The sequence below is a fragment of the Chaetodon trifascialis genome, chromosome 16, assembly GCF_039877785.1.
Source record: "Chaetodon trifascialis isolate fChaTrf1 chromosome 16, fChaTrf1.hap1, whole genome shotgun sequence".
NCBI classification, from domain to species: domain Eukaryota; kingdom Metazoa; phylum Chordata; class Actinopteri; order Chaetodontiformes; family Chaetodontidae; genus Chaetodon; species Chaetodon trifascialis.
In genome coordinates this window covers 2218513-2286264 of record NC_092071.1, presented here as the reverse complement: position 1 = coordinate 2286264, position 67752 = coordinate 2218513, and the positions used below count along the sequence as shown (strand labels likewise).

The window sequence follows — 67752 nt, the reverse complement described above, 5'->3', positions numbered from 1 at the left end:
ATGAACTCTTCAAATAAAACGTGTTTCTATAGGAATGGATTGTTTCTACAAACACAATATATGTCAGAAACGTGTTTTGGCGCGTATTTCTTGTGACATTTTCATGAGATTTTATTTGTTTGGGCGTTGCAACAAAGACAGTCTTAATCATACCAGTAAATTATACCGTAAATGTTAGCTCTATTCTCTTATCGAAAATGTGTATTTTAGTTTTTTGTCTCCGAAATGACGCTTTTTGTCGTTTTAACTTCAAATTAAAATCACCTTACATCCGGTTTCAGCGTAGCTAACTCCGGCTAACTTCCCGCAATTTTCCAAAGACAATTTTCTTTGTCGCGGTGCATTGTGGGTCGTCATCTGGATTCTCGCTTCCGTTTTGCTCCGGAAGTTTCGTCAAATTGAACAAACAAGAAAAACGGCAGCAAACGCTAAATATTACCTTAAAAAAATATATATATACATGACATTATTGTGCTTTTGTATTGACGCAAATGTCTTTTTGGTTTGAAACCGCTATTTCTAGTGATTAGTGACATCAGGAAAGATGATTTTGACACCGTTTGTGATTATTTTGGTTCTCATTAGCTTAAATGCTAAGTCCATACATTTTTATTCATGTTTTTTTGTTGTCAGAAAGTATAATGAAATAACTTCTCCTTTGGACTGAGAGGCAGTTAAACCAGTACACTGGTATATAACTGGATTTATTTTCTCACATTTATGTCTCTTTTTGCTCTCGTGTCACTTCTGTTTAAAACTTCTTTAAATTTTTTTTTGCGCTAAAGCTAAAACATTTCTTAATGATAGTTATATTTTAAATGTTCCAACTTTCCAATATTCAGTCATTCTAGATTTTAAAAAGAATTTCAAACTGCTTAGAAATACAAATGCAGATGATGGTAAATTAAAAACATTTAATTGAACACATTGAACACAGATTTGGTGTTGGAACAAGGATATATTTATTTATTTACTGTATGTATATTTGCAAATAAGATTACAGTTAACAAAATACAGAAACTGCAATCTGAGACAGGTGACAGAAACTGAGGCCAGACTGGAATTAATTCGAAGACCCAGCGATTAAATTGCATTAAAACTGTATAAAATTCTGAATAACTCCTTAGACAGCAAATAGAAAATAATTAAAGGAAACAGACCTCGAACTGAAAGCTGGGACTCCATCTTTAAGTTTCAGAATCCTTTAAGAATAAAAATAATCTCTTAATTTCATTCACAGAATCTTCTTGGTGCCTGTTAAAATGTATAAAACGAGTTTTCTCCACAGTGACCTCTGCTGGCAGGAAAAGTAAAGGCTCTTCTTTCCACGTGCTTCTGGGATCCCAAACAAAAACGCTTCCTGGTTACAATTGTGTTTTATTACCCTCAGGGGGCAAAAAACAACACTAATAATTATAAAGTAGTAATACATGTGATTCTGAAATGGGCCATTCTGTAGAGTGACTTCTTTTGCTTTTCTTATTTTATGTATATTTTGATACTAATACCTCCGTACTTTTACTTTTGAATGCAGGACTTTTACTTGTAACAGGGTATTTTTACACTGTGGAATTTCTACTTTTACATCAGTAAAAGATGTGAGAACCTCCTCCACCACTGTTTGTTGTTCATAAACCTTCAGTATTTATATGTTACTCATATATTGTAAAAGGAAAAAAATAAAATGCATAATAAAATATAAGTGTCAGATACATGTAGGAGACTCAAAAGTACAATATTTATGTTTGAAATGTAGTGGAGAAGTACAGTATGAAGATGCAGACAACAGAATTGCTTAAGTACAAGTACCTTACATTTGTACTTTATCATCACTGTATAGTAATACATTAGGAGAAATGTAATATCAATATCAATTATACAAAAAATATACAAAAATACTAATTTCAAAGGAGCAGACACTCACAGACAGACAGACAGACAGACAGACAGACAGACAGACAGACATTAAAAGGAGCCTTTTAATCAGATTTTGTTAGTGACATACAATGGCCAAAATGTGTCATTTCAACCAAAATGATAATGAATTAATATTGCCTACTGCAGCTTTAATATGAAATTTAGCCTCCGTGACATGTATGAGTGAGTTTGCTAATTCAAGATTTTCTGTCTTTCTCTAACCATAACCCAGATGGGACACTGTTAAAATGAATAATTTGCAGCCCCATTAATAAAAACTGTAGATTAAAAAATATGTCGTTAAACGTTTTATTTTGTTAATACCGGAAGTATTACATTTTATTCCGGCTGGCTTGACACTGGTGTGGAAAAGATGGCTGCTTCGGCGGCAACGGCGAGTTCTTCCCCCGGTTTGTGTCCAAATTACGCCGTGATTTGCTCCTTTCTGGAGCGCTACGGAGCATTGTTGGACTTACCGGAGCTCACCTTTCCTCAGCTGGAGAGATATCTGCAGGACACATCCTCAGGTAGGGTAGAAAAACACCCAGCTTCTAACGGGAGGAGGAGGAGGAGAGACTTCACCATTGCATTAATGATAATGGTACCGTGCTAGCAGGCTAGCAGCTACGTTAGCTAGTCGTGTGTTATTGTGTGGTTTTCTAACCTTCTTGTTTACTTAAATATAAGTTAACTGTGTCTCAGAGCTGCCGTTCGAAGTAGAAAATTTGCCTATGCTTTATTTAACGATTATTAATGTGTGAGCACGCCGAATTATTCGAGGTTTTCTCTCACTTTTTAGCCTTTGAATAGGGCTTAATTTTTTCCAAGCAGCCTTTATCTGGTGTTGTAACGTTACTCGTAACACAACACAGGCAGAAATGTGAGGTGATAATAGTGTTTGCGAGGCAGAAAAGACGGTGATAATTCATGCAACGCGTCGTGGATTATGATAATCTATCGGTGAAAATGTCATTGTGTGTAACGTGCGCGCGATTGTGCACTTTATTTACAGTTAAAATATTTTGCCATGTAGTGGTTCGCACAGCACTCGTAAAACTGCCCGTAAGAGCTACAACATCCGGTCCAAGCTTTCAAAATAATGCTTTTTTTTAACGGTCCCAACTTGACTCTGCGTAAGTGTAGCATACAGCCACGTCCTCGCTGTTCATCGAGTAACTTTTAAATTCATATGTGTATTATTTCCACACATTAGCTTCTATGTGTACCTTAGTGATCAATCTCATGTATATCAACAATAAGTGGTTGGGTTTCCGTTTGTGTTGTATTACGTTTGACTTGACTCCCCCCCTTCATTGAACTTGATTGTTGTGCGCATGCGCAGCCCCCTCTGAGGTCTTCCTGATTGAGTGTGACATTTCCTCACATTGACGGCTGCTCCGTTCAAATACACTCAACTTCATCGTGTTTTAAACCTACGCCTGGTAACTTTGCCGGTTTTAATTATTTATATAGATCGACTATTTACCGACATTATTTTCAGCGGCCTTCTTGACGAAATACTAGACTTTTTGTGAAATACATCTGATAGTCGTATAGTTTCTTATTAAAAATAAAATTATCAAGCCATCATGGGAAGCATTCAGGATGGGAAAAGGCCCCAGCCACTCAATATTAAATCATTATTTTTTTTGTCTCATATCTACCAGCAACTTTCTTATTTTACCAGTTTGTGACTGGTGACTGGTGGCTGGTGCTTATTTCCCCCAGTGTCGATCTCTTTTGAATAATAAGCATCTATATGAGTCGTCAGGTGTGACTGAGGCCTTTATTTACCTCCTGTGTATGAGGATTTTATGATGCTATGAGTCAAGCTTTTTCTGTTTGATAAGTATATTTGATTATATTTTGGTTTGATTACTTCTGTTTTCTGATCTTATGGGCAGTTCAGACAAACTCACTTCCTGTGTCCATTTCAAATTAAAAGCACTGTTGTGGTTCATGGGACAGAATCCCTTCACACCCTGATGAGGGTTTTTATTGTGAAATATTTGCAGGATGTATTTAGCTTTAATAAAAGCAGCTGGACAACAAAGCGGAGTGAATGAATGAGATGAATGAATGAGAGTTTTAACACCACCACGGTGTCAGCTTGAGCCCGGCAAAAATGCATTTATTAGAAAGCATATTCTCTTAAGACAAAGTGTATTTTCAGCCTTTTACAGTAGGCTGTGGACAGTTAACTTATCATCCATGCCTTATAAATCTATACACGCAATCAATTTAATGTGTGTGAAGTGTAACCGGTCCTATGCTGGAGGATAAATACACCCAGGTGTCACAAAATACAACAAAACACACCTCAGGCGCTCTGGATATGAACAGGAACCTTAGATAAAAGTTATATGATCTGTATCCACACAGGAAGCAGCACTTTTCTGATGCTTCCAGGTTTAACGTCTTCCAAAACGGAGCCTGAAGTCAGTGCTGTGAATCCAAATGTTGTTGTAGTGTGTTTGAAAAGACAAAATCTTGACAAACGTAGATGAAATTGGACTTAAACGGCTCAGATATCGTCGTCATGTGATCCTTTTTACCAACGAAAGGAGTATTTCAGGGCTTGGGTCTTCAGCAGTCACAGCTGCTGAATCTGATATCTGTCACTGTTGTGAACTATGCATGACTTGATCCTGATCCTCGTTTCTGAAATACGCTTGTAGACACTGGGTGGGTGGTGACGTGACGTCTTTCTGATCTTTCCTCAGTTCCAAAGCTGCTGGCTGATCTTCACGTCAAGTTGCTGAGGAAGATCGGCAAATCAGTGTCAGCAGACAGATGGGAGAAGTATCTAGTGAAGGTAATCTTTGAGTCTTTGTACTTAATTCCACGTAACGGCTGTTACGGCAGTTTTTATATTGATTAATTGATTGATTGGCCTCTTGAGGGCAGCGCCTTATGAAGTTGGAACAGCGAGCGTGTTAGCAGACTCTGTTCAAGAGCTAGTTGCTAACTTTATCTGTGTAAAAACAGTTCAGATGGCCTGAAATCAGCTTCCTTTAGCTGCCGGAAACACATTGAGTTTGGCCATAAAACCAACACAATCGGCTAACAGAGGCAGAGTTTGGTGGTGATTCTCTCTGTGGGTCATTTGATCCATTGTTCATATGAAAACTATGAATTTGTGCTATATAATACTGTCCATTAAAACCCAGCTTATAACTGCTGTGATGCTCAAGGGTGCATTTGTGATACTGTCATAATTTCTTCTCATGCCAGAAACAGTTGAGACCTGCGATGTCCAGTAAATGTGTCAGTCTGTATAAAAGAGTCTTAACAACAGTGAAGCGAGCAGATAACAAGAAGAAAAATAAGAGAAACACGTCACATTTCATGCTCCAGTCTGCTGATTAACTCTGATTTTCCGTGCAGGTATGTCAAGAGTTCAACACAACGTGGGCGTGGGAGCTCGAACAAAAGGGGTACAAGGAGATGCCGACAGAGTGCAAGGCGGGGATACTTAAAGTAAGACTTCCTCACTCACTTTATTTAGTTTTCATTGGATCCTAAAAAATGATTTTACCTCACAGAGCAATCAGTCTTTTTCAGAATGTTGTGACATTGTAGAAGGAGAAGAAGAGATGATTTCTCACATTAACGACGGCTGACTTCAGTTTAAGAGCTGTGTCCTTTGTCTCCTTTCTCCAGTATTTGTGTGAGTGTCAGTTTGATGAAAATGTTAAGTTCAAAACCGCCATCAATGAGGAGGACCCGGATAAGATGCGGCTGCAGCCGATCGGCCGGGACAAGGACGGTCAGATGTACTGGTTTCAGCTGGACCAAGACAACAACGTGCGGGTTTACGTGGAGGAGCAGGATGACTTAGACGGGTCGTCGTGGAAGTGCATCGTCAAGTAAGCAGAGAAACACGATTTTAATGGAAGGAATCTGCTGCGGACGCTGTGAAATGAAATGAGATCTAAACCCGAACATGGGCACGGTGTGTTATTTACTCTGAAAAGGAAGCTGACGCGTCCATTCCCTCTTTTCTCCCCGTAGAGACAGAAACGACCTGGCTGAGGTCGTAGCTCTGCTGAAGACACAAATTGATCCCGAGCTGTTAAAAAAAGGCCAAGAAACCAAACCTGAGGGCGACGAGGAGAAGGAGAAAGCAGAAGGTAAAAGTTCTACTTTTAAATGACGTGTTTGCACGTTGATGTTGACGGAGAAGGTGGGAAAACATCAGCGCGCAAGAGTCGATTTTCCTCTGTGACTGAATTGAGTCAGATTACGTTGAAGCTTGTGCAGCATTAATAACTTAATGTACGTGGAAAGAAAAGGTGGAGCAGTGCAACACCTGGACGTCCAGCGCACACACTCGAGCTGTCTGCAGTTAATCTGCCATGAATGCAAAGAATGAGTCAGAGTCATGAAAGGAAAGTGTTCATTTGATGCTTTATTTCATGTTTATGTTACAGGCGACGTTAAAAAGGCTGACGACTCGTCATGTGAAGACAGCTCGGACTCCAGCAAAGCTGTCCGTCCAGTTTCACAAAAGACGGAGAATAAAGAAAACATGATCCAGGCAGAAAGCTTGAAGTCCGAAGCGTCGCTGAACGGCGTCATTGAAGGCAAACCTGACGCAGAACCCTGTTCAGAAAAACCTGATGTGGATCTCAGTATAAGTACGAAAACCCAGATCATCAAAGAAGAGCCGATGGAGGTGTCGGACACGAAATCAAGCTCGGCAGCAAGCGAGCCCACCCCCGAGACGCCATGTTTGCCAGTGAAGGCAGAAAAAGCAGAGGAGAAGAAGAACAGCGTGGAGGAGCTTCAGCAGGCTCTGAAGAACGACCAGCAGGCCAAGATCCCTCTGAAGAAGAGAGGAATGAAGTTTAGTGAAGACTTCATAGTGCAGAACCCGTCCGTCTCTCAGGTCAAAGAAGCCCCGAAAACCGACTGCACGGCTGAACAGACAAAGAAAGCGCCGAGTGTGAACGATCACGTCAACGGCGAAGTTCAGCCTACGCCTGAGAAACGGCTCCGGGATCGCTCGTGCGAGTCGCCGAAAGACGCTGCCGCCGACAAAGAGCAGACGAGTGAAGCGGCTGCAGGTAAATCTGCAGAAATCAGAGAAAAAGAGTCGGCCCGAAGAGAGGAGGATGAGGTGGAAGATAAAAAGGATGACGGTGCAGAGAAGGTCAAAGAGGGAGTTAAACCACAGCAAGCAGACGAGGACGAGAAGGATCTCCATCTGCAGGGAGAAAAGGACAGCATGGCATCAAAGGAGGAGAAAGAGTCTCCTACGACGCCCGTGGAAGCACCACCTTTACCTGAAGACCTAAATCACGCATGTGAGAAGCCGTCAAATCAAGAAGAGCAGCAAAAAATGAAAGAGTCCACGCCAGCGGACGAAAAAGAGTCTCGTACAGGAGACAAGACGATCGCATTAAAGGAAGCCGGTGACACGTTAACGGCTGGAGAGTCAGAGGAAGTCAAATCCAAAGAAGCTGAATCAAAAGGCTCAGAGGAGAAACCAGCCTGTGAAGACGTGGACACATCAGAGACAAATCAGACTGAAGAGACCAAGACGACGAAGACGACAGAAAGTCTAACAGACGTGAAGCAGACAGAGCTGAAGGAAGCTGAAGAAACAGAGACAACGCAAGAGACGCCGGGAGACATCAAAACAGCAGAGACGCAGAGAGAAGACAAAGATCCTGCAAACACATCTGTGGACTCAGTGTCTCCGCCTGTCATTAAGAAGACAGACAGCGATGACGCTCAGACAGAAGAGGTCACACAACGCTCCAAGGTCACGGAAAAGGCAGACGAGCCGATCATCAGTGAGAAATCAGAGGAAACACTCAGCGCTGAAGACGGCGTTGACGAAAGGTCAGACAAATCAGACTCGCGTGAACTTGTCGAGAAGCTCGACGTGATCAAGGATGCAGCGGTGACTCCAAAGGAAGCCAGTGCAGCCTCCGAGAGTCACGCTGAAAAGACGGAAAAGACGGAGGATCTAAAGAACACCGTCAACTGTGAGGACAGTACGACGTGCGACGCTGGTAAGATGATCGAGTCTACGCCCGAGCAGGCGGAGGGCGAGGCAGCGGCCGTGAAACACGATCAGACGAAACCACAAGAGGATGACAAAACTGTCACGAACTCCGTCGCACATGAGGCGACAGACGAGGCGTCTGAAGGCAAAGATGAACCGTCCGGTCCCGTCGAGAAGACGAACCTCTCCGAAGAAAGCGATAAACACCCAGAAAGGCCAGACACAGATCAGGAAAAGGAGCCCGAAGAGCAGCCTGGAAAAGCAGAGGACGAGCGTCCATCAACAGGAAGTAAGAAGGACGCAGACGAGGACAATAAAAATGAGGCGGACAGTGAAAACCTTAAAAACGACAGCGAGGAACTCGTTTCTGAGGAGCAGGAGAGGAAAGACGATTCCACAACAGATACACTCTCAAAAAAAGATGAAACAAAGGGGGAAGACGGTCGCAAAGAGAGCGAACCCTCGAGCCAAACGGAGGAATCTGATCAGCAGAACGTGAGCAAAGAACCAGACGACAAATCCTCGACTGAAACGGGGAAAGAGAGCCGGCCGGGCAAGAAGCCAGATGCCGAGAAGCCCACCGACGAGGAGAGCAGAAGCAAAAGTGAGGAAGAGGAGTCCACAACAAAGCAGGAGGTGGCGAACGGCGGGGAGGCGCTGTCAGACACTCGGGAGGAGGGCGTCCGTCGAAAGACGAAGCGCCCAGCCCACCGAAGGAAAGCCGAGCTCCAGAGAGACGAGAGACAGGCGGATTCAGAGTCCGACTCCAACACGGGCCGGTCTCTGCGGAGGTCGCCCAGGATCTCCAGACCCACGCCCAAGGCTGTGGAGATCCAGGACAGGAAGCTGGAGAAGTCACAGGCCGTCCCACCTGCTGAGAAGCGCGACGACAGCAAGGCGGAGAAGGAAAAAGACGAGGAAGAGGAGGAGGAAGAGGAGGAGGAGGAAGAAGAAGAAGTGAAAGCTGTTCAGAAGAAACCAAGAGAGAAGAAGGTTGATCAGGAGGGTCAGCCCAAAGCCAAGGTAAGACCGCACTGGAGCGCCAGTCAAGTACCAGTACTACACTGCATAAATACTGCATTACAAGTGGCAGTCCTGCATTTAAAATGTTACTTCAGTAAAAGTATGCAAGTATAATCAGGAAAATGTATTTGATGTATTAAAGTAAAAGTACTCAGTGCAGACAAATGTAATGAAGTAAAAAGTACAATATTTCACAGCAGTGGCATGAAAAGAAAAACTCAAGTAAAGTACAAGTACCTCAGATTTGTACTTTTGTCCAGAACTTGAACTAACGTCTTTAGTTACAGCCCACTGCTGCCCTCTGCTGGACCTTAAGGCAAACTACAGCAAACAGCCTGTTGTGCTTAGAAACAGTTTGAATATTTTCACGTTCAGATTTTCACAGTAAAAAATGTGATTTCAGCCATAATTTAGCTGTTTTGAACTGAAACAACGAGTCCTGAAAAGAAAGAAGTCAAACGCCAACATGTGTTCTGTTCAAGGGGAGGAAGAGGCGAAAGGTTCGATGGTCCAACACGCGGACGCGTCGTAAAAAGAAAGGCTCGGAAGACGAAGATGACAACAGTGACGACGAGTCCAGCGACGATGACGACAGCGAGGAAGAGGACGACAGCGATGAAGACTACAAGGTCGAGCGCAGCAGAAAGAGGCGGAACCGCAACCGGGAAAGGCGAAGCTCGGACTCCTCGACGTCCTCGGACGACGACCTACCTCCAAACGACGACCCCTGCAAACATTGTGGTCTTCCAAATCACCCTGAGCTGGTGGGTTTACCGCGTCAGTGGAGACGGACTCCAGGTTTGCTTGAGAAATGATGAAAAGGATTAATCGATGAACGTCTTCCTTCCAGATCTTACTGTGTGATTCCTGTGACAGCGGGTACCATACGGCCTGCCTGAGGCCCCCCCTCATGATCATCCCCGATGGAGAGTGGTTCTGTCCGCCCTGCCAGCACGTACGTACCAGTCAGAGCTCCGCACATTAAAGACCAAATCATCACACGTGATAACAGAGTTCGTGTTTCTTTGATCCCGTCTGCAGAAGCAGCTCTGTGACCGATTAGAAGAGCAGCTGCAAAACCTCGACGCCGCTTTGAAAAAGAAGGAACGGGCTGAGAGAAGGTGAGAAGCGTCGTGCTTTTTATGGATCATCAAACAGCGAACCAGAGAAACCCCGAAAAATGACGCCTACTGTACACAACTGTCCAACAGGAGTCCGTGTCGGGCTGTTTGCAGCCTGCAGCTCCTGTGGCTGCTCCTCCTTCTTCATTACTCCTGCAAACTGATGGGCTGTTAACAAATGATAAAAATGACCTTTGTCTTGTTTTATACGTAGATTTTTAATGAACGATATAATATCATCAGAAATCATAATAAATTTAAATGCTTTTAATGTGAAGCTGCTGCAGCAGGAAGTGTTCGGTTCGCATTAGCGGTGACTTAATAGAGCATTTTTCTGGGACTGTTGAGTTAAGCGTTTTCCTCAGTGGACCACAGACTCGGTCGCCATCGTGTTGAGCTGGTTTGGGGTTAGTTTGATATATATTACACTGGAGTGCTTATTGAAATGTTGTATTGAAACGTTCGTCCCTGTTTTCACAGAGGTGTGGTTCAGTTTAGAGATTCATGATGCTGGAGTGTCTCTAATGTGTTTCATCTCCTCCAGGAAAGAGCGTCTAATCTACGTTGGAATTAGTGTTGAAAACATCATCGCGCCCTCAGTCAGTGCAGTGAGTTCAGAGCTCGATTCTACATTTCAGGCAGATAAATATTCCCCGGTTGATGTCGGGAACCTAAACTCTGACTCTTGACAGGTGGAGGAAGAGGAAGAAAAGCCTGAGATCGTGATCAAAGAGAAGAAGGAGGTGAAGCGAAGTAAGAGCTGGGGTCGAAGGTCAACGAGGGCCAAGAAATCCATCAGCTACAGGTCTGACCCGCTTTTAAACATCCCATAAGTACATGTGCTGGTTTTTGTTTCCACAATCAGCTTGTTTCGATGATTTGATGTGTGTCGTATCTCACATGTTGATGCAAATTTCACAGATTTGATGAATTCGACGAGGCGATCGAGGAGGCGATCGAGGAGGACATCAAAGAGGCCGAGGGCGGAGGTAGGAGGACGCGGCTTCTTACTGTCTGTATGCTAAGCTAAGCTAATCCTCTTCAGAGTAACGACGGGGGGTGTTTCCACAGGAGCCGGTCGGGGTAAAGACATGGCCAACATCACAGGCCACAGAGGAAAGGATATGTCCACCATCCTGCAGTCAGAGGAGGGCAAAGAGAACGGCCGCCCGCCGCGACCGTCCGCCGGTCAGCGCAGGAAAAAACGCCGGCGACTCAACGACCTGGACAGCGACAGCACCGTGGACGAGGAGGAAAGCGAGGAAGAGTTCCGCCTCAGCGAAAGGTAAGAAGAGAAAGGCGAGGAAGAGTTTGGTGTGATCATCGCTGAATACTTCACGTTCACGCTTTCGTTCTTCTCTCCGCGGCTCAGCTCAGAAGAAGAGTTCGTCGTATCCGAAAACGAGACAGACGGCGAAACAGAGCCGGAGTCCAACAACAGCGACCTCGGCAGCAACAGCAGCGGCAGGCATCGCACGGCTTCCCGGACCAGAAGGCCGCCGAGACAACGGCGAAGCTCCAGAAAGCGGCGGAGACCGAGAGGGTACTCGGACGATGAAGAGGAGGAGACGGACGAAGAAGAAGAAGACGAAATAGGTTTGTCAGATTATTTTAGTATCAAACACGCCTTCACACTCGGCCTCTGCTTCCTCTGATAAAAACACTTAAAGACGTTGCTGAAGATAAATTATATTTATTCTTATTGGGTTCACACTTCAGTCCCGCCCACCACCGTTTGAGTGACAGAGCGAAAACACACTGCACTCAGATCTGCGCTCACGGTTTGTGCAGCTGCAGAGGAATTAACAGGAATAACCAGTATTTTTTGAGCAGGCGCATTTATGACAGCCCTGCAGGCAGCGCAGGTCTGACACTAAGCAAGTCGTCAGTTACCTGTCAGTCAAAACTAACAACCTGAAGACACAGAAGACCTGAAATGGACAATGTTTGGACAGATTAACCATTAGTCTTCCTCACTAATGCTGCTCATCAGGCGTGACACCTCAGGTCTGCTTCACACAAACTGTTCAGTCTATAGATATTGATACTGTTGAAACACCTGTGTGGGCCTACAGGTGGGATCTGCTCACCTTTGAGGAGGAGAAGTTGTAGAATATCCTCACATTTGTAACCCGTTTGTTGTTATTTGCTGTGTGCATCCAGTGACTGAAGGCTCCAGCGAATTCAGCGACAGTGATCTGGATATGAGTCGACGGCGGTCTCGGCGGAGTCAGAAGAAGCAGGTGAACTACTGCGAGACGTCCGAGTCTGAAGGCTCTCAGGCGGAAACCAACCGGGCCAAAATGAAACCCAGGCGGCGCCAAGACAGCTCGGACAGCGAAGGTCAGTCAGAACACGCGGTACATTTATGAACCGGCAACAAGCCGGGATGCTTCAAATCTTTGTTTAAATGTGAAAACTGGACCTTAAAACTCCAAATAAACATGTTTACATGGTATTTTTAAGCCTTCAGCAGCAGCTGACAGAAGACAGAAAATGTGTTGATAGTGTTTATTTGTGTGTCTGCTGTAAGCACCACGAGTCACATGTAGGGAGGTGAGTCACAGGCTGCCACAGTGTGAAATGACTCGACAAATCCCGTTAAAGATAAAGGAAACATGAGCATGCTGCAGGGTGCTTCTTTGTTTAGGTTTCATCCATTCATGGATCAGCATGATCCTCTGCTCATCTTTAATCAGCTGTTTAATTGAGTTAAAAACAAGAAAACAAGAGTCGCTGCCAGAGTATTCAGCGCAGAGGTCACAGAAATGTCTTCTGTGGACGATCTCATTAAAGGCTCATTATGTCGAGGTAATCACGGCAGAACTACAGGCAGCTCAACGCGCTTCTTTTTCATTTTCTCAGCGAGTTTCTCCAGAGACTCTGAGGAGGATTCGAGGGATCGGAGGGTGAAGAGGAGAGTCGACTCCTCGGAGGAAGATACCCGGCAGCGGCGCAGGCGGCTCGCGCTGAAACGCAGGAGAGCCTCCGAAGACGACGACTCGGACGACGACTCCGACGAATCGTCGGAGGAGGACCGTCCCATCCGTAAGCGGGTGAACCGCATCGACTCGGACGATGACGATGAGGAGCCGGAGCAGAACGCGAAGGAGAAGAAAGCGGACGAGGAGTCAAAGGGAACAAACGCAGTGGAATGTAACCCGGCGGAGCTGCCGCCCACCAACGGACAGAGCTCGATGAAGAGCCTCGAAGGGCTCGTCGGCAGGCCCGCCGCCGCCGCTCCAGGCCTCGTCCCGAGTCTGGAGCCGCCCAAAAACATCAGTGCCACACCAGCTGCTGCCATAGCACCGAACGGTCTGGTTGGCCAGGAGATGGCAGCGCAGGACGATGACGAAGACGACCTGTTAGGAGTCACAGACCTAGTGGACTACGTCTGCAATAATGAAGACTTGTAAAAACAAAATGGTGTACTGTTTCATTTTTTGTGGTATTGTATTTTTATATTGCTTAACTTTATTATTCCCTCCCCCAGCAACACTTCCCTGTCGTCCTTTTACTTGTGTCATCCGGAGTCTCATCAGTGTCTTCTGCAGTAAGAACTGGACCCCCGTCACCAGTCTGACGCTGTCCCTGTGGGATTGTACAACAAATAAGGGCACCGAACTCTCCTTCGTTTGGTTACAATCACGTCTCCTGCAAGCCAACTGCATCATCCAGCTCCACTGCCAAACCACCTCCTTCCTCTGAAAGCTCACTTCTTCTGTCACATCGTCCCGTTTTTGTTTTGTTCCAAGATTTCAGCAAAATTTTACTCCGTGATGGAAAATTGCCACTGAAATTGTTTAGCCTGTAAGGGTTAAAGATTGCCTGTTTGGTTGGGAATCACAGGGACATTTTTTGGAGTAAAACAAGTCATTCCGTAAGTGATTTGAAGTTCTGGGCGTCCGTTAAACATTAATCTTGTTTTGCATTTTATCCGTTAAAGGAATAGTTTGACATTTTGGGAAAAGCGCTTATTCATAAGCCTCCAGGCAGAGAGTTAGATAACAATGGTACATATGAAGCTACCACCAGTTAGCTTAGCTTAGCACACTGGTTTACTCTTAATAAGCTACAAAGGACTCTTTCTACTGGTTAAACAGAGACAGAGCAGACCAGAGGACCAGTCTGCTCGTCTGTCTGCTTCTAGCTTCTGTGGCTACGACTTGCTATGCTAACAGTAGCTGCTCTGCGTAGGTTAGCGATGGACTGTGCTGCGGTCATCCACTATTCCGTTATCTTCCAAGTCTTTTGGCCACAATAATTGCAGCATGACCGTTTGATCCCGGCACATCCCGAGTCCTCAGGTAACAAAGTCCGCCTACCAGCACCTGTGTCTCGTTTCTCAAATCCATACTAACATTTAAGTGTAAAAATGTAAATTCACAGACAGTTTTGTAGGTATTTAATAGATGAGATACAATATTTTCAGCTGCAGAAGTGCTGGTAAATGCATTTTGTTACCTTTGCGGAGAGCCAGGCTAGCTGTTTCCTGCTGTTTCCAGTCTTTATGCTAAGCTATGCTAACTATCTGCTAGCTACAGCCTTAGAGGTCTGAATTGAAACATGACAAATCAGCCTTTGCATGCATCTAACTCTCCTCAAAGCAAACGAGTGTATTCCCAAAATCTCAAAACTATGGTGGCTTTACACACATATATATATGTACACGTGTGTGTGTGTGTGTATATATATATAATTGAAGAAAGCTTTAGATGAGACTATTTATTGTCGAATAACCTTCCAGACTAATAACTAGTCGACCAGCCTCGTTTGTCAGCCCTCCTCTTGAACCTTTTGTTGGATGATAGAGTAGCTTTTGTATATTGTATACATATATAATTATTTTAACTATGTGTGCTGCCATCAGTATCAGTGGTGAACTCCCAGTTTTTTGAGTACTATGTTTGTTTGGGGGGGGGGGACAAAATCAGAAGTAACCTCTCGGCCCCCGACAGTAATCTTGAGATCTAGTCTAGTTTCCTCTTATTACATTTATGTTATGTTTTTTAATAATGTATTTTTTTGTATATCTAAACTTTTATTTGTTGTCGTCTCTTTGAGCGAAATGTAAAGTGTCTTATTTTCTTTGTACATTGTCCTTCATAGAAGGTTCAAAAACCTGCAGACTCTTGGCTTTTATTAACTAAAATAACACTAAGCTCCAAAACGCCCCTCTATTCTTTTTTTTTTTTCTCGCCACTTTTATTTCTTTTTCTTCACCTCTGAATCTTCCTGCATAGAAAAACCCAGGTCTCTATTTTCATAGTCCTCAGTTGACGTTGGGGTCCGGCTGCAGCAAACCGGCGACTCTGAAGGCCTCGAACCAGAGCGAGATTGTGAAAAATAAACGACTTAGTGGAATACTTTGTTTTGAAGCGATAGTCAGGATGCAGTTTTTGAATGGGGGACATGGACAGAAAAAAACAACAAACCAATGACTTCACTGACCTCTGCTGGAACCAGTCTGTGTGTATATCTGTAGTTTTTGCTGTAATATATTTAGAGGCATTTTTTAATCATGGAAAAATATATTGGGCAATTCTTTGGGATTGCATGAGTTTCTAATAGTTTTCTTTTGTAGGGAAGTAATATTGGCACAACCGTTTTTTGTAAGAAAACCAGAAAACCTTGGCATGTTTTAAGGATCTCCAGAACTGATGCGTTAGTGCTGACGGACTTGTGAAGTAGATGACGCGGGACATCTCATCATCACTGCAGTCAAACTGCAAAAGTAAGCATGCGTTGACCTACTAAAGGCATGTTACAGAAGCTCGGGGAGAGAAAGGATTATCGTAGAAAAAAAAAAAATCTAGGACAGCTGAATCTGATTTAAGAGAGGAAACGAGGCCTGTGTAAAATATTTTGTAAATTAGTGTCAGCATGGTCTTCACAGAGGATAAACCACTCTATTTATCATACCGTTTTGATACTGGCTACGGCCAAAACGTGACTTCCAAGACAAACATGTATGTGTTGCTTGCAGCGCACACAACTTCGGCTTCTATACACAATATTTAGCTTTTAGATTAGTCGGACAGAGTATAGCAGACCCAATTCTACAGATGTAATAGAAGTGTGTGTTCTGGTGGGTTGAGTCAGAGTAAAGGAATGTGGATGTCTATGTGCTGTATGTAACCCTGTTTTAAATTCTCCACAGAGATAAGGAGAATGTATTCATATGTATCTCACGGTTATGAAATAACCTGTAGCAAGACCTGCATAGGAATGGAGAGAGAGGAGTGGAATAAAGGCTGCGATGGGATTAAGGGAGGACGATGGTGCCAATGACTGAAGTGTTAACAGAGTTTCCTATTTACCTCATGATGAATCTGGGAGGAAAGACACCCTGTCCACTGTGTATAGATGCTAGTAGACTGGTTGTTGGTGTTTTGTCTGCTCCTTACATTTTTGTTAACTTTACTGTTATTTCTTATGAATCTGATCTTGTACATTTGTCATAATAAAATGGGTTTTAAGCCTCATGTCGTCCTGTCTTGAGTGACTTCTGATGTGGAAATTACTGATCCTGGAAAGGTACCATTAATACATGAAGCATTCAGTATGTTATTATGCTATATTATGAATATATTTTTGAATGAACTGTTTAAATGTGTATTTTACTTACATTAGCCAGACAATGATGATCACTTTAACTAGGAGCATTGTGTCAATAAAACAGATGATTATCTCAATTACAATTACAATGCTATGTATGTATTTTAGCATGGTAACATTATCAAATTATTAAAAATGAAAACTTTTTCAGTTATTTTTCCATCTTCATCTTGGTTTGGCACTGTTTAGAAAGCGACTTACCATGACTGTGATCTTAGATTAGCATGTTAGCATGCTAACATTTGCTAATGAATGATGGAATACCATTAGTTAGCATGTATTTTGTTATGAACCAAAGTATTGGACAAATTAAAATAGGTCCAGTGTTGCTTTGAGCTAAATGCTAACATTAAGTAAGCTGACATGCTCACAATGATGATGCTAGGTATTACTATTTTAATGCACTTGTAACCCAGTCTAAAAAAAAACCCCACTTCATTTTAAACAAATAAATATGTAAATAAATAAAGAAGAATGAACAATCTAGGTGTTAAAAAGCATTCGTTTAAAAATCAGTTAAGTTAAATGTGTGTTACAGTTCACAATAAATAGATAAATCAATCTTTGTTACTGTTGATAAAGGTCATTGAAGTTTTAATAGTTTGTTTGCAGTGAACATAGGGTGGTCATCTCACAATCTAATAGTAAGGTTGTCTGTCATGATATTCTGTTAATTTATGGGATGTTACCATATTGTCAGCCAATCAGAAAGGTGGAAGGGCGGAACAAAATGCTCCTGCTAGAGCAGGGCGACGAATGTGCTAGAAGGAAAGCAGGTCAGCTGTGTGGGAGACGTAGAAGAAACACAGTAGGAGAACTGACACGTTCTTTACATGGTGGACGTAGAGTTTTTGCTAAGGTGTGAGGAGCATATTGAAATGTGCAGAAGATGAATAACTTCTGCGTGTGTGTGTCTTTTGTATCACTTCAAAATGATGCGTGTTTAAAATGTTTATGCTAACCGCGATCAGCGCATGAGCATGCTAGCTATATTAGCACATACAGTATTTCCGTGGTGTAGCAGCTAATGTTACTGTGTGTGGGCAGTGTGTGTTGATGGTATAAGCTAATTTAAAGCTCAGATGAACTCGGAATGACACGTAAGAAGCTTTATTATGAGTAAAGTGACTGATTGTAATGTACACTTGTCAGACTGAGAGGACCCGGAAATACTCCTGGACTTCACGGGAGAGTGGTCGATTCCCGCTCAGCTATCCTTCCGTCAAGACTGTTGTCTCCCGCCATCCTGTAGCTTCACTCACCTGTCTTCTCATCAAGCCTCGCCTGTCATCATCCTTCGCCCTGTTTACACCTCGTGGTCTGTGAGTAACAATTAACTAGTGCACCTGTTATTTTATATGTAGCTTGACTATCAAGTGCAGCCAGCTTGTGGTCACCAAGCTCCCAAGCAACACCTCAGGGCTAATTCTGAAGTTCATGTTAAAAAGCTAAAAGCTGGCAATTTCATTTGTTGCATGCCAGTTAGCACGGTCAGCCATACGTAAAAGTACCTAGTCCCCGCCCATAGTACTACAACCCTGTGTTATGCAGTAATAACTAACTAGCTGCATGGGATGGAACGCAGATATCCGCCTCATGGTGGCACGAGATCAGAGGTCAGTATAATTCATCCTCTGGCCACAACGGAGATCTGCATTAAACTGGCAGTCCATCCACTGTAAGCATGTCTGAAACGCCGCTCTGAATGCACTCTTAGTCCCAGAATCACAGACTTTGACCAGAGCCAAAGAAAGCTGCTTTAACACGGTACTCATTATAAACACGCCGTTGGTAATTTAGGGAAACTGCAAGGAAATTTTCTTTAAAACAGTGAGTGAGCGTGTGAAGGTCCCAGGGATGGAGAAGTAATCTGAGGAGTGCAATAGGTTGTTTGCACATGATGTCACATGTTTTGTTGTGAGGCACCACAGCACTGAAAGCTAGGACAGTAATCCTGGAACACTTTGGTACCGAGGTCATGGACCAAACCGCTAACAATAAAGTTGTTTGCCTCCATACTTTTGTCTGCTTTCATCTGTTTTCTAGAGTAGAGCGACGTCTGAATGAGCAGGTAGTTCTTATATCTACTAACTGAATTTAACGTCATGTGACTGCAAACACCCTCTTGCAGTTTTAGTGTGGCTGTGAACTTCAGTATATTAGAGGTCAACGTGTGCACGCAGCATTGAAGCGTCTCCCTTTGAAGTCCACGCCTGACATGCATCCCTGTTAAACAGACGTGGAGCCAGTCTCATGTTTGTCGTATGTTGTTTATGTGTTGAATGTTGCAGGGCGAACAGAGGACCTATTTTTTTGGTATTTGGCTGAGTCAGATGGTGTGAGACTGGGAGGAGAGGGCACAAAGGTCGTGTTGTGTAACAGATACCATACAGGCCAAAGTGCCAAGAGCTCTGCTGGGGGAGCTTTTACGGCTTTTTTCTCTTTGGGATTTGGCTCTTTGAGGACCTCAGAGGAGACTAGGAAGGAAATTAACAGAGCTCTGACAAATCTTGAAAGAAATAAAGGAAATCTCAGAATTAAATCCACAATGTCTGTGTGGTGAGCACTAAAATAGTTTGTAATGTCACTTCAAACACACACAGATGATGCTGTTAGCAGCCATCTTTGGTTTCAGGACTTTGGGTGTTACTGTGTGACTCCATATCAGCGCAGTGAATTGAATCATGGAAGATTTATTTTTGATTTGTTGTTTTTTCCGTATGTTTACATCTTGTCAAATTAGCTCTTAGCAGTGTATCCATGGATGTAACTGTGTGGTGGTGCAGCAGCAGTGACACTTTAAAGACACATTTCTATTGCCAACCAATGTCACACATACTATATTTCCTGTTACTAGAAAATGGTTAAGTATATAGATTTTTGTGTACCAGCTGCTAAAACAGTAATATGACACCCAGTGTTCAGTAGATACTGTATAGATACTACCCAGTTTGCAGTCTATAGCCATGTTAGCAGCTCTGTGAGGCTGTAATACTAACATGCTAATGCTTAGCAGCTATGTTTACCATGTTGACCATCTGTGTTTGGTGTGTTAGCATGCTAATATATTCTAATTAGCCCTTAACAGTAACCACCTTTGACCTCATGGTGGCGTTAGATGAAAGGTTGGGTGATAAATTATAAAATTCATCCTTTTTTTTATAGATGTTTTAATCAAAATATTTCACAGAAGATATTACAGGTGATCTGAAAACAACATCATGTGCGTTTTCAGTCTGTCACAGTCTGACGTCAGATAATCATACAAGTATTCTCTGAAACAAAAAGCATTGTCATCATCTGGAGTCTAGAGGTATTAAAGTTGTAAATTAGTTTGTCATTAGTTCACAGACTTATTGTAGTTTTGACAGAATAAAAAATACAGTGGAAAAAAAATAGTTATAACATCAAAGCAAATATCTCACCAGTATACTTTAACTCTTTGTCCGTAGTGACGATAAGCAGCAAATTATCAGATGACAAATTCAAACAATCAGATTTGTGCAGGAAAATGTGAAGATTCAGCAGACTGTCAAAGCTTTAGTCATCCACACTTATGATGAAAAGTTAAAACTCCATCAGCTTCAGTGTCTTCAGTGAAATCCATTTTTTTTTACATATCAAGTGTACCAAAACATTTTAGTGTAATTACACCTGAAAGTGTCACCCTTTCACACCCAGCATTAACTAAAACAGACCACACCTCCCATCACCGCTTAGTTTACTCTGAAATGAAAGAAATATCAAACATATGAACCACTTCTATTCTTCTTCTCTATGTGAACTTTGGTGACTTCGTGCTTTCAGAGTTGAGTCCCATTTGGTTCATGTCAGTTAGTGATGGCAGCAGCTTTGGGTTTGAGTGGCCTCTAACGTGACCCTGCTTATTTTGTCTATAGTCACTGACATTTTGGAAAACTGGCACCATTAAAAGACTATTAGCAGCTCCTGTTTGCAGTGAGTCCACACATGTACAGACAACGATCGCTGGCTCGTTTTGACACTGAAGAAACTTAAAAACGTGATGATTCTCAGGCAAGTTCTGCACTTAAAACGAGCGTCTTTTTCTATGATTTCAAAGCAGAATTTATGCATTAATTTGCGGTAGACACCGTTTTCTTAGAACAGCTTTCGTCTCATGCAGCATCTTTGCCTAAACTCTCTAAGAGCCGACCCTGTGATGTGTTCACCAGTCGAAATCTGCTCCTGTCTGATCAGCTGCAGCTTCGTTGTGCCCCCAATGAGGTCCTGGACCTCATTGTGCTTTCATGATAAAAACCAGCCCAAAATTTTGATTGTATGTGTGATTCATGTTTTGTAACAGTGTGCTGGAACTGACCAAGTGAACAGACACTTCCACTGGCAGGAGACTGATTTGACCCGTCCTGTCCTCGCGTCTCTGCTACTGTGTCTTTTGTTTCTGGGCCGCTGGGACCTCCAGACCAACGGTGCTCTTCCCAGACAGGAAGGGGACGATCTTCTCAAACAACAGGATGCAGCTCGCCACGCCTGCAAACACGTGCACGACACAGGAGGTTACTTTGGTCGACAGCCAATCAGGCTCTCTCAAAGATATTTTAGGTATGAATTGTTAAGCAGAAATGACAAAGGGCGAGGGCCACCATCCTCATGTGACAGCACCTTTAGCCTTTAGCTTAGCAAGCATGTGGTTTCATGTGAGGCAGTGGGTTACAGCCTCAGAAGGCCTGATTCCGCCATAGTGTTGTGCTTCAGATGGTTTTCTTATAATTAGGGAATCCACGTCCTCACCTAGAACTGGTCCCAGCCAGTAGACGAAGCAGTACTCCACGTAGGTGTGACCGCTGCAGGGGAACTGGACGGAGAAGGCCAGGACGGGGTTAAAAACAGCACCTGAGATACCCCCACCTGCACAGAGGGAGAGAAACAGCAGCACCGTCACATTTATTTAACAGAGATCCTGTTCAAACTCAGTCTGAAGGGAATCTGGAGGCCTTCAACCAAGAGGTCAAACAAAGATACGCAGTTTACGAATGTGGGGCGTTCAGGGCCCACAGCGGTTTCTCTGCACCCGGCTGGTGATCCAGCCTCGTCTGCAGGGGATCAATGCGATCACTGATAATTGATTGCTGAGCTCTGTCTGTGCCATCGCTGTAGCTTCATCTTTCTGTAGTCTCATCATTAAAAATGTGCTGACCCTGACCAGCTAATGTCCCTGCCTCGAGTCCAGCTGTGGGTCTCGTTCCCTCTCGTCCCCGTAGTTTACCTCTGATTAAAGCATACAGTTTCATTATGTTCTGACCTTTTATTGACCAATAATGACTCGATTCATAGAGGAAAAAATCTGCAGATTGATTAAGAATAAAATAATTGTTTTTTGTGACATTGTTTGTTCTATTTTATCTTGTATATGTTTTGTCTCAGCATGTGACTCGAAATCAGGACTGCAGGACTTTCATTAAGGGTGTTTTCAGATGACTGTGCCTAATGACAGCTAATTAAATCACCACAAATGCAGCAAATGATTAATCTGTGTATTTCACTGTATTTTTACTTTAGCCATTTAATTGGGCTTTTACTTATAGGATTTTTTTTAAACTTATTATACGTTTTCTCCTTTCTTTATAGTTTTGTGAACATTTGAACCAGCCTCTTATTAAAGCAGACACTTCTTCCGGTGTCGCGCTCATTAACGCACCTGTGTAAACCAAAGCGGTGATCACTGCCGCGATGAAGTGCACGCGAACTTTTTCGTCCAGTTTGTGGACGTGCATGGCCGCAGTCTGGACGATGAAAGCACAGCCCAGCTCAACGGCCGCGGCCTCCAGGACGGTCCCACCGAGGGGGTCGAAGCATCTGAACCCGAACCTCTGGTGCCTGATGTGGATGTCGGAAAGACCCAGCGACCACACGGAGGCGGCGAAGAACTGCGCGGCGACGGCAGCGCCGAACTGGCAGGCGATGACGGCGACGGCAGCGCGGGCGCTCCTGGTTCCCCGGCAAACGCTCTCCAGAGCTGCGCTGGGGTTACAAGTCGCCCCCCGGAAAGTTAGTAAGTGGATAACCGTTATGGTGTAGGTGAGGGTGAGGCTGACCGGCAGCTCCAGACGGGCCGTTTCGCCCAGCAGTTTGAGTTCATGAGTGCAGCAGCAGAGCTGGAATGTGGACGCCGCTTCCAGCAGGTAAATCCAATAAGCTCCGGGAGAAAGACGCTCTGCTGTCCGGCGGGTCGCCTCGCTGAGGAGCACCGCGACTGCCAGCACCGCCAAGGACACGTACAGGTCAGTCATTCCTCCGGCTGTTCAGTCCGACTCCTTGTTGGGAGCAGGTTTAAAGGGTTTAGGGTGATCACCTTCCCTCCTTTTCGACGTCAAAGTTCAGTTGATCCACGCTGCCGCAGCCGCGTCAAACAGCTCGCTCAGAAAGGGAACGCGGCAGTTACGCCTTCAAAATAAAACCACGGATTGTTTGAGGCAACAGCTTTCCCTTTAGGACGGCTTAAACGGTAGAAATTTTTTTGGTTACCTTAAATGGTATTGACATGCAGGTGTTTTTAGTTTTGATTTGCTGACGTTTTAGGAGACAAGTCTTAAGGATGAACAGGTTGTTTCTCACATAAGACTCAAAACGACAAGAAATTGATCCTGCCAACAAATGTGTTGTGTGAATCCAAAGCATGATTGATTATTTCTCTGTACCATCAAGAAACAGATGGAGTTATATTGCACTGTCAGGCGCTCCTACCTTGAACAAACTTCTACTTCATACTTGTTTCAAAATGTGAGTCTTTTAAAAAAAGGTGAAACTAACGAATTTAGAGCTGTTTTGTTGAGTGAAGTTTGTGGGACTCATTGAAACTAATGCTTTGAGTCTTCTTTTACATTCACGCAGTGTTTCTCTAAATTCTTTGCGGTGTGTCGGCTGAGTTTTACTTTGGAAGTTGTAACAGGAAGTGCCGTTTTTCAGCGTGAACTTGTTGCTCGTGCTTGCTGGAGGCGGTACACGCATCCAGGGAGTGATTGCTGCTGAGGGGCTCAGTTCAGGACAAGAAAACTCATGCAGGTAAACACTGAAGTTACAGTTTGACAACAGCAGGGGGCGCCACGTGCACATCACCAGCTTTCACTGCAGAAAATACTTGTGCAGGGGCACTTTTTGGTCTGTGAAGTATTGACTGCATGTCAGGCTTATTTATAGAGCACATTTAATAACAATGCTGCTTCACAACAAAAAGAAGAGATTGATCTTTAGGTGGATTTTGCAGGGTGGAGGAAGATCTCTGTTAGTATCAAACTTCAACAATTTAGGGCCAAATGACTGAAAATACTGCTCACCTTTGGTTTGTAGCATGGAGTGGAGAGCAGTGATTGGTCACCAGATGTGAGGTGGACTAAGGGATGAGTAGATGTAACCTGGTGCCAGTGCTTTAAAAACAAAAGGATATTTCTATACTTGTGACCAGTGAAGAGATCAGTTCAGAGGAGGTCTGGTCTTCTGGTTCCAGTGAGACGTGTGGCTGCTGCATTAGCTTCAGTGGTTTGGGAAATAAATAGGCTTTCTTGTCAGGAGTTCAGAGATGATTGATACCTCCCTCAGGTCTCTGCTGAGTATGAGCTTGTCTTGTGGTCGTGAGCACCTGAGAAGGCACTCAGGTGAAGGCTGCACCTGATTAAATTCTGCTTTGTTGACTTATTTCCACCAGTAATAAAGTTGCTCATCTGACGTGGAATCAGATGAAAACTGAAAGTCAGCCCTTTAACATCAGAGAGCGTTGCAGCTCTAAATATCCATTAATGTCCAAGACATATCCATCACCCTGTTAAGCTGTGATCCCATGTCCTGTTTGTGAAGTGTTTCAAAACATTTACAGCGAATCTGGCAAATCTCTCCTGCAGCTGCAGACGAGCCATTAGTGGCCATGTGCTCAGGAGGAATGAAAACAAGAGGCTGAACATCTGGACGACCTGGAAAGTTAACGTGATCCAAACCTCAGGCAGAAAACTGGAGTTTGTGTATCAAAGCTTGTTGCTGTTTACTTGATTGAAGCTTTCTGTCTTTGCTCTATTTGAACGTGACGCTGAGGCTCAGAGAGGAGCTCAGACACATGAGGCGCCATCAGGCTGTTCGAGGCTACAGTGGTGCTCCTGTTAGCAGGTAGTTTTACCACACCGGTTAGCTTAGCTTAGCTACTTCACTGTAAAGGCAGAGCACAGCTGATGTTGATGGGAATGTAAGTTTCGCAGGTATTTGGCCGTAAGAGTGGCGGAGAGATCAGCACCTGGTGGAGGCGCGAAAGGAAAAGTGATTACTAAAGTTATTTTAAAAACCCTCCGGAGGGAACCGCCAATGTCAGCACCACGTTTCCTGACAGTCCATTTAAAAGCTGAAGTGGAGGACACGGGCTGGAGGAGGAATGTTTTCATTCTGGTGACTCGTGTTTCCACAGCGGAGCCAGTAAATGTTGGTTTTTCACCGCTGTGTGGGCTTACATGGAAGCTGCTGAGTCGTGCAGTGGGGGTGGAGGTGTTGCTCCATCTCCGCCTCGCTGCCTTTTCTCATTTAAGAGACTTTATTTGGAAGAAACGGATGAGAAAATGTTTTATATTTATACTGTGATGTACACAATATCCGATGGTGATTCATCTTCAGCCAGTCCATGTTTGGAGAAGAGATTCAGGTGTGTCTAAATATTTGATCCTACAGTTCCTGCTTGACCTTCAGTAGGTTTCATAGATTCTGATGAAGATACGCTGTAGACATGAATTCACTGCTGTATTACTTTACTTCAGTAAAAGTACTAATACCACACTGTAAAAATACTCCATTAGAAATGAAAGTCCTGCATTAATTCACTGCAAACATTCAGAAAACGGTGAGAAAAGTCACAATTTCCCAAAGTGAAACCTTCAAACTGTTTAAAGTATAAAGTAAAAATTCTTAATAATTAAAAGGAAAAGCAGCAAATCCTCAAGTTTTAGAAGCTCGAACCTGAAAAAAACATGAAAAATGACAAAATGATCATCAAAATAGTAAAACTTTCACTTTTGTCTGCAAAAATCTTAATTTAGAAAGTGAAAAGTAACTAAAGCCTCTGAACTGTAGTGGAGTAGAAACTGAGAGTGGAAGGAAATTAAAATACTCGAGTACAAATTTGAGTTGCTGTACTTCAGTAAAGTACCTTGTGTGTGTACTTTGTTACGTTCCACCACTGGTCGTGTGTGTGTGGAGGCTCATTCATACTGATTTCTCTGTTCTGGGTATTTCTTCTCAGGCTTTTATTCTTTTGTTTTCTCTCTCAGCCTCAGTGCACTTTGGCTGACCCCCCCCCCTTGGTGGACTGAGGAGTCCTGTTTGGACGCAGACTTTGTTTTTCTGATGGAGAGTGCTGATATCCATCCATTGGTTTCCCTCTGCTTATCTGAGATCAGGTCCCCTGCAAAGCTTTCCAGCTGCTCCAGGGGAATGAGATATGTAACACCCCCCCTCCAGCGAGTTCTGGGTCTGCTCTGGGGTCTCCTCCCACGAAGACATGCAGTTACACTCAATTCTGAGTATCCCAAATGGGGATGAGAAGGGAAGTCGGGGCCTCCTCCTGGATCCAGGCCTGGGAGGGGGGAGCTGGCCAGCCAGCATCTGGTGACCAGGCCCTGATTTATGGTCAGGAATTGCATGAAACAGCTCTGTGTAGCCACTGACCTGTTGGCCCACCACTTGTGGGGGCAGACATGGAGGAAAAGGGAGGTGCCCTCAGCGTCCAGACTCCTGGTGTAGACTGGTCCTGTGGGGACGTGAGGGCGGTGCTGATGTCAATAAGTAGAAATTGTGAGTCACAAAAAACAAAGTTTGTCCGCTAAACCATCACAAATGAAGTGACTAAAACGCAGCTGGGCCTCGTTCTGTGCTGATGTTGAAAATCCTGATCGTATCATGAGCAGACAGTTTTCTTTGCACCTTAACACGGTGGTTTTTGTCTGGCTTTAGTCCTAGAAGGTAGATTTCGGTATCTTAATTCTGTTTCAGAGACGTGCTTTTATATTGCCTGTATGTCTTTAGATGCTGCAGAGTGTTTCTGTGAGAAAAGCATCTTCACCTGGACTCACCTGATGTAACTGATGTGTTTGCATCACTGTGGCAACAGGTGGCAGTCAGTGATACAGGTCGAGGGCATCAGCAGGAGCTTCTGGAAACCGTACAGAATTTAACATGTTCATTTCCGTTACAAATTTCAAAATAAAGCGTTCCTTTCGTTTCATTTACTTTTAGTCTTTAAACCATAAAACATCGTCTTCAAGTTGTACAAGTCAGAATTTTAGTAAATATTAATAGCAGTGTTTTTGTCTTCCCTCTAGTGTTCTTTATGTTGCGTGACCTGTTTTAAAGTGGAGAACAAAAATATTTCCGCGTCAGTTTGTCACATTAAATTGAAGCATATCAGATGCTGCTGCTAGCTGAAATGCTATTGTAGCCGTTTGACGACATCACGCAGTTAAATCCGTTCAATGTGAGCGACCAATAAGCGTTTAAGAAATCCAGTTAAACTCTGGTACTTTATTTTGAAAGACATTTACTTCCGTTATCGGTGTCCAAAGTGACAACTTGATGCGACCTCATTCAGGGCCACCTGCTTCACATCGGGTCGCCGAGGAAGAGCTGCGCACTGCGGCTTCTTCTCTGCCGCTCATCGGGAGGAAGAACCGACCTGGAGGTAAGACAACCGTCACTACGTGTCGGTTTGACAAGAATATTCGGTCCCATCAGAGATACTGGACCTGTTTTTTGGCCTCGATGTGTTTCGGGTGATCAGCTTCATGTTTTCGTTCAAACCGGGTCTTAACAGGTCCCGTTCTTTCGGTCTGTTGCGGATCACCAGACTCCATTATGAAAATCCGTTAATTTGATTTGATCAAGCTCGCTGGTCAAAGCGGACAGCTGATCACAGCCGCTTAATATTTTTTATTCATGATGAGGAAACCGACATCAATTCGGCCCACGAAGAAGACGTGACTGACCGTTTGTGAATTAAAATGAGTTAAAACTGCATAACGGCAGGTTGTTGATCCTGAATTCTGTTGTGTTTTATGCCGATAAGCAAAGCGACATTGAAATGGCAGAATACTGAATAGAATTAGGCAGGTTTTCAAATCCGAGCTCTGTGTTTCCTCAGCCTGCAGTCATGCATTAACTGCATTGACCTTTACAGGCTGCAGATAATAATGTGTAATATATAAACGGGTTTTACTGCCTTACTGCAGATTTGTCATGTAAACAAATTGTTTTTCTCAGTTTGTTTATGGAGGTCGTGGCACGCAGAGTACAGAAAGTACCACAATTACAAGGACAAACTCCAGTTGTTTATAGATGCTAGAAACCACTAATTCAGCTCTGATTTGTGCCACCTACATGTTTCATTCCAGTGTGATGCCTTTTTATCAACAAATGTTTGTAAGGAAAATGTAATTTGGATCCACAGAATGAGCTGAAACACGTGAGTTGCACAAGAGCTGGCTTTTGTGAAGCAAGTGAGGATAAACATAAACTGAGGTCTGGATACATCTGGAGGCTCCCACAGAGCATCTTGGATTTCCTGCACAGAAGAATAAAAAAAAACCCGACTAAAGCCTACAATAACTGAGTTTTATCTGCAGGAAACCAAATTTCAACAGATTTCCTGCTGAGACTTCAGGAATCCAAGATTTAAAGACGCTGATTCTGTGTATGTAGTTGAAGCAAATGCACTTACTGGAAAGTCTGTGTGGGATCTTGTGGTTGTATTTAATAAGACATTTGTGTTTCAGGTGTGTGTGAGCAGGATGGAAGGTGTGCCAGCGCGTGCGTGACCGCATGGCATCCACGCTGTCTCAGCTGCAGTTCGGCCGCCTGCGCGGCCTTCGGGCCAAACTGCTGCGACGCTACGAGCACCGGCCGTTCGTGTCGTGTCTGTCCGGTCTGTACGGCTGCAGGTGGAGGCGCTATGAGAGGAGCCGCACTCAGCCGGGAGACTGCTGCTGCAACAAGGTCAGACCAGCATCCAGCGCAGGAGGCGCACCGACCGCTCTGGTCCAGGCCGCCTCCTGCTGCTCCCCGAGTGATGCTGTTCCTTTACGTTTCAGTGCACAGGGAGCCAAAGGCTGCAAAAACATATCCTATCTGCACCAAGTGTCTGTTTCTCAGACTTTCCTTCTTGTCATGGCTTTTGTTTTTTGGACACGTTCCAATAAAACATGTTGAAGTGGACTGCAAGTAGGCATTGCTTCATTTCATGGTGTCACAGGCCAAACGACATCGGGAAGCAGGCTCAGTAATCAGACGGAGGCAGAAAAACCACTGGAAGTAAACAGACACATAAAACTAAAATACACGTTCTGCTGGTATTTAAAGACAAATGACTGCATTCAGTTTCACTAATGCACATCATGCAGTTCAGATTCATGAGTAAGATGCTTTATGTCATCTGAACCAGAGGCCAAAGACAAACAACTCATGAATTCTTGTGAGAATGAATCATTAACGCAGGTTTGACAATGAGCAATAACAGTGAATGTGTGAATGTATGAAGGCTGAGGGACGCAATTAAAGTTAAAGTCACGAGTAGAAATAGTTTTCCAGTCAAGGTTTGGATTCTGTCTCCGCAGAGGTCAAAGATCGCTCGTCCACCTCCAGGAAGCGAGACAGTAAACGGAGAAAAGACGCTGCTTATTGTTGGACGCTGACTTGTTTCATGTTTTGTCTCTGCTGCCGGCAGCTGGAGGGCGTCAGCTTCGCTCTGCTTGTGGTGGCTTTCTGCTTAACGCTGGTGTTTCTCTTCTTCTGGGGACAAGCCAAGAACGACTACAATGACTTTGACTGGTGGGTTGAGTCACTTTGTGGTGTTATCGTGTGTAATCTCGGCCTGAAAATCTGTTTAACCCTCTGTTCACTCCACTTTCTCTGCGGCTTCTCTGGACTTCCTGTGCTGAAATGCTGCCTGCCTCCAGATTCCCTGTTTGCTAATTGCGACAAACACATACATTTATTTATTCAGTTAAGGTCTGAAAACTACTGATTTTGTATTTTTTGGGTGGCATTTGTGTCCTTCATTAATGAAGAAACAAGAGATGTGTCGTGGTTCATGGTTGCTGCCTTGAACCGTGACGCCACGGGGGGTCAGGACCAGTGAGTGTTAGCCAAAGTTAGCTGCGGTTCACCAGGAGATTTTGCTGGTCACGTAGCATCAGCAGGCAGAATCTTTAGCATGTTTACCTGCAAAATACCCTGTGCACCTAACTGAATGTTAGCATGTTAGCATGGAGCCCACTAGCAGTCAGACAGTGCTGTGTGCTAAAATGTTAGCATGGAGGCGGCGCCTGGACGACTTTGCCCTTCTTCGCTCTTCCTGTGTCTCTCGGCTCATGCTGGACGTCAGACTGTAAATCTGCTTTGCTTGTCGTCGAGTTTCAGCCTGTTCTGACTTGAAGGGGCTCTCGGCTGTGCAGGTTTAACTTTGGGAACCTGGGCTTCTGGTTTCCCTGGTCTGTGGTGCTGCTGGTCATCGCTGCAGGCTTCTTCACCTACGTCACAGTTCTGATGGTGAGACCAAAACACAACACTGACGCTTCACTGATGGCAAAGTGTCGTCACTGCAGCACATGGAGCTGGGAGGCAATTAGCTTAGCTTAGCACTGAAGGCTAAGGCTAAGTGCTAGCCTGTCCTGTACACCTGTACACCTACCTACACCTGTAATACAACAGTTTGTAATGTTCAGGTTTGACAGATTTCTAATGATTAAACTCTTTCTGCTAAGCTAAGCTAAGTTAAGCTAATAGCCTCCTTTAGCTCGGTGCTTGGTGCACACGAGACGTTCTCTGCAGAGCTGCACAGATTAATCGATCAGTCGATTGAAAGATAACTAATCGGCAACTATTCTGATAATCGATTAATGGTTTCATTCGTTTTTCAGTTTCAAATCTCAAACATTTGCTGCTTCCAGCTTGTGAAATGTTTGGATTTTCTTTGTCTTCATGAGGGTAACTGACGAGTCTGTGGGTTTTCGACTGTTGGCTGAACAAAAGAAGTCTTTCACATTCTTCTATAGACCGAACAATTAATCGATTAAGTGTGAAATAGTTGTCAGATTAATCAATACTGAAAATATTTGATAGTTGCAGCTGCGGCGTCACATCTTCACATGTTGAGTGTGTGTTTTCTTCTTCTGTGCAGCTGCTGGCCGTGTGTCTGCTCTCAGAAGGCCAGAAGCTTTATTTACACTGGAGTCACAAGGTAACGCTGCACCTCTGAACCAAGGGTCAAAGTTCAGACGATGAAGGCTCTGCCCTCATCTTCGTCACTCACCGAACCATCCAGGTGGAGAGAAGCTGTTTGCTTTAGAGTCACTGATTGATTTCTCTGAGTTCTCTGATACGACTGCTGATCAGGCAACAAAGCTGATCGAGATGACTGATTAATGACAGAGTGTGTGTGTGTGTGTGTGTGTGTGTGTGTGTGTGTGTGTGTGTGTGTGTGTGTGTGTGTGTGTGTGTGTGTGTGTGTGTGTGTGTGTGTGTGTGTGTGTGTGTGTGTGTGTGTGTGTGTGTGTGTGTGTGTGTGTGTGTGTGTGTACAGTGGCAGGAAAGAGTGAAGCGTTTATTGATGAATTTGTCTTAAAATAGCGTCTGATCTTCATCTGATCAGCTGTTTAAAGTAAAAACAAACCAGTCGTCCGTATTAAAAAACACTGTTAAAGGTTGAAAAACCTCGAAGTCGATCAGCAGTGAAAGTTAATTTAAGTCAGGAATCGAGTAACGAGGGAAGACCTTCGATCAATAATAGATTTACATGAAGGTAGAAATGTTTATCCAAGGCTTCAGCCGAAGGCCTGACGGAGTCACTGAACACACCGACATCTGTGGGCGTCCGTCCTCCATCTGCAGAGGTTTCATCACACAGGACGTCCATGGCGGGACGCCACCGATGACGTTTGCCAAGGAGCATCTGGACGCTTGACGACACTGCTGGGAGAACGTTTTTGGACGGATGAGACGAAGGTGGAGTTGTTTGGAGGACAAAACGCCTCTAAATCTGGACGGACAGCCTGCAGTGAACAACACAAAGCATCAGAGAGGCTCCACAGAAAGAAAACCAGGTTCAGGAGTGACCCAGACCTCAAGACCAGACCGGAACTCTGTGTGTGGAGAGTCCACCGCCGCTGAACACAGCAGCCAATGAGAAGACGCCATCTGATGATATCATGATGTCACTCAAGCAGAAACGTTCACGGACGAGGTTACGTATAAAGTTTTATTCATGCTTCAGACTTCCTGCCTCAGTCTGACGGATCATCGTGTTTCTCTGGAGGTTACAGCGACTGGGGGGTGAAGGCGAGCAAATGAAACGCACCTTCACCTCCAGTGACTTTAGATTCTGTTTGAACAAAACATTTGGGATAATTGAGTTACACACTTAATAAAACAGGTCGTTTTAGACATTTTCATGTAGAAATGTTATATTTTCTGCCTTTAACCCCGACGATCGCCTCTCCACCTGCACCGTCAGTGTTTAGAGGCTGTTTGTTGTTTGTACCTGCGAGCTGGATGAAGATCAGACATTTTATGACCAATCAAAGCAGAGAAGCAGGTTAATTTGAAGGCGTTCACTCTTTTTCTTGGTGTCTCGTTCTCAGGTCTCTTTGTGTAAATGAGAGTTTCTGATTGGCTAAAGACAAGGTGCAGATGGACCAATGAGACATTTCGTTATGTTTGACACTGACTGTCTCGTCATCTGTTGTTTCCTGGTCGTCAGATTGGGATCCTGGTGAGTCTCACCTTCTCCATCGTGGCCACGGCCGTGCTGTCCGACCTGTGGAGTAAAGAATGGACGACGCTGCTGCTCTCCTTCCAGGTGACCCCTCCTCCTCCTCCTCCTCCTCCTCCTGCTGTAAGCCTCCTCACTGACACCTGACCTGTTTTGTTTCTGACCAGGTGACTGCACCTTATTTGCATGTGGGTGGAGTCTTACTGATGACAGCGCTGGCCTGGCCAATAGCCTTGCACTTCTTCCGTATGAGCAGCAGAGGTGAGGTTTGTTCACGTTTCACTTCACTGAACGTCGTGCTGAGGTTCAGTCAGCCGGCAGTTAGCGTAGCTTAGCACAAAGACTGGAAACAGAGGGAACCGTTAGCCTGAGCTCTGTCCAAAGGTCGCAGAGCTTCCTGTCTGTTTCTCAGTCGGCTCCTGAAGAATTAACGAACCTGTTTCACGTTTGTAAAACATGTTTTTGAGGATAATTCAGAAATAAAACTGATCATCTCACCGTCTGTGGGTTTAAAACGATTTGAACTGAAAAACTAAGAGTCTGTTTGTGTTCCAGCCAGGCGGGGCCTGATCATGGGGGGGTACCTGACGGCCCTGTCTGGACTCTACCTGGTGCCCCTCGGTCTGTATTCTCCTTGTATCAAAGAGGAGGGGACCCTGGGCCCCCCACCGGCCCTCATTGGCCACAGAGGGGCCCCCATGGTGAGCAATGATCTGACAACAGTTTACACTGTAAAAAATAACCATGTGAGCCATAACCTGACAAGTTTACACTGTAAAAAATAACCATGTGATCGATCATCTGACAAGTTCACACTGTAAAAAATAACCATGGGCATTTACTCTCCGGTAATTTTCACATTGATCTTCTTCTGTGATGTTTTCAGTTCGTCAGGAAACAAAATGTGGATTTGGACTGTAGTGATCAGTTATCGTTGGTATTGATCAAACTGCTTATTGATGATTTTCTCGACGTAATCATTCAGCCTAAATATCAACAGTGATGTCGTCAGTTAGCTTGTCTGAAAGTCAGATTTGTAATTTTAATGTCACAGATGACGAAATCAACGAATCAATTTCTCACATTTGCTGAAACCAGAGAATATTTTTACTTTTTTTCCTTGAAAAAACGATGAAACGATGGTCCAAACAGCTTTTTTAAATCGACGAATTGGCTCTCAGACTGCGATCGTGAACATTTCTCAGGTTATTGTGGAAAAGTTGCCTCTCTCCACAGCAGCGAAGTCTCATGTTGTCCATAATCATCGTGTTTATCTCCTGCAGCTCGCTCCAGAAAACACGCTGATGTCGTTTGAGAAGGCCGTGGAGGCAGGAAGTGAAGGTCTGGAGACAGACGTCACCATCAGGTCAGCGGGACGTTCACGGAGTTCAGTCTGAGTTTTTGCTTGTCCAGATTTGAACATTTCTGCTCTCGTGGTTGTAGCATCGATGGCGTTCCCTTCCTGATGCACGACCAGACCCTTCAGAGGACCACCAACGTCCACGAGATCTTCCCCAACCGGACCGGCTTCCCGGCGTCCATGTTCACCTGGTCTGAGCTGCAGAGCCTGAACGCCGGCGCCTGGTTCCTGTCGGTGAGTCAGTACTGGAAGCGAATGCAGTAAAAATACACAGAGCGGGTTTTCCTCTGCTGATGTGTCAGCGCTCAGAGCAGCAGAGCTCAAACATTGATCACTGAATTAATTAGATCGACACAGACTTAATGTGCAGTTTTAACAGTGAATTCATTCTTTAGATCAGTTTTCAGGTGAAGACGTTAAACATCGCTCCAGCTCCTCGCTCTTATCTAACGTGAGAGTGTTGCTGGTTATCAGCAGGTCGCCCTCAGCTGGTGGATGAGGAACACTTTGTTCTGTTCAGTTAATTAGATATCGACGTCCGTCTCTTCCAGCATGACCCCTTCGGCACGGTCGGCTCTCTGGGGGCAGACGGGCGCCGGCGGGCGGGAACACAGTCGGTCTGCAGCCTGCGGATCTTCCTCCAGCTGGCCGCTCACAACGACAAGCTGGTGATCTTTGACCTCTACCGTCCGCCCAGAGGTCACCCGTACAGAGACACCTGGATCCAACGCACGCTGGAGGTCATCCAGAACGAGTCCTCCATCCAGTCCTCGCAGGTGAGCCCGCAGGGCCGAGGAGGTACTTTCTGATTGGAATATTCACCACAAGCTCAAAGTGCTGCTGATGTTCTGTAACTGCTGGATGTTTAAATAAAGAACAGATTGAACTCGTTCTAAGTGTCTCTGCTGCCCCCGAGTGGCCAAATCAGACATTGCAGGTTCAAAATGGATCAATCACTTTGTTTAATCAACGTGTGAGCGGAGTAGAAAAAGCTTGTGTGTGTGTGTGTGTGTGTGTGTGTGTGTGTGTGTGTGTGTGTGTGTGTGTGTGTGTGTGTGTGTGTGTGTGTGTGTGTGTGTGTGTGTGTGTGTGTGTGTGTGTGTGTGTGTGTGTGTGTGTCGTCCCTCAGGTGCTGTGGCTGCCACCAGACCTGCGGGCTCTGGTCCAGGAGATGGACCCGGAGCTCCAGCAGACGTCAGGCAGCCGGCTCCCCCTGGAGGAGCTGCAGAGGAACCACATCGTCAAACTGAACCTGCACTACAGCTCCATGTCCCCCGAGCTCATCAGGTGTGTGTGTGTGTGTGTGTGTCTGTCAGAGGCGGCGTTGTGTAACACGTCATGACTTCCCTCCTCGTGTGTGTGCAGTGAACACGCTGCAGCGAACATCTCCACCAACCTGTACGTGATCAGCCAGCCGTGGCTCTACTCGCTGGCCTGGTGCAGCGGCGTGCAGTCGGTCACCACCAACGCCCCCCACCTGCTGGGCGCCATGAGCTCCCCGCTCTTCCTCATGGTAACTTCACCTCACCGCCAAATAAGTGACTGTTTACTCCATCACTGTACAACCACATCCTTTTATTCACCGTGTTCAGAGTCCAGACGAGTACAAACTGATGTGGATCCTCACTGATCTGCTGTCCTTCGTGCTGATCGTCATCATCTTCACCTTTCACCGGTGAGTCTCACACACACGCAGTGAAGAACACCACGAGGACCGAGCTGCTCTGGATAAAACGGGTCACATGTTGTTTGCCAACAGGTGGCGAGAGCGAGGACTGACTTTCAAAATCTCGCAGGACAACGGGACGTACAGCAAGTTCAGGACGGGTAAATCAAACGTCCATCCATCCGGTGTTTCTGCTCTTTTAGGCTTCATACGTCATCGTGGACGTCACCGCTGTACAGATGAGCTAATTTGTGCATCTTCTCAAGCTTTTCACACTGTTTCTGAGCATGTTTATTAACAAAATCCTCGTGGAAAAACGTACCAAGATGGAAAAGTCTGCAACAAGACGGATCCTCTGAAATGAAGCAGGAAAGCTCTTAATGCTGCTCTTAAACATTTACTCCTATTTGCTTTCTTGCTGAGATTTAAGTGAGAAGACTGATACCACTTTCGTATCTTTGAGGTTAGCTTAGCATAAAGACTGAAAACAGGGGGAAACAGCTAGCCTAGCTCAGAGGAAAGCTAACAAATCCGCCTCATCAGCATGTTTTATTAATGTAAGTTCATCATGTGACTCTTGTGTTTGTAAGAGGGTTTGTGAAGCTTTGCTGTGGACTTGTGCTCTTCCTCCTCTTCAGTTACCATCATGGCGTCTTCTGGACTCAACTCAACCATTAATTGATTCAACTTGATCATTTCAATTAATTTTGGACTGTTTTTCCACTAAACCATGAATCCATTAACAAAAAATTAATCTGCCGGTTTAGGAAATATTCTGTTTGACGCTGCTGTTCTGAAGTCACACCGTGTTTCTCTGCCTCCCCTCAGAGATGAGCGATATCTGGTCGGTGTCGAGTGCGAACTGTCAAGCCGAGAGGACGCTGAGCCGACCCGGAAATGCTGAGCCGCAAACTGCCAACATGTAAGATCTCTGCTGGACACGGGTTTCATGAAATAAACAGACAGAAACATCTCTTCACTTTGTTCGCAGCTGATTTACCACAAATCTAATCAGGTTGAAGCCTGAAGTCAGAAGACGGCATCTGCCTGCTAGCAGCTGGTTAGCTTAGCTCAGCTTAGCACAAAGGCTGGAAACAGGAAGCAGCTAGCCTGTCAGACTAATTAACACTTTGTCATTTAACAAACAAAAAAACTGGAGTCTGTGGGAGAATCTGAAGTATAAATACTTACTCCTTTCCCTGAGTGCTGCCTGCAGGCGTCCTCACAGGCTTCAGTCTCGTTGGTTTCCAACTTCGCTTTAAGAGAAATGAACGTCTCTGTGCTCTTTGCAAAATGTCATTTATTCACATCTACGTCAGGACATGTGGTCACAGCACGGAGGAAAGCACCTCTCCGTAATACAAACACTTCTGATTGTGACTCGATGCTTGAAAATCAACGCTAACAGTTCATACATGGAGAAAAAAGACCACCGAGCATAAAATCAGCATAAATCTACATGATGTCAAACTAACAGGTGTTTGAACTTTGTGGCACACAGACGCTCTGTTTGCTCGACTAACGATGCAATAAAAAAAAAAATAAATCAGGTTTTATTTAAATAACTGGAGACGGCTTACGGCAGTTTCTTCTTCGTGTGTTCCAGTTTGAGAGTTGGCAAACGGGAACGAAGGAGACGACGAAGGAGACGTGAAAGGTGTGTGATGGATGTCGGTTAGCTTTGGTAAACTGGTGTCAAACTAACTCTGAGATTCAAACGAGAGGCTCAAATGCAGCTTTGATGGAAGGAAACGTGTTGAATTCTGTCTGAAAACGGCTAAAAACACAAACCTGAGGTCCAAAAACAGCTGAGACGCTGCGTAAAATCAAACCGAATGATGTGTTTCTACTCCTTCGTGACATAAACTGACCTGAGAACAGCTCCTGTTTGGAGCACTCCTCAGGTAAACAGGCTGACAGGTAACAGGTGAGAGCATTGTGTTTGATTAGACGCGATTGGTTCTGGTCTCGGTTGTTTTTCGCAGCGTTCCAGCTGTTCTGCGCTCGGTCGCATGAACACCTTAGAGGACGAGCGGCGTTCAGTGACGACGGCGTTTACAGACAGAAACCCAAACTGTCGATGGCGGAAAAGGTCGTTTAAAGGCAACCTGTGAGTGTTAAGACGGGCCGACGCCAAATGAGGCTGCGTGACATCATCACAGCGCCAGTTGATCACCAGTGAACCGCCTTAACAACCTCTTTATGGGACCACTGACGAACACACCGCTAGCGTGCGTGCGTGCGCGCATGTGTGCGATTGCTCGTAATCGATGAGTTTCCCGCTCACTTGCTGCTGCTGCGGGATGTTCGCTGTTTGGTCATCGTCGTCAGCATCTGGCTGATGTAAGAGGTCAGGAGGTCGTCCATTTTGTAGCCCTGGGGGGTCAGAGGTCAAAGGTCAGATGCCGCTCTGCAGCCGCACTGATCTATGTTTAAGACAGCGGCCTGCGAGTCGCGCTGCGTTCTGATTGGCTCACCAGAGAGGTTTCGCACAGCAGCTTGCTGCCTCGCACCAGGTTCCCGATGGTGATGTGGAAGTACGTGTTGCCGCTGCTCCAGTTGGAGATCTTGGTGAAGGGGTGAGTGGTGAGGATGTCCTGCAGGGGGGACGAGAGGTGAGACGAGCTCAGACACAGACTCGCGTGATGGTGCATTATGGGTAATGTAGTTCAGTTTCAGTCCCTCATTGATGACTGGACACCTCTCAGGCAGAGCGAACTCCTTCATGCATTAATGAGGAGTCACGTCCTCACCTGGACGGTAGAAGTGGACGGAGGACAGGACGCCGTGATAAACGTCAGTCTGTAAACTGCATGGACTCGATCTGTCCTGACTCTGAGTCACCTGCTGCTGCTTTCAGCGTTCAGAAATTTGGACTCACCTTCGACTTTGGATCGATGAGACTGACGCCGTGCTTGTTGATCGCGATCAGGAGGGTTTCTGGGTAATTTGGATCAGTTGTTTGCTGCAGAACAAAAAACAAAACATTTACTCGAGTGCTGCAGTGAAATACAATTTTAAGATATTTGTACTTTGAATAATTCTATTTTCTAATACTTTATACTCGTACTTGCCCACATTTCAGAGGCAAATATTGTACTTTTACTTCACTATATTGATTTAAAAGCTTTACTTCATATTTACTTTACAGATTCAATATAGATTAAACTACCCAGAAGTATATATAAAGTAATTAAAATCAGCTCCACTTATGTTTACACATGGATGCATCAATAATCCAGTGATCAGAACATACAATACTCTGAAATGACCCTGCAGCTTGAGTACTTTTACTTTTCATACTAATACTTTTATACTGCAATCAAAATTTGAATGCATGGCTTTTACTTGTATTTAAACACTACTGTGTTGCTTTACTGAAGTAAAAGCTCTGCGTTCTTCTTCCACCCTGATAAAAACAAACATTCAGCGTCTCGTCTCACCTTGACTTCAAAGAAGGCCGAGCCGAACGTCGGCCATTTGTAAATGAGTCTGAGGAAGGAGAGTTTGGCTTCTTCTCGAGTCTTTCCTGAGTGCTTGTTGAACAGCGTCATGATGGACTGAGAGGGAGACGCACAGGAGACAAACCAGGAGGACATAAACGTCACAGGAGACAAACCAGGAGGACATAAACGTCTGATCTGTGGTCAGTGTCGATGGCGCTTTAGCCCCACTGAGTGAAGATATTATTAGAATGAATGACTGCCTGTATTGACTGCAGTCTATTGATCATCGATTACCACTGTTATACATTGTACACGTGTATGTGTGTGTGCGTGCGCGTGCGTGCGGTCTCTTAGTGTTCAGTCAGGTTCAGACGTTCACGTGTCCTCTGGGTTTCCCATCAGCCTCAGCTGTACCTTTTACAGCTAATTGGCAGATGTTAGCATGCTAACACGCTAAACTACGCTGGTGAACACTGAAAACACTGACGGCATGTTAGCATGCTGAAGTTAGCATTTAGCTCAAAATAAGACAGCAGAAAAAACGTTGTACGTCCTCTGAGGGTGGAATGAAGTCAGTGACGACGTTGGACTGCTCAGCCACGAAACCTTGACGTCACCGCGTCAGCTCACCCTCTTCCAGTCGTCGGGGGACAGAAGTCTGATCTGGTCTTGAGGGACGAGCTCCTTCAGGATCTTGGAAATATTCTGAAAGTGGGATTTCTCCTCCTCGAACTTCACCCTGTAGATCAGCGCTGCCAGCTGGTGCACCTCCTCCTTGGGACACTTGTGGTAGCCTCGCAGATACTTTGGCAGCTCCTGTCGTCCAGAGACGAAGTCGATTAACGGACATAAAACGGAGACGAGTGCGGATAAGATGGACGCAGCGGTTCAGGTCGTTGCTCGAGTCACAGAAACCTTAAACTCTACGACGTGATGGTGAGAAGGTGATGTTGGCTTGCAGCTCTGTGGGGAACTTCTGCAGCACAGCTGGAGGCCAGCTGACCATTAATTAAGTATTACTGAGTCTTTAATTCAGAAAATGATTCACGCTGATTGGAGTGCAGCCTGTTTCCTCAGGTTTCTGTGTCTCAGAGCATCGTAGCATTAGCATAAAAACAGCATGAAGAGATGCAGGAAGCAATGAATGTCAATACATTTGTTTTAAATAAAGTTAGATTTTCTGAGAGTCATGTATTTTTACTCTAGTATCAAGGCACTTTTATACTTCTACATTTCAGAGGCAAACATTGTGCTTTTTACTGCGTTTCATTTGTTCTTTTCAGGTTAGTTTGTCAAAGCTGAAAACAGCTGTTTCTCTGAGCTCAGCAAGCGTTTGGAGATGCGTGGTTCTCACAGGACAGCCTGTGACAAGCCAACAGTATATAAAGCAGTTTAAATGTGGTATTAGTACTGAAGTACAGGCTCTGAGTACTCGTGGTACTGAGGTCGCTCACTTGGTAGTAGTGGAAGATGGAGTCGGCCATGGCGTCCTTTCCCGGCGTGGTGTTCGTCCACAGCTTCTTCATGAAGAACACCTGATAGGTCAGTGAAGGCACTACACCTGCACGCCGCACACACACACGCACACACACGTGACTGATGGTTTCCATGGAGATACAAAACAGGTGAGCTTAGAGGAGAAGACCATTCTCACCGTCTTTCACGTGTCGGGCTTTCTTGATCCAGTCGGTCAGGTGCCTCACGAAGTCGAAGAAGAAGTCGCCATCGGGCACGCTGATCACCTGCAGAAGAAGAACATCTCACTTTTGATTGGCTGATCTGAACGTGCTCGTCTCCTGCTGCTAGCGAGCAGATGTTTGGTAAAACCCAGACCGACGGCTCGTCACCTTGTCGGTGATCTTCACAAACAGACTGAAGCCTTCGGAGGACTTGAGCAGAAGGCGTCCGGAGATGTTGTGGCAGAAGTCTTTGGCCTTGGTGCTCGACTCCACTTCAAACACCTGCAAACACAGACGGCTGCTTATATACGAAACGCTGCGAGAAAGAAGGAAAGTCTGTGTTTTTACAGCAGCTTCGCAGAAAAGCCACGAACGGTAAACGTTAATAAAACTGTTCGAGTCTCCAGTCGTGATCGTTTTCAGGATTTCAGTTCAGATGAAGGAATAAACTCACTTCAATCAGTCTGAAGCCTTCAGAGAAGTTCAGAAATGCCTCTTTCTATATAAGAAGTCTCATCATCTGCAGCCAAAACAGTCGCACCTAAAGCTAGCTAACGAGCTCATGATAATATTATTAATGCTGATATTAGGCACCATAAGCTTTGCAGGTCACACCAGAGGAAATAAAGCTGTAGCTGCTAAACAGTAAAATGTATTAAACTGAAAAAAAGTGCATTTTACTGCTAATAAATTCAAGTTTTACTGTTGCAAAGTCTGACTGTAAATAGTGAGAAGTGCATGAAAACAGGGTGACAGGATGATGCTAACTAAGACAGCAGAGGGACAGCAGCTGAAGGCAGCCGGCCGACTCAGCGCTGTCCGCTCTGCTGTAATACTTAGCTAACGTTAGCTAACCTTGGCTAGCATTAACCCCCCCCACACACACACACACACACACACACACAGCGTACATGTGACCTCTGCAGTTCTTACTTTAAGATGTTCTCACTGACCTCGTCCGAGTCATCGGGGAAGTAAACTTTGTGGAAGATCTGAGTGGTTTTGTGCTGGATGGCCTCCACCTCCACCAGGTGAGGAGGATACTTTCTGGATCCATTTCTACGAAGAATAACAGAGAGGAGACATGAAGTGGATGAAGGCAACAGAAAGAGCAGAGGAAAGTGCGTGTGTGCGTGTGTGCGTGCGTGTGTGTGTGTGTGCGTGTGCGCGTGTCTCACCGTAAGGCCTTCTGGAGCCGCTGCATGCAGTCTGGAGCCAGCGGATAATGTTTCTTGGCCTGGAGGAACTTCTGGACGTGAGGCAGCAGGATGTTACTGGGAGGAAACAAACCAGTGCAGAGCCACAGCAGCTCCCAGCCCTTCTCCTCACTGTACCTACACACACACACACACACACACACACACACACACACACACACACACACACACACACACACACACACAACGAGAGTTTACACAATGATGTGGCCCCAGGCTCCAAGTCCAGTCCTTAAACCTGCTGTAACACCGTTTGGCCACCGGGGGGCAGCAGACACCAGTCATGAACACCGCAAACAGTCCTCATTTATTTCACTTATTTACACCTTTGGCAGTTTGGAGTCATGTTTCCAAAGTCCAAAAAGTCCAGTACTCACACTCTTTTTGCTTTATTTTTTGTCTCCACCAACCCCTGAGGGAAATTCTGATCTCGTTAGCTGCTAAAAGCTCCACTATGTTCATCAGCTACACCAAAACCAGACGGCTAAACTATGAGCTGAAAGTCAGTAAAAGCTCCGTGAAGCCGAGGTCAGCTGCAGATTCTCCGCTATGAGCGACAGCGTTCACACTGGCATTATAACAAAAACGTCCATTATAACCGATTTAAACTTCCTGACCCAACGTCACTGATTCTCTTATAGCTGATTGGCAGAAAATCCCATCATTCATGCCTTCAAAAATCACACAAGCATCATGTGCAGACGTCCACATACTTTTGGCCACTTAGCGCACTGACTGTTTTTTCTGTTCAAAAGCCAAGACACACAAACTGTGTGTGTGTGTGTGTGTGTGCTTCAGACGTACTTGATGTGGTTATCAGTGAGCTGTTTGAGAATCTGACAGAAGATCTCGTCTTTGAGTGGCTCGGCCTTCAGCGCCCCTTCAAAGATCTGATCGGTGAGCTCGTTGACTGAACGCACCCGTTTGGACGGGTAGTCGCCCATGTACTTCATCACAGGTGGAGGCGAGGTTAAGAACACCAACCGTGAGCTCGACACAGGAGGGTGTGTCTGATGCAGGAAGTGTGTGTTTTTAGCAACAATTTAAAACAATAAATGAATAAATGAGGCGAGAAATGACAAAAACATGAAAAAAGTGAGAAGAATTTAAGAGAAACGCTCAAAATTTGTAAAAAATAAATTGAAAATATGAAAATAATTAAACAGAAAAGCAGCAATTCTTCACATTTGGGAAGCTGGGATGATCAAATATAGAAATATCAATTAATTTTTCTGCCATTCGACCAATTAATTAATCATTTATTTAACTTTTAGAAGCTCTTCATGTGTTTTCTACGTAAACATCTTCTTTAGCAGAGTAACTAAAGCTGACAGATACTTGTAGTGCAGTAAAAAGTACAGCAGTAGTATTCCTCTATCTCAACTGTGCTGAAGTACAGAACTTGAGTAAAAGTACCTCGACCGCTGGGGATAAACTACGTCAGCTCCCTGAATCTCTTCTTCAGACTAACATGGTGCCGTGTTTGGGGAAAAGGCTCAGGGACTGAAACAGAGGCAGGAGCTCCTGTGAAGGATATCCATGAAGGCCAGGCAGGCCTCCTGGGAGAGCTCCTCGTGAGCCAGCACCTTCTTCAGCAGAGGCTGTTTGAGAGGCTCCCTGCTGCAGCTCCACAGACGCTCCTTCCCCCTGGACTTCGAGATCATCACCCTGCTCAGAGTGCTCTTTGGAGGAGGCCTGGAGACACAGAGATGATCACACACGCACACACACACACACCTCGCAGAGCGGCGACAGGCTCGCCGTGAAGAATGAAAACACACCTGAAGAAGTCGTAGGAGAACTCCTCCAGCGTGTACGCCTTCGTCTTGTCCTCCTTGTCGGACAGGTTCATGTGGGACAAACCAATGGACTCTCTCCTCTGATCAGGAGTCATACTCACAAGAGCCTGAGACGAAGAGAGCGGGAAAGGCGGTTAGCCTAGCTTAGCATAAACACTGGAAGCAGGTGGAAACCGTTAGCTTCTAGTCCACAGAGAGGACTGAAGAACCTCCTGCAGCTCAAATCACTGCTTCAGTTCTCAGATGTCCAACGTCTCAGGGACAAAACCAGGCGAGGTCAGCTGATCACCGCGGCGTCCAACTCACCACCAGGTCGTACTGGGGTCTGGTGATGGTGGGCAGCACGTAGACGCAGTCAGCGGGGAAGTCTCCTCTGTGTTTGGTCCTGTCGTTGATGCCGTGAGCCCAGCCGGAGTTCATCACGTGCTCCCCGTCGTGCTCGTCCAGGATGATCAGATCCCCTTTGGAGAAACTCAGGAACGTGGAATCGACCCCTGCTGTGAAACACAGATTACAGACACACAATAAACAGACGCACACAAAAAACAGCCAAACCTTCTTAATGTTCGACCTCTGCATCTCACCGGGGTTGGGACAGTCCAGCAGTCCCACCACATACTTGGACCTCTTCCTCAGACCCTCGAGGAAGGTGACCACCAGGTCGCGGATGTCCTCTGCATTGTTGGACGTGAACGTGTACTCGTCTCCTTTGATGGTGGCCAAAGTGAAACTCTGGCCCTGGAGTTTACCCCCCCTGCAAGACGAAAGTGAACGACAGCCAGAAGCTTTTCACGATGGATGAAAAATAAGTCGCTTAGCATGTAGCAGTTCTGAAACATGGACGACATAAACACATCATTTCTCACTTTTTCAGAGTATTTTTGTAGATATCAGCTTTGATGAATTATCATTGGATCCATTTTTTTCCTTTAGTCTGCTTTTGTCCTCCACTGTCTACAGCCGTGCTAACAGCTGTGTGAGACCGGAGGCACATCAAAGCTTCGAGCTAAACGCTAACATCAGAATGCTAACATGCTGATGTTTCACAGCTGTCATGTTTAACACGTTAGCTGTCTTAGTTCAGCATGTTGTGGTGTCGCTTTTACAGGCATTCAATGACAAACCAAAGTAAACATTTTGACTTTACGACAGCGCCAGTTTAAAAGTTAAGGCATCATCAAAGTTCATGCTGAGTTATAGACATGTTTCACTAAAGAGCATAGATGTTGACCTCATGGTGGTGCTGGACAAAAAGTCAGTAGAACACCATGTTTGTTCCAAGTTTCATGATAATCCATCCAATATGTGTGGAGGTATTTCAGTCTCTCTGGGAGTAATACACACCAGCAGAGGGCGCACTACTTCCAAACACTGCATTGTACCGAAGTGTGCAGGATACGTTGGAGCTCACTTGTGTTTTGGATGAAACTGATGAGACTAGAAACTGAAAGGACTTTATGAAACATGAGAAACTCCTCAGACATGCAGCTGCTCTCTCCCTCTGTGACTGTGTGGAAACAGGCTTTAAACAAGACTCGAACGATGTTCTGGGATGTGACCTCGCCACCGTCTGACCTGCTGCTGGACACCGCCGTGATCTCTGGGAAGGAGAGCTCCAGCAGCACCTGCTCCTGCTCGTCCACAAAGTAAACTCCGGTCCAGTTCACGGCCACGATCACGTCGTTCTTGGGCAGACTCGGCCCTGTGGAGGAGGATGGGATCCAGGTGAAAACCCCCTTCAGGTACGAACAGCTTCGCATTCCTGCTGCTGCGTCACCCACCTGAGAATTTGAAGGCCTCGTAGAAACGTGAGAAGAGCAAAGGCCACTTTAAACGAGCGAAGTCCACCACGTCCTCCTTCACCCTCTGCGTGTTCAGCCTCCGTTTGGTGTGTAATCCCTGCACAGACAGTGTGGTTAGCCTCTGCTGCGTGAGTCGAGTTAGAAAGAAGCGAAGCAGCGTCAGCTCTGCTGCACTGAGACCTTTTTATGGGCGCTGACGATGAGCTGGACCCACTTCTCTGCAGTCTTAGCTGAGCTGATCTCTCTGTCGGGGATGTAGGAGGGGATGAGGCTCAGCAGGCGATCCTGGAGGATCTCGGAGCCGTAATCCACGAAGTACTGCTGAGAGGCCAGCTCTGCCAGGTCCTCCTCCTTCAGGACAGACGCAGGACGAAGACACCGTCATGAGAAAACAAAAGCAATATGGCCGCTGACAGCGTCCAAAACCAATATCGCAGCGAAAAGCACGATTTATTCAACAGATTCAGGTCAGTTTCCATGAAGGTTAACTCAGATTTTTGAGTAAAACATCTGCAGAATCTGCTGCTGCTGCGTCAGTCGTAGAGCTGCAGCATGTTTGACTTCAAGCGTTTATATTTTCACAAACGGTGATCATCAAGCAGATTTTTGCTCGTTTTTAATGATTCACACTGATTTTAACAGCCCGTCCGACTAAAACATTTCACCCTCAACTCATCCTGTACATGTTCTCTCAGCAAAATTAACCAAATGTTTGGATCGGAGCGACACCTGAAGGGTTTTCCTACAAGTTTGACTGTTCTGATTCAACTAAAAGACGATGACTTCGGGTGATGTGATGCAGATGATGGCGATGAAGGTGCATTGCGCTTTGACCCTGTGTGCATCCTCCCTCTTCAAGAACTTAAACTAGTGAAAATATAAGCACTAAACGAGTTTTCAAAAAGCTTTGTGCGAGTTTCTAATCTATAATCTGCTTCATAAACTTCGGAGCGCTTGTTTTGATTAAAGAACGTGGCGAGCAGCAGGAACGTTCGATCGCTGCGCCGGTGCGAGCGGCTGCACGCTAAACCAAACTCACCCTCTCACAGCGGTACTCTCCGAATTTCACCCCTCGGACGATCTGCTGGTAGATGAGGTTGGTGGCGACGTAGTCCTCGGCGGGGTTGTGCCAGGGGTTGAAGATCTCCTTCCTGAAGAACAGCCTCCAGGGGGCGTTCCTCTCCTGGGCGCCCTGCTCCTTCGCATACTGCTCGCACTGGGAGACGGCGTCCATGACGTGGTCGCTGCCGCTGCCCAGCGACGACACCTGAGGGGAGCAAACCTCCGTCAGCTCCATCACATCGGCCACGCTGACCCTCAGCGAGCGGAAACGTGACGTCTGGGCCTCACCTTGTCGAACAGGGCGATGTACAGCGAGAAGCCGAAGCGATCTCGCAGGTTGATCTTGTCTGCCAGAGCGTTGCAGAGCTCGCTGGCCGTGGTGGCCGAGTCGGCCAGGAGCGTCTTGGTGGTGCCGTCCATGAAGGTGACCGGAAGCATGATGGGCTTCTTTGATTTAGTGGCCTGGAGGGCGAAAAGCATCGGATTCAAGTTCAGGTTCAAACGTCCCTGTTAATCAGTTTAATTCACGACTTTTCAGGAATAAATAACTAAATCTGTTCAAATCCACTTTCACTTTCTAATTTTTGAGGAAACTGAATTCAGTGTTGGGAGTTTTCAGGATCTGCAGGTTCTCAGAGCAGCAAACGTCTTCAGTACCTGTAACTCCAGCCAAGATGGCGGCTGGGTCCTGGTGCGGTTGACGAAGGTCCTCCTCAGCCTCTCCTCGCAGTACGGAGCGTAACCAGGAGGCCCGTTGTTCAGAAACGTCCGTAAATACTGAAACCAGAGGAGGAGAGAGACAACACAGAGATCATCTGAAGGCGACACGAGAGGAAAAACACAACGTTCTTCTCATTTTCTGTCGTTTATCATTAATATTTTAGAGAAAGGAAAACTTGTCAGTCATCCAGAAACACATATTTTCATCTCTGACTCATCTGATGTTTATTTCTCTTGATTCATTTATTACTCATTTGGTCCATAAAGTCAAAGGTGACGTCCAAAAACAAAACACGTCGAGTTTCTTGTTTCATAATTCGATTTTTTCTTTGACTTTATTTCCTTTCATGACTTAAACAAACTTCGGTTGCTTTGTTGGTACAAACTCTTGCTGATGTGTTTTCAGTCATCGACCCGTCCGTCTGTAGTCTCCACTGGATTTTAAAGAATCCTTTGTGCCGTAAACACAGCGTTTGTTTCCTCCGCTCTCTTCAGTCTGGACGTCTCAGTGCTACAAAGCTGTTTTTATATTATGTTTGTTCTCAGACAAAAAAGCCTCTGATTACAGGATCAATGAAGACGATGAAAAGGATTCTAGTCAATAAAGCAGCAACAAAACAAACACCTGAATTCTTTGATTAAATCTTCAGTGAAACCTTCAGATTAATGACTTTCAGCATCTTTCCTGCTCCTCCCTGTGACGGTCGGGAGGCCGTGTGTGTACTGCAGTACTCGTAGTATCACTGTACGTTCGGTAGTGATGTTTCTTACTTTGACAAACTTCTCGGAGGGGGCGAAGCAGCCGACGCAGAGCGACAGCAGGATCCACCCGCGGGCGTGGCTGCTCTTGGACGGATTCTGAGTGAGCTGTTTGCAGATCTGACAGTAGATCTCGTCCCTGAGACAGACAAACAGCTGATCAAAACCAGGTCCGGAGCGCCAGAGTCAGCGGATTCAGAGCTACATGTGCGAGTTTATGTTATTTTGGTGCCTGCGCCCGTTTAGCATCGCTACAACATCAGACTCATGGTAGAACATAAAGAGGAGGGACCTGAGGGCGGGCCGTAAGATGCCGTTGCCAATGATGAAGTGAAGTTTCTCCAGGTTGGAGGTGGGCCGGTCCTCCAGCATGCTGTTCCCCTGGAGGCCGTAGTCGCCTTCGGTCAAGCGCCTGGTGACCTGCAGACAGCGGAGAGAAGAAGCAGCTTCAGACTCAGTCTCCCACTCTGTCCATTGACGTGCTCCTCTGCTAACATTGACACTGTCGTCCACGGCTGTGTGATGGACGACGCCTCCTCCTGCCTCCTCTTGCTCACCTCCTCGGTGATCTTGGACTTCCTCTTCAGAGTGAGAGACACCAGTTTGTGTCTGACGCTGTTCCTCTTCTGGCTGTCGATGGAGCTGTTCTGTAGACATAAACACGACCGCGATCACAAACCTGAGCTCGTGTGAAAGTCAACAGTCTGACTCTCGGCTTCTTCTCACCTCTCCTTCCACCTGCAGCTCCTGCAGCTCCCTCTTGTAGGTCCTCTTGCCGAGCGTTTCGTAGATCTTGGTCATGACCGGGATCTTTTCGCTGCCGTCGTTAATGACCATCTGGCATTTTGGCTCTGGGAGGTCTCCCATGAACCTCAGCACGGTGATCCACACGGCTAAAGCAGCCTGCAGGACGGGACGGATATTTAACTCAGCAGGAAGGTGAGTGAGTCAACATGTTTCACTTAAAGGTGCTTTGATAATTAATCAGCACTGGATTATTGTTTAAGAATTAGCATAACTTCCAAAAACAAATGACAATACCAGAGAAAACCAGCAGCGTCTGTGCTTCACATGGTGCCACTGGGTCAAATTCAGGCTAGGCTAGCTGTTTCCAGTCCTCACACTAAAGCTAAGCTAACAATCGGCTTCACGCTGAATGTGAGAGTGGGACAGATCTTCATCTTGATGGCTCGTCGGTTTCTCACCAGCTGGTCTCCTTCGTCCTCGTGGAAGAGCAGCGGCTGTTTCAGTGGCCGTCTGATGTACGTATGAGTGGAAACACCCTGGAAGTAGGTGGCTGCAAACTTGGAGAACTTGTACTCGGACAAATCTTCATCTTCCTCATCAGGTAAAGGCGGAGCGTCGTTCAGCACCTCCTCTTCGGCCTCTTCGCCGCGAGGAGTGTTCAGCAAGTCCTGAGCGGTAAGAAAAACACTCAGATGAAGAAATACAATTATTATGAGGACACAGTGATAATATGTCTTTTTTCCTGTCCGTCAGCTTCTTCTGCCCCCAAGTGGCCAATTACGAGTCTGCAGCTTCGTTAGCGGTTGAGCTACATGCTAACATTAGCGTGCTGATGTCTGGCAGGTGTGACGTTGAACACACTGACAGATCCGACTAATGTGGCTGAAAATGAAATTCAGATTGAATCATAACAAATTGGTAAACATCAAACGTCTTTATTGGACAACAAAAAGCATAAACACATACTTCGAAACCAGCTGGTGCTTGTCCGTCCTGATTGGGCAGCGGCCCGGAGTTCCCCAGGAAACCGAACATGCGGTCGACCATGTCGGAGTGATCCACGGGCTGCTCCTTCTCCCTCTCCATCTGCTCCAGCAGCTCCTTCTTCCTCCTCGCCTCCTCCTTCTCCTCCCTCTCCCTCTCCTCCTGCTGCTGGGCCAGTTGGACGAGCCTCTCCTGGTGCTTCCTCTCGGCCTCTGCCTTGGCCCGCCGCGCCGTCATCTGGTTTCGCAGCTGCTCCTCCTCGGCAAGGCGCTGGCGCTCGGCTTCCCGTCGCCGGCGCAGCTGTGAGGGGAAACGCAGGGAGGGGGTTCACAGAGGCAGGTGGGCTGTGATACTGATTAACATTTTCTCCTGTTAGCTTTTGACTACTTAAGCCAGAGCAGAGGAGCTGAGGGGGACATCAGTTTCTGTTCTGAGCCTCTACAAGACGGCACAAAGAGCAAAGAACATCCAGACAGCATTTAAACAGGCAGTCAGTGCTACAGCAGATTTAATCTGACTTCTACATGCTAACATGACAAGGAACCAAAATAAAGAACAGCATGAGTCCATTAAGACGACACAGACGAATGCACGACGCGTGACGGCGTCGCCTCACTTAACTTCCTTCTCGTCGGGTCGCGGGAGCTGCAGACGTGCTCGGCAGTATGATTTGATTTTTTTATCTCATCAAGTAACAAACTGCGATTAAACAAATGTTTACAAAACAAGTAATTTATTCAGCTTTGTGTTTCAGGACAGGAAGAGCTCACAAACATTTCCACATTTCACAGACAGACAGCAAGCAGGTCTGAACACGCTCAGCGAGAAAAGAAGGTTTGTGGTGACGCGTTTGAGGCTACCAGACGGTAGCCAGAACAGCTTGGATCGTCGAGTAAAGGGGCTGCAACTCTCCAAAACACACAGTCTGACATTTAAGCTCGTTTACACAGTGACTGGCAGCGAGTGCAGAGATATTAAGGAAGGCAGTTTTTTCTTTATCCCTCAGGATCAAAAACAAAATATATATATAATGTCCAGTGTTTTTAGCAGTGGACAGAGCCAGGCTAGCTGTTTGCCCCTGTTTCCAGTCTTTATGCTAAGCTAAGCTAAGCTTCTCATCCAACTCTCACACCATCTGCTGTGCATGAAAAACCTCCTTCAGTCTCTAATCTTGGCATTGCATGAACAAATAAGGCTTCACAGTTTCTTTTAGCCAAATCAAATACGTGACACATGACAGTCTTCAGCACGTTCGGCGCGCCGTCAGCACCAATAGCCTTCTCTCTCTGGCACGTCAGCAACATCATATAAGTAGCAGAAGTAAACATAATGAGTCTTTACCTCTGCCCTGAGCCTCTGGCAGAGGCGTCTGGCTATCATGCCCCTGGTGTAGGCCTGAAGGGTCAACACGGCACGAAGGCGGCGCCAAAATGTCTGCCGGATGAGGAAGCCACGGCAGCGGGCTTGGATGAGAGTCACGCGAAGGCGAGTCTTCTGGTAGCTCCTGTAGTGTTTCCTCGACCTGTAGACGGCCTGAAGGCGCAGGAAGCCAGCCTGCATCTGAGGGAGAGGAGCATCAGAACGAGTGAGTTCAGAGGAAAACATCGTGCTGCATCTCTTTAAGGAGCGAACAAATATTTTCATCCAGAGAGAAACTTCACAGCTACACATTAAAGGCGTGAAGGACTCACAATCTGGTAGTTCTTCCTGCATCGATAACCCCTCCAGATCTTCTGGATGAAGGTCACAGCGCTCTTCAGTCTGAGGAAGTCAGTCCTACGAGGCGGAGACAGAAGTTTCATTAGAAACCGGATCATTAAAGAACCCAGAGTTTCACTCATCAAACACTGGGCCTTCTGGGTTTTTTGGCCTCCGTGGGTTCACGTATACCTCGCTTTCAGTCCCCGTACAGCCTTCTGGATGAGGATGACCTTGTCAGTGATGGCCTTGTCCCTCTCGATCTCCAGCTGCATGTCGTGGTGGTCCTGACAAGCAGACACAAAGCAGCAAATAAAGAAGTATATATTCATCAATGCTGGATTACCGAAGCAGACGAGACCCCAGACCACCAGGGGGCCCCACAGGTGACCAAAGTCTGCGCACTCTAGGACACACAAAGTCCGTAACTAACTTTTAAACACACACACAAAAACAACCTTTAGGAAGATCTTGGTCTTTCCGATCTGCCAGTCGTCATGCTTCCCCAGCCGGGCCAGGACGATCTGCTGGCAGGTCCCTCGCAGGTCTTCCTGGAAGGACAGAGGACAACGTAAACGTGGCGCCTCCTGGACGAGCAATGAATGAAAGGAGTGAATCAGAGGCTGCACGACGGCTAACCCTGATGTTTTCTGCTTTATAATGACTTTAAACGGGTTTAATCAGGACTGTAGCGGCGGCTGTGTGTTTGACCTGTATGTGAGCAGGTTTGATGCCGGGCATGAGGACTCGGTAACGCTCCACGAACTCGCCAAAGGTGTATCTGATGGGATAGCCGGCCCGCCGGATCCTGATGGTCTCCATCATGCCGGAGTATCGCAGCTGACGAACACACAGCTCTCTGTCAAATAACTGGAAAAAACACAGAGACAGACACACAGAGTTAAAATCTGAGGTTTAAACATCCTCCTTACTGAGGGTGAGATGACTGATGGGTAGACTGATATCAGTCTGACAGCAGGCTAACTTAGCTTAGCACTAAGGCTAGAGGGAAACACCTGGTCTGCTTCTGTCCAAAGGTAAAAAATCTGCCTCAACTGTATGAAAAGTAAAGTGTAAAAGCAGGGAGCTGTGTGCCAGACAACCTCAAAACTCCAGGAAGTCACTGTTTCCAGCCAAGAAACAGTCCCAGACTTGCACCTGAGCCAACAAAAGTCCAGGTGTTTGCGTGTTTTGAAGAATATTCCAACAGGTAAGAGTTCGTCTCACCATCGGCCGTTTGAGCTCGTTGGGTTTGATGCAGCGGACGAAGAACGGCTGACACACGCTCAGAGTCCTCATCAGCATCTCCAGGGAACGTTTGAACTGACTGCTCAGAGTGGGAGAGCGCTTCCTCGTCTCCACGCCCTGCGAACACACACACACACACGCGCGCACACGCACACGCACACGCACACGCACACACACACACACACACACACACACACACACAGGACAACAGTTAGGATGCTGTAATGTTTTGACCTTCATCATGCTACTAAAACTTCTCCTTTATGAGAAAACGTGTGACTGAAAACTCATTTTGCTCTTTGAATTCTTCGGCTCTGTCAGTTGAACTCTCTCTAATAAAACTGCTGTCACCCACCAACTAATGTCTTTCTGTGCCAACTGGAAATTATGTGTTGGACAGGCTGAGACTTAATTCCACCTTTTTACATGTACTTTGTACATTTTCAATTCTACTTTACAAGATGAAAAACAAGGCAACATATACATTTACTACATTTTTATATATACTATATTTTTAAAATGATAAAAATGGAGGACTAAACATCAAAATCACTGTATAAAAAAGCTCTTAAAGCACAGCTGCTGTAACACTGATGACGGCTCACGACATGCTGTGTTACTGGTATGTTGTATGTGGGCAAACAAACACCAGACATGTTAACACAGTGACACACAACACAAGCACACAATCGCTACTGAACACAACAAACAAAGGAAACAGGAAACAAACTCTCTGACAGCCGCCATCGCTGTAATCCACCTTAAAAAACTGCTCTTCCTCATGACGGGACATGTCAGAGAGTTTGCTGGTTCATTTCTCATCAACTTCACGCTAATTAAAGACACTTTCCCGACCTCTGCTACAACAAACTGCACACCTGTAGGATAAAGAGAAGAGCTTAAGGGGGGAGGGGGGCGCTGCTAGCTGCAGGTGCACCGCAGATATCTGGATTCATGGTTTTTACTCAGTTTAAGAGACACACAGGGTTTTTGAGTGACCACGTGTTGCTGAAGGCCGTTGATTACCTTGGGAGCAGGAGTGCTGGGCTGCTGATAGCCACACAGAAACTGATGTCAGAGCAAAAGAGGAAACAGAGAAGAGACAGCAGAGTGAGAGGAGGCGTTAGAAAGAGCCGACGCCGCGAGGAGAAAAGCTAAAGGAGGCAAAAGTCACCACCGAAGACAGCAACACCTTCAAAGTCACAACACGACAAAGAGGAGGCAAAAAATATTAGTCCACCTTTACAAGTATTCATGCAAGCAGAAATGTGGTGGTTTCACAGTCTCACCATGGCCACGTCAGCCTGGAAGATCTGCTTGATGAACTTGTTCTTGGACGAGTGGACGAGCTGGATGATGTCGGTGTGGAGGCTGTCTCGGTTTTTCTCCAGGAACCCTGGAGGAAGAGGAGGAGAGGGAAGAGGCGTGAGCTCACTGCGACCAAAGGTGAAAAACACGTGGTGGCTTTTTAGTTTGGTCCAGTTTGTGTTCTCACTTCCTGTTTTTCAAACTAAGAGCCGCTCAAATGACGTCATTATGGACTGACACGTGGCTGGTCGGCGTCTCTGTTAGTCTGTTCAGGTCTGTCACATTCTGGATCGACCTGCCTCTCACATCTCAGCTGACCTTTATTTAAGAGTCCTCTCCTGAGAGTCTGAGCCAAAAGTGCAGCAAATCATCACAAACACAAGAGGAGCGAGAGGAGAAGGAGCATGAAATGAAGCATGAAAGCATCCTGGACGAGGCTGCGGGAACAGAACGCACCTCTGGTCTCGTAATGCACCACGCCGGCAAAGTGCTGGATGCCAAACTGGGTTTCGTAGCTGTTTTTAGGGGGGATGTAGTTGGAGTTGAGCTTGTGCTGCGAGTTTAGCTTATAAAGCATCGTAGCATCAGTTCCCTGAAAAAACACAGAGAAACAGCAATTACAAAGAAAAGCAAAACAGATCTGCTGACGTCTTAGAGTGAGCTGAAGTAACTCGACGCATCGCTGAGCTGAAGCTGAAGTCTGCCTGTTCTTCAGGTGGTCCATCACGCTCCGCTGTGCTGTACCTTTGGGAACTTGCTCTCCTCATCAATGAGGGAGATGATGTTCATGGGCTTGTTGGCGATCATGTCCAAAGCGTCCTGGTTGTCCGTGAACTCGATGTGCTGCCAGCTGATGTCCTCCAGGTTGTACTCCTCCTGCTCCAGTTTGAAGACATGGCGAACGAAGAACTGCTGCAGGTTCTCGTTGGCGAAGTTGATGCACAGCTGTTCGAAACTGAATCCGCAGAACAAAGCAGGAAGTAAGACAACAGAAACTAGTGTCTAGCATTCAGGAGTGGACCCATGATGGCGGTTTCTACTCACCTGTTGACAATGAAGTTCTCGAAACCAAAGATGTCGAGCAGCCCGATGGACCTGCGCATGATGCTGCTGTCGCAGGATGGCGGTCTGTATATGGCAGCGTTGATCTTATCCACAATCCAGACAAACAGGCGCCCGTAGATCCCCTGAAAGACGATCCTCACGGTCAGTAAGAACACTCTGCATGGCTTCATGGTCGTGGCTTCACTTTACACATGAGACATAAGATCAGAACCTTGACGAAGGCATCCCTGACGTCCAGGCCTTGTTCCACACTGAGAGGCGTGGCGACGCTTTCGCCTCGTGTGATCAGGGTTCGCGTGGTCAAACACACCATCACGTCCTTTGGCTCCACCTGCGACGCACGACAGGCAATGTCAGAAAGATAAAGATGCAAGAGCAACAGAGACAGAGCATTTAAAGCAGGTTTAACACACACACACACACACACACACACACACACACACACACACACACACACACACACACACACACACACACACACACACACACACACACACACACACACACACACACACACACACACACACACACACACCTCCATGAGTGACGCAGCTGTAACCAGGTCAGGAGACCTCACGACCACGCAGGCGTCCAGGTTGTCATACGTACGAGCTGGAAAACCAAGAGACTATATGACTCATCTGATCAGAGTACTAAGTATTCACCATGTGTTTTTATTTTCCCCTCATTGGAAACGCCTCTCATCACCACACTAACATAGCAGCACAGCTGAACCACCTCTCTGACGGCCAACAACCCCTCATAAGCTACGAGTCTTTGCTCTTCGTCGTACCCTCAAAGCGCAGGTTGCCCATGTGCAGGATGGCAGCCAGCAGTTTGGAGATCTCCCAGTTCTCTGTCTCAGTGAACATGAGGACCTTCATGGCGGACAGGATGCTGGAGTAATCGCTCAGGTCGTCACGGCCGTCACACGCTGTGCATTTACCCTGAAAGACACAAAGATCTTCAGGTTATCTTCAGTGGCGAGCGTAGCAGCTCTGCAGGAGGAGCTGCTTTGTTATGAACCCCGTTTGGATGAAAAGCTCAGGGGTCTCAGTTTTAGTAAAAGCTCAGTAATGACGAAGAGGAACAGCATGAATGTCTCACCATGGTGAGGTAGGAGTAGTCTGAAGCGAGGCCCAGGCCCAGCTTGGCCTTCATCTCTGGGGCCATCCCCTTCAGCATGCAGTAAAACACGTGGTAGTTCCTCTCGTCTGGAGCCTGGAGGAAACACCAGTTCATCAGGCTGTACTGTACATTCAAGTACGACATACAGTCACAGTAACAGCACCTTGTAAATGAAGTGGCTCTGTTACAGGAAGTACTGTATGCGTACTGTTACTGTGAGACGTCATCATCATCGTCTAGATCTCCTCAGTCTCACCTGTCGACACACGCGGGACTTCTCCAGCAGGTACTGCTCGATCTTGGCTCCTTCAATGGCCCCTCGCTTATTGAAGTGGATGTCGATGTACTTCCCAAAGCGGCTGGAGTTGTCGTTGCGAATGGTCTTGGCGTTTCCAAAGGCTGGATGAGGCGACAAATCGTACGGTGAGTAGACGGGAAAAAGCAGCGAGACACAGACTGAGCTGGACAAGAGCGGAGTCTGACGGCCTTACTGATGGTGACACCGCGATGGTGACGTGATGTTCGACGGTGTGCGGCTACAGCTGACTGATCACTACAACTCCACGAAAAACAGACTAACTTCATCTGCGGCTGAAGATCATGTGATGTGAGAGAAAGCGACTCAGTGAGGTGTGTGCTGAGACTGTTCTCCTGTTCACGTGTGTTTTCCAGCTGTTTGAGCTGATATTCGGTGAGGTGTAAAATCGCCACAGCTGTCTGACCTTCGAGGATGGGCGTGGCCTCCAGGACCTGCTGCTCTATCCAGGAGTGCTGACCGCTGATGGCGGCGAGGAACTGCAGAATCAGCTTCGTGCTCTCCGTCTTCCCGGCTCCAGACTCACCGCTGCAACACACAGAGGGCTGATACACACTCGAACAACATTCAATCCTTCGTTACAGGAAACATCCAAATTCAGAATCACCACATCTGGAGATACGTGGTTTTCACTGGACAGGAGGGATGTGAGCTGTTAGATAAATGTAGTGGAGTAAAAGTACAACATTTGGCTCTGAGATGTGGTGGAGCACCATCATAAAGCTGCATTAAATGGAGTACATACACCTCAGATTTGTACTTGAGTAAATGTACTCGGTTACATTCCTGCACTGCGTCTGTGGTGCAGATGCTCAGAGGACACGTCATCAGTAAAAGTGCTGCTGGGTCATAAATCGTGGAGAATCAAACTCAAAACCACGTCCTCGTTTGTGGAACTGCGGATGTCAAACTCTCACTTCTGAGTTTCACTTTTATTTAAGACTAAAACCTTTCTGAACTGCGTCCTCTGACCGTCCAGCTGCCAAAATATGGAGGAGAGACAGAGGAGCTGATTAAAATGTTAATGCACTCACAGAAACTGCTGCAAGCTCACTTTAATGGAGGCTAATTTATGGACCTGTCTGCCCTGGGTTTTGCCTCTCAGACAAACATTTTGGGAAATGAACTTCATCACAGTCAGACTAATAGATCCACTCTTACGTCTGTGCATTCAATATGAAGCAGGCGGTTAGCTTAGCTTAGCATAAAGACATAATCACTTACACATGTCTAATATGTTTTTATTTATCGCGTGTTCGTTGTCTGTGGATGTTGTTCGTGCTTCACTTCTTAACTGCTCCTTCACACACACGCACACACACACCTGATGATGCAGCACTGGTCCTTGTTGTTCCGCTGCATGTTGAAGTAACAGTTGTCTGCTATGGCAAATATGTGCGGCGGCAACTCGCCGATCTTCTTATTGGTGTAGAGGCGGATCTGGTCTGGAGTGTAGATGGGCAGCAGCTGGTAGGGATTGACTGCGACCAGGATTGAGCCTGTATACGTCTGCAGGAAGCCGGAAACAGCAGAGTGGATGTTAGACTTTATCACTGGTTTCCTGTTTCTGCATTTCTACTGTTAAATAACTGCATCTTATTTCAATCTAATCTGACTGATTGGAAAACGTATTGCATTATTGCACGGAGCCAGATGCATTAATCAAATGAAACTGTAATTCTAAAATCATTGCAGTGGTGTACTATCACGGATCTAATAATCCAAATTTGTTTCAAAATGCTTTAAAATGCTACTGAAGAAGCTGAAGAATCTTATAAGATGCCTAAGCAAGAATTAAAATCAGTCATTAATAAAGCAAAGAAATGCTGCACTGTAACGTCAGGAAACCAAGAAAATCCATGAACGAAATCACAATTTTACATTAAAATCAAGATCATGACTGAAGGAGGGAAAAAAATAATCAGGGCCTCAGTGAGATTAAACCTGAACAAAAAATCACCATCGATCAATACTTTAGATTACTGAGGAGTTAAACTAAAGGTCTGATAGACAGCCTGTACTTATAACCTGTAGTCATGTGACATTATAAGAATGTAATCAAAGTTTGAGTTGATGATGTGATGAGATCATTTTTGTGGAGTTCCCCAAAGCTCGATCCTTGGACCCCTTTGATTTAATATAAATATGGTTCCATTGGACCCGATTAAGCCCCACAATGACGTTAAGTGTCTTCACTGTTTTCAGCAACTGATCATTTTATTTTAAACTGGTTTCTGTCTTTTTAAGTTGCATTCTAATGTTTTATGTTGCATTGATTTAGCACCTTTGTGCATGCATTGTGCAACACAAATAAACGTGCCTCAGTCATGATCTTGAGATAACGGGAGTAAAGTAAAAATAAATTACATCTATGGCTCCTCTTTCCAGCCACAGCTACAGCAGGGACATTTTAAAAACCACAAAAATATATTAAAAAAAATCATGTTAGGAGGCTGTGGCATCATAAAGCTGTTAGCATATTTGCAGTCACTCAATTTTTCTATTTCAAGTTCCTACTCACCCTTCCACCACAATTTGTCTACATGGAGAAAGAGAACAAAACAACCAAAAACTATTACAGAACTAACTTAGACACACTCTCAAAGAAATAGTGCAAAGTTTTTAGTAGCTTTTCCTTCTGGTCACTTGTGCAGTTAAGCACTAATTATTAGACGATATCCACTGTAAACCAGTTTAAGCCTTTGAGTAAAGCTCCTGCACAGGTGTGAACAGGAGCAGCTCGCCACAGATCAGCTCAGTTTGGGTGAGAAGACGCTGTTTATGTGCAGAGAAGTCACTTCCTGAAACGAATCCCAGCCATCAAAATACGAGACCTCATTTAAATCTTATGGTACCATTTGGTCACAGCTATGAAAATCCTTTTCTGTCCCCTTCAGTGCTCATCAAGGTGAGGTGGGACATCCTGCTAATGGTTTTATCTCCAGTAACTTTAGGATGCTGAAGGTGTCAGTCAACATCTTCACCTGAATAAGAACCTCGCTGAGCTTTGGACAGCTGGGAGCACCTGTGTGCTCTAACAGCTGAGTGTTAAGAGGCTACTAACATAGATGACGCGCTCATTGTAGCGTATGAGCAGGTTGCGGAGGATGCCGGCTTCGTTGAGGTCGCCCAGACGGATCATGTCCTCCACCCCGTGGATGGAGGTTGGGTGCATGGGCTTGATGTTGGTGGCATTCTGAGGGGAAATCCAGTGTTCCTGTGTGGAGAGGAGGAAGAGGAAGAAGAGGAGGTCTGAAAGGTCCTGGTTTATTTTTACATTATTGCATTATTTTGGCCACAATTTCTACTGGTTATGCTATCTCGTACAGTAGACCACTAGTGTGATTCTTTCCTCATTCAGAACATGAAATTAACATGTGAACGAACAGTCATCTTCCTGCTGTGCTGATGACTTACCCTGCCTTCATCATCCAGAACCTGGATCTGTCCAGAGTCGCACAGTTTGACCACGGCTCCCACGGGGACGTCAAACTCTCGGCCCGTTTTCAGGTCCAGCCACACATAGTCCCCCTGCGTCAGAAGACAAAGATCTGCTTAGAGACGGAAAACTACCCAGAAGCAAAAATGAAACCATCAAAGAGAAAAGAGGGAGTGAACATCGTCACATGAAAAGCTTAGAAATGCAGGCGTGTTCATCAAAGAAACTAACCAACGTGAAACAAACACATGGCTCAACAAAGGAAGAGGAAGTGCTCTGATGAAGACCCTCATTCAAAGACAACTACGTCCAGATGGACTGAAAGAGGAGGACAACAGAGACCCTCAGTCCACAGAGGACGGCTCTGTCCTCTCCTCCTTTCACAGGAGCTCTAACAAACACTCAGCTGGCTTCAGGTGACTCTAACGACTGTCGTTATGAAGCCAGGAGCGCTAACGAGCCAGGTGGTCCCAAACAACCCCCCCAGAGGTGAAACACCCGGAGCTCCCCAGGAGTGAAGCTAAGCTGCCCTCGTGTCTCAGTCATCTGTCCGTGGAGCCATCAGGAAGCATGACAGCGTCCACAGAGCTCAGGCTGGACCACCATCGTTCACGTCTGTCTCACTGAGTTTTTCAGCCGAGACGATGAAACGATGTCGACTGCCGGCGTGTATAAATACATGTTTCATTACTTCTCCTGGTGAGGTTTCAAATCACTGTGCATGACTGAACAGACGCTTTTATTGCAGCGTAACTTAAAGGTCAGAAGAATCTGAACGGAGCCTGAGCTAGTTATGTTTCGCATTCATCAAGTCACTTGTTCTCTATAATCTGACTGTTTTCGTGTCTGTAATCATTTCATTATGTGTGTTGAATAACGAGGAAATATCAGAGTTTCATCACACACCCACAGTCGCCTACTTTCCAGCTGCCAGCTCTCTGAATGGGAGGATTAAGTCTGAAAAAGGCTTAAACTTGACCACCAAGAGCCCCACGTGGGCATGATGTAACCCCTGACCTCAGAGCTTTATGCTGTTTGGGGACGTGACACCGAGCGAGTCTGAATTCAGCAGAGGAAGCACCAGGATCTGCTTACGGAGGAGAAACTATGGATGGGCTGATACGAGGCGACCACGTCAGGCTGAGACAGAGCGGCTTCGCGCTATTTTCAGTCTGCTGGGACTTCATGAATCAATGTTCTGCTCTCACTTGGCTCATGTTTCATTTTCCATCCACTTTATTTAAGGACATTTTTCATACTTTTTGTTGTCATTTCATCTCGATCCCTCAGACCTGCTGGCTGCTTCACGGCGACAAAGTCACGCTTTCCAAACAGGCGCTGCTCAGTTATCCTGCAGACGCTTTGAAAAATAACGTTTTATTACATTTATTTGGTATGAAATGATGTAAAACTTCTATTTGATGTAATGATGAAACTTGAACTTGGTCCATATTTTGCACATTTCTCATTTTAAAAACTCTATATATAAACATTTTACCTCTTCTAATTATAAATTTGTCTTATTTTTCTGACTCTTAGGGTTTGTTTCCTCTCTCTTACCGCCTGCTTTTTGCTTTGAATTTACAGACGTACTGGGAACATTAAGCTGTAAACAGATGATTCTACGTGCTCTTAAAGAGTGACTTCCCCTCGATTAAAGAAATAAAAGAAAAGCAAACGAACATCTCACTTATCTCTCGTGGTGTGCTGACATTGCAGACAGAGAGAACAAAGAGCTTCATACGAGAAGTTTTCTCAGGTTTTTTCTGCATGTTTTGGCAGAAACGTTCACAGCTCAGCTTCTTCCTCTCAAGCCGACAGTGAAACAGTGTCACCTTTACTGCGATGCACCCCATCATCTCTCTGACCTGCAGACCACTTTGCTTTTGTAAGACGTCAGAGTTTTGCTTTTCTCCTCTTCAGTCAGTGCAGTGACGGCTGCAGGGATGAGTCCTCCAGGTGCCCTCGTACCACATCGCCTTTATGCCTTCATGTTTCTTTCATTCAGGCTCTTCTTCTGCACTTTTCTTGCTATTCTCTGTGATATTTTTGTGAATTAAATTTGGCAGCCTCACATGGCAATCTGGCAGCGTCACCACTGATCACAGGTCAAACGTGAACCTATTTCTGCACAGGTGTCATTCACCGAGATGAAACCAGGGTTATTATGAAAAAAACTAAGCTAAGACTAAATTATTTTCATTTTCAGTTTTTTAAGGCATCAGTGTTCATTTATCGTCATTTTGCCACATGAACATGTAAGTTGGCTGCACGGTGGCGCAGCAGGTAGTGTGCATGCCTCACAGCAAGAAGGTCGCCGGTTCAATTCCCAGGTCGGGCCTTTCTGTGTGAAGTTTGCATGTTCTTCCTGTGCATGCGTGGGTTCTCTCCGGGCACTCCGGCTTGCTCATTAGGTTAATTGGTGACTGTAAAATTGCCCCTAGGTGTAAGTGTGAGTGTGAATGGTTGTCTGTGTATATGTTGCCCTGCGATCGGCTGGCGACCGGTCCAGGGTGTACCCCGCCTCCCGCCCGTTGACAGCCGAGATAGGCTCCGGCACCCCCGCGACCCCGAAGGGGATAAGCAGCATAGAAGATGGATGGATGGATAATTTTGCATGTAGTGCAAAATTAGCGCTGGGTAACAGCAGGAGGTAGAAGTCGGGGAGAACAGACTTTTTTAGGTGAACTGACCCTTTACGAGCTTCACACCCTCCTTCTGTTCCATAATTAATCCATTCTAATTTAATTTGCCGTATCTGACTTTGCTGTTGCGGGAATCTCGTTTATTTATCAACTTCCATCTAATCTTTCACTGATATTATAATTGCCTTCTGCTTATCTGGGCCTTAAGCAGGCTTTTCATGAGCAGTGTCACCTACGAGGCTGATGTAATGAGTTTGGCAGCTCGCAGAGAGAACAGCGACGGGCGTCTGCACGACGAAGAGGAAGGAGAAACTTTCACCCTCCTCCAACATCCAACACACCCTCCACACAGGAAACCAGTCAGTGTGTGTGACGAAACAAGCTTAACCCGTGTGAGACGGTCAAACTATCGTAACACAGCAAAGAAAACAGACCACTGATTGCTCGCTAGGCCACGCCCCTTATCAGTGACTGTCCAATCACAGCTTAGCAAGGGTGGGGGTGGTGTCACTGCTCCAAAACCAAAAAACAAGAAAGAAAAAGTAAAGATTGGATTCAACTGAGTCTCAATCTGCACCAAGGTAAGCTAAAAATGTTAGCATGCCCGGCTAACTAGCTTACGGCTTACAGCAGAAGGCCGATGCCTGCGCCAATGATAACGATAAATTTTGATTTAAGTGCTTGAATTGTGTTTTATTTAATATTATCATTATTATTATGTTCTATTTTCTGCTCTATGTATCATACAGAGTGTGAGGTCGAGCCATTTCCTGCCAACGTGACCTACCTGCTGCAGAATGACCATGGTTCAGCCGCGGGTTGATACCAGGACATCAGACGTCACCGTGTGTGGGCTCTGCAGGGGGGACGAGTCAAAGACATCATCAGACTGAGAGGACAAACAAACAAAGCTTTGCACTGAATCTCCACATTCATATAGTAATCATACAGTAATACACAGGGGGGGTCAGAGCAGAGACAACCGGCCACGTGGCTCAGCTGGACACGGCAGAGCAGTGAAGGAAAGGGGGTGGGGGGTTACAGGGTGGGGGCTGCTAAAGGCTTACTTAAATTCCTGGGGCTAATCCCGTGGCTTAAGTACGAGCCATAGTTGTTGCAGTTATGACTGCTGAATCATTTCTCCCCCACTGAGCCGTCTGTCCTTTGTTAACCTCGTTAGCAGTGACGCTGGTACAGTGCAGCATCGGTACAGTACAGTACGACGGCCTTCTCGTGTCCAGTCGGCTTCGTTTCTCAGCCCAGACGAATCCTTTCGAATGTTTACGCCGTCACATTTTGCAGTTGTGAAGAGATGAAAGTGAGAAGCAACATGTTCAGATTTAGTTTGTGCTGCAGTCCATGTTGAAATACCTCGTAGCTGACATGCAGAGTCCAGTTTGGAGCTTTAACACGATCTAACAGAGACATTTGAGTGACTTACAGAAGCAGAACTGAATGATTGGGATGAAAGGTGAAACAGAACTGAGACGACCGGTTTCCCGTTAATTCTTCTTAGGAAATATAAAGAAGTTGGCAGCTTGTGTGGCTAAAAAAAACAAAAAAAAACATGATGAAGACAGCCCATGTCACTGGGGGAGGGGCTAAGTGTATTAATGATCCATTAGTGGTTCAATAAGTAAATTAACATTTTGGATGTGCCTCACTACAAATCAAAGGAATCTCTATTGAGACAAATTTAATGTAAAGAAACAGACTGACGCAGTAAAGCTTGAGGAGACTGCAGAGAAACAACATGCAGTTCATTTCCAACCAAGTTCATCCACAGGCAGCAAGTCACAGCATGCTCTGCTAATGCTAAGTCAGAGCCTCTTATCCAGAACAACAGGGTGCTAATCTGACTACTGTCCCAAACAAAGACCTATAGATCTGCACTTCAATTCACAGCCTTCACGGTGTCCAGCCATCGTCAGGTTTGATCATTTAGAAGAATTTATTAGGAAATATTTGTCTTTCTTTGTTTGAAAACCAGCAGGCACAGACCTGGTCTCAGGTCAGGTTCAGGTCTCAAAGACACGGGTATGATCTGGGTTTGGGTCTCAGTTTTAGGAGGAAGTCCACACCAACGGACTTCAGTCATGCTAGCAGCAGTGCTAACATGCTCACAGTGACAGATACAATGTTTACCATCTTCACTGTCTTAGTTTAGCATGTTAGCATGCTAACATTTGCTAAGTCCAGAAGCTGTGAATATCATTAGCTTTGCAGTCCGTCTAACATTTGGTGCCAATCCGTGATGTTGAGATATTTCACTGAATACCTGCAAACGAAAAGTCAGGTGATCACCAAAGTCGGTGTGCTTCATCCTCTGGATTCACAGATGTCTGTACAAACTTTCATGTCATGTCATTCCATCCAGCAGATGATGAGATATGTCAGTCTGGACCAAAGTGGTGACACTGCTGCTACCAAGGCTGAAACAAGCTCATGGGCCAGAGCAGGTTGAGGAAGCCGGATGTAATGTTAGTCAAGTGTGACTCTGCAGGTGGAAGATGCTACACTGTTAGCACTGTTGGCTCCTTAGTTCTATGATCAGCTCATATTTGATGATTTTAGAGTTCCTTGTTTGACATTTGCCAAGACTCTACTTACCAATATCATATTGCATTTCTGCCAATAGAGCTCTCTGCACACGCTGCACCTTTAAGATGCTAAGCTAGCTTTTAGCATGAATAAAAAGTAGCTTGACAGATATCTGATGCTTCTTTTCATCTCTGCCTGTTGTGACTGGCAGATCTTCTACTGTGCAGCTACTGCTGTAAATAAAGCTAATAGTTAGCATGAGCAGCTCATAACAACAACGCGCTAAACGCACCACAGTCAGAACTGAGAGCAGCACTTTCACATTTAACATATAAACCTCAGAGTTCAACACCTCAACCCTCATGAGACCCAAAGTCACAGATTTTCCTGTAAAGCGCTGCGAAAGCCTCGGCCGCTAATCTGCGTGTGTGGCCTTTAATGCTCTCTGAGCGAGCATGTGTACTGTATGTGTGTCGGTTCTGACTCACATGGCAGGGATTCAGAGGCACAGAGAGGCGCGAAGCTTTCATCATCAACCAGCAAGCCTGGGTGTTTGCATGGCTTCCATGAGGTCTGAGCTTCAGTCTGCGAAACAAACACCGAGGGGAAGTGTGACTTTGTAATAATAATAATAATAATAATAATAATAATAATACCAACGTTAATGCAGACTTCAATGCATTTTAGAGGCCCTTCACGTCAGAGACATACTGTAAAATACTTTCAACCCCAGCTATAGTTCTATCTTTCTAAATAATAACAGAAAGCATCATTCATACAGTTCTGTGGGAGGATTTATCCACAGCTGCACTCTGATGCTGCTGTTGTGAGTCTTAAAATGTCCATTCAGCCCATTTTTCTTCCAGCTGTGCTCCTTTTTTACTTGATATTAAAAGTATCTCAGTCAAATATTTGTCATTTCCAAAAATCACATGAGTAATCAAATGATTTATTTGGTGTCTGTGTAGCTGTTTTCTTTTAACAATGATAAAAGTTAAATTATGAGATTGACTTTCATGTCTGTTAAATATGAAGCTGGAGTCCGTTAGCTTAGCTTAGCTTATCCTAGCTTAGCTTAGAATAAAGACTGGAAATACGATGAAACAGCTGGCTGCATCTGTCCAAAGCTAACAAAACTCTGACAACCAACACCTCTGAAGATCACTAATTAACTTATCATATTTGTTTAATCTGTACAAAAAACGAATGTAAAAAAACAGCTTTTTTTTAGGGGTCACAGGCAGATTTGTTCTGTCCCTTTGGACAGAGCCAGGCTAGCTGTTCCTGTGTGCTTTCAGTCTTTATGCTAAGCTAAGCTAACCAGCTGCCAGCTGTAAAAACTGTTAAAAATGTGCATTTCCCAAAATGTTGATCCTTTAACAGGTTGAGGAGGCAGACGGCAGCGGTGGCATGAAAGCGTAAAAGATTCTTCTTAAAAATGATAATAAGTGGTTGCAGTGCAGCAGCGTTAAGCAGAATTAGCAGCGACTGAAACACTGCAGCACGAGGGACAGAGAACTGCTGCTTTGTTTGAAGCTAATTCACATTTTTCTGAGCTCAGCTGCAGAAACAGTGAGGCCCAAACCCAGCGAGGAGAGTGTCACAATGCTGGGCTCATTATGGTCCGCGCCACTTATGTAAAATCACTGATTCCACTGTGGAGCATGAAGGCCGTTCAGACACACATACGGATCGCTGTTACTGTTCAGAGGCGTTTCAGTGCCTCTTGTGTTCGTGTTGGATAATCTGTTAGTCGTTTCACTTACTTTTCAAGCAAAAACTGTTTTTTTTCTCTCAGTTTTCATGGACTGTACCATTAATGATTAATGAAAACAATAATTAGTTGCAGCCCTCCTTGAATTAAGATCCTCTTTTGGTCACGCTACCTTGATTTTATCTTTTTCTGATGCTAATAATTACAGTTTTTACATCTTACCCATTTTTCACTGGCTCCTTATCCTCCTGATTCCTGCCTTCATGCTCGGTTTAATATAATTACTGCTCCTCACTTTTATAGCCCCTCTAACATCTTTAGTGCAGCACTTTGGTTGCTCTCATTCTTTTCTGTTTGCCATTTCGACCCTCTTCAGGGGACACTTAAAACTGTTGGTTTATCTGGCGACGTGTAATCTCTAATGGAATCTAAATTGGAAGTAAAGAAACCACTCAGACGTTTTGCAGCAAACACAAACACACTGCGGTCTACTGTATTTACTTGAAGGGCACATAATGGCTCCTTTAAGTGCTGGCACAGGACGAGGAGCAGTAAGAGGCTTTGGCCTAAAGCTACAGCAGAGCAGCAGCGCTGCGGCCGGCTGCAGGCTAAGCCCTCGGCCTCGACCCGTGTTCACCTGCCCCACTTACCTCTAAACACACTTCTTCCTCCTGGTCTTTCCCGTCTTTTCTGTCCTGTGTTTCCTGTGCAGGCGTGAGGAGGCCCAGAGTCGGCAGGATGGGTGATGAAGATGGTACAGGACTGGTGAAGAAGCTGGAGGGCGACCTCTCTGCTCCAGTCTTTATCTGTCAGTCTTCTTCTCTGTTAAAAATCTGTCCAGCAGCCTTCACCTGCTCTCATGCTCCGCCGGTCCCGGCCTCCTGTACGAGGTTCGGTCTCACAGTCCGAGGTCTGGGTCAGTGACGGGGCTCTCCAGACTCGCGCTGT

The 67752-nt window shown here is 45.7% G+C and overlaps 4 protein-coding genes across 7 annotated transcripts; 2 read left to right on the top strand and 2 right to left on the bottom strand.

The window, feature by feature from the left end:
* The first annotated feature begins 2269 nt into the window (after positions 1–2269).
* Positions 2270–16561, top strand: rsf1b.1 (remodeling and spacing factor 1b, tandem duplicate 1). Its single transcript, XM_070982824.1, has 16 exons — positions 2270–2444; positions 4641–4732; positions 5305–5397; positions 5581–5786; positions 5932–6050; positions 6351–8956; positions 9439–9720; positions 9807–9911; positions 9998–10077; positions 10622–10685; positions 10770–10882; positions 10999–11066; positions 11149–11362; positions 11450–11673; positions 12241–12420; positions 12943–16561. The coding sequence occupies exons 1-16, from the start codon at positions 2291–2293 to the stop codon at positions 13491–13493; spliced, it is 5151 nt and encodes a 1716-aa protein (XP_070838925.1). The 5' UTR covers positions 2270–2290; the 3' UTR covers positions 13494–16561.
* A 3968-nt stretch (positions 16562–20529) lies between these two features.
* On the bottom strand, positions 20530–23105 carry LOC139344370 (aquaporin-11-like). The gene is made up of 3 exons (XM_070982471.1): positions 22373–23105; positions 21466–21582; positions 20530–21204 (listed from the first exon to the last, which is right to left on the bottom strand). The coding sequence occupies exons 1-3, from the start codon at positions 22962–22964 to the stop codon at positions 21098–21100; spliced, it is 816 nt and encodes a 271-aa protein (XP_070838572.1). The 5' UTR covers positions 22965–23105; the 3' UTR covers positions 20530–21097.
* A 4161-nt stretch (positions 23106–27266) lies between these two features.
* LOC139344368 (glycerophosphodiester phosphodiesterase domain-containing protein 5-like) lies at positions 27267–36461 on the top strand. Its single transcript, XM_070982470.1, has 16 exons — positions 27267–27379; positions 28470–28689; positions 29417–29520; positions 30147–30240; positions 30872–30931; positions 32450–32548; positions 32629–32722; positions 33017–33162; positions 33745–33827; positions 33905–34055; positions 34373–34597; positions 34951–35108; positions 35187–35334; positions 35414–35496; positions 35581–35648; positions 36316–36461. Exons 2-16 carry the CDS (start codon positions 28516–28518, stop codon positions 36411–36413), a joined length of 1785 nt encoding a protein of 594 aa, XP_070838571.1. The 5' UTR covers positions 27267–27379; positions 28470–28515; the 3' UTR covers positions 36414–36461.
* Positions 36462–36775: 314 nt separating this feature from the next.
* myo7ab (myosin VIIAb) lies at positions 36776–65677 on the bottom strand. Of its 4 annotated transcripts, none has more exons than XM_070982465.1 (49): positions 65579–65677; positions 63337–63405; positions 59883–59996; positions 59530–59682; positions 57790–57974; positions 56872–56993; positions 56406–56548; positions 56129–56242; positions 55815–55968; positions 55557–55633; positions 55233–55352; positions 55001–55143; positions 54701–54911; positions 54413–54548; positions 53938–54044; positions 53675–53716; positions 52628–52765; positions 52112–52270; positions 51859–51951; positions 51593–51687; positions 51394–51478; positions 51044–51262; positions 49685–50002; positions 49177–49386; positions 48698–48874; positions 48529–48618; positions 48264–48391; positions 47984–48110; positions 47150–47269; positions 46781–46954; positions 46470–46697; positions 45611–45781; positions 45410–45527; positions 45204–45330; positions 44213–44382; positions 43935–44125; positions 43611–43735; positions 43367–43524; positions 42634–42787; positions 41791–41946; positions 41566–41671; positions 40781–40894; positions 40588–40675; positions 40388–40494; positions 39564–39749; positions 38931–39047; positions 38369–38452; positions 37965–38084; positions 36776–37863 (listed from the first exon to the last, which is right to left on the bottom strand). In XM_070982465.1, the coding sequence occupies exons 2-49, from the start codon at positions 63352–63354 to the stop codon at positions 37771–37773; spliced, it is 6585 nt and encodes a 2194-aa protein (XP_070838566.1). In that variant the 5' UTR covers positions 63355–63405; positions 65579–65677; the 3' UTR covers positions 36776–37770. The 4 variants fall into 4 exon arrangements, with proteins under 4 accessions (XP_070838566.1, XP_070838568.1, XP_070838569.1 ...); XM_070982467.1 differs by having other exon boundaries at positions 43935–44122; XM_070982468.1 differs by lacking the exon at positions 53675–53716.
* Positions 65678–67752: the final 2075 nt, after the last annotated feature.

Coding starts and splice junctions, on each gene's coding strand:
- LOC139344370 (XM_070982471.1), bottom strand. CDS start 22,964: ATGACTGACCTGTACGTGTCCTTGGCGGTGCTGGCAGTCGCGGTGCTC. Junction 21,583..22,372: donor CACCGCTTTGGTTTACACAG/GTGCGTTAATGA, acceptor CCCTCTGTGCAG/GTGGGGGTATCTCAGGTGCT. Junction 21,205..21,465: donor CTGGCTGGGACCAGTTCTAG/GTGAGGACGTGG, acceptor ACGTGTTTGCAG/GCGTGGCGAGCTGCATCCTG.
- myo7ab (XM_070982465.1), bottom strand. Junction 48,619..48,697: donor AGCTGCAGGTGGAAGGAGAG/GTGAGAAGAAGC, acceptor TTATGTCTACAG/AACAGCTCCATCGACAGCCA. Junction 37,864..37,964: donor TGCTGTGCGAAACCTCTCTG/GTGAGCCAATCA, acceptor CTGACCCCCCAG/GGCTACAAAATGGACGACCT.
- rsf1b.1 (XM_070982824.1), top strand. CDS start 2,291: ATGGCTGCTTCGGCGGCAACGGCGAGTTCTTCCCCCGGTTTGTGTCCA. Junction 9,912..9,997: donor TCTGTCCGCCCTGCCAGCAC/GTACGTACCAGT, acceptor TCCCGTCTGCAG/AAGCAGCTCTGTGACCGATT. Junction 12,421..12,942: donor AGACAGCTCGGACAGCGAAG/GTCAGTCAGAAC, acceptor TCATTTTCTCAG/CGAGTTTCTCCAGAGACTCT.
- LOC139344368 (XM_070982470.1), top strand. CDS start 28,516: ATGGCATCCACGCTGTCTCAGCTGCAGTTCGGCCGCCTGCGCGGCCTT. Junction 33,828..33,904: donor GAGACAGACGTCACCATCAG/GTCAGCGGGACG, acceptor TCGTGGTTGTAG/CATCGATGGCGTTCCCTTCC. Junction 35,335..35,413: donor GCTCCCCGCTCTTCCTCATG/GTAACTTCACCT, acceptor CACCGTGTTCAG/AGTCCAGACGAGTACAAACT.